This window comes from Dipteris shenzhenensis, chromosome 7 (genome assembly GCF_047967505.1).
Source record: "Dipteris shenzhenensis isolate YYH24624 ecotype China chromosome 7, Dip_SZ_1.0, whole genome shotgun sequence".
Taxonomy (NCBI): Eukaryota; Viridiplantae; Streptophyta; class Polypodiopsida; order Gleicheniales; family Dipteridaceae; genus Dipteris; species Dipteris shenzhenensis.
In genome coordinates this window covers 49,355,321-49,427,409 of record NC_141602.1, presented here as the reverse complement: position 1 = coordinate 49,427,409, position 72,089 = coordinate 49,355,321, and the positions used below count along the sequence as shown (strand labels likewise).

The 72,089-nt window shown below is 43.5% G+C and overlaps 1 protein-coding gene and 2 pseudogenes across 1 annotated transcript; 1 reads left to right on the top strand and 2 right to left on the bottom strand.

Moving 5' to 3' along the window:
* The first annotated feature begins 12,130 nt into the window (after positions 1-12,130).
* Positions 12,131-27,998, top strand: LOC147900448 (uncharacterized; annotated as a pseudogene).
* A 950-nt stretch (positions 27,999-28,948) lies between these two features.
* LOC147900447 (uncharacterized) lies at positions 28,949-56,055 on the bottom strand (the record flags this gene model as incomplete). Its single annotated transcript, XM_087376654.1, has 3 exons — positions 28,949-29,003; positions 55,649-55,701; positions 56,014-56,055. Coding segments are annotated over 3 exons (150 nt in total), but the record flags the coding sequence as incomplete, so codon positions are not given.
* A 4,497-nt stretch (positions 56,056-60,552) lies between these two features.
* LOC147900446 (uncharacterized) lies at positions 60,553-61,270 on the bottom strand (annotated as a pseudogene).
* Between the last annotated feature and the right edge of the window lie 10,819 nt (positions 61,271-72,089).

Here is a 72,089-nt window from a genome sequence, read left to right as displayed (position 1 = left end):
TAGATACTTCAGTTTTCCCTTGTGTACTTTGGCATTGTATAACACGACTAAGTCACCTTCCTTGATGTCTTTAGCTTTCAAGTTCCTGTCAAACCATGCCTTTCTTCGACGTTTTTCTGTTGTCATGGCATGATAGGCGACTAGTCTTGTCTCTATATGCTTTTCCAACTGACAGAGCCTTTCTCTCAAGGACTCATGATCACCCATGCATTCCTGCACACTGCGATGCGTAGACTTGGTATTACAAATTCGAGTGGAACCACGGCTTCAAGGCCGTACACCAATTGAAAAGGTGTGTTCCCTGTACTGACCTTGAATGTGGTTTTGTATGCCCATAAGGCTGCATTCAGTTTCTCTGCCCAATCAGAACGCTGTGGTTCTACTACCTTGGTGAGGATATTGCATATGATTTTGTTTGTGGATTCTGCTAGTCCATTCCCTTGGGGGTAGTAGGGTGTGCTTTTTCTATGGATGACCATGAAGCCAGACAAGAGTTCTTGGATTACCTCATTGACAAAATGTGTGCCTCTATCCGACACAATTTCAAGGGGGCATCCGAATCGGGTGATCACATGTTCGTACAAGAATCTTGCTGTGCTTTTGGCATCTGCCTTTCTGACTGCTTTAGCTTCAGCCCATTTTGTAAAGTAATCAGTGGCCACAATGATGTAGCGTGCCTGTGTTCCTTTTGCTGCTGGATGTATGGGACCCACATAGTCAATCCCCCATTTTTCAAATGGTTGTTGTGCAACAACTGTTGTTAGGGGATTGAAGTCTTTGTGTTGTGGTTTAATAGTCCGTTGGCATACATCACAGCCTTTTACATATTCATAGGCATCTGCCCACAGTGTTGGCCACCAGTAGCCTGGGAGGAGAACTTTTCTTGCTGTGGCTTCCCCTTGGAAGTGTCCTCCTGCAATGCTTTCATGGACTTCACTCAGGATTGGCAGGATCTCATGAGGCATTACACATCTTCTTAATATCTGGTCCTTGCCCATCTTGTATAGTTGTCCTGCAATGAGTTGATATGGTGCAGCCTTTAGAATCAATTTTCTGGCATCTACTGCTTTCATGTCAGGGGGTGGTCTTCCTGCCATCAAGTACCCAATGATATCTCCACACCATTCTGGAACAGCATCTATTTGAAATAGTGTGGCATTTGGTAAGTCATCTTCTACTCCAGTGGCTTCTTCTCCGGTTTTGACTCGAGACATGTGATCGGCAATGTAGTGTTGGGCACCTTTGTGGACCACAATTTTGAAGTTGAATTCTTGCAGCAAGAGGAGCCATCTGGTTATTCTTCCTGTGGTACACGGACGGTTCACAAGATATAGCAATGCTTGATGATCGGTGTAGAAGACAAAATCATTTGCGAGTAGATAGTGCCAAAATTTCTTTACACTGTACACCATTGCTAGGGCTTCCCTTTCTCTGGTTGTATAGTTGATCTCTGCATCATTGAGTTGTCGACTGGCGAAGTAGACGGGGTAGTCTTTCTTATGTTCACCAGGTTGACAAAGCACACTCCCAATTGCATACTTGGATCCATCAGTATGAACATGAAAATCAATATCCCAATTGGGAGATAGAAGGATGGGTGCTGTGATTAGGCGCCACTTTAAAAGCTCAAAGGCTTGGTCGCACTCTTCGGTCCATAAGAACTCCACTAATAATTTGTAAAGTGGTCTAGCTATCATGGCATACTGCAATATAAATCTTCTATAATAGCCGGCATGTCCCATAAAGACCTGTACACCTTTGGAATTTGTAGGAGGAGGCAATTCCATGATGATTTTGATTTTGTCCATGTCAGTTGCAATCCCATGTTGAGAGACGATGTGTCCCAAAACAACTCCGTGGGTGACCATGAACTGGCATTTTGTTGGATTTAGGGAGATGCCATACTCCCTGCATTTGATTAGTACTTCTTCCAGACATTTGAAGTGGTCCTGTTTGGTTGAATGGATGCACAAATCATCCAAGAACACCTGTAAAAACTTATTCAAAAATGACTTGAAAGCTATGAACATGACTCGCTGGAATGTGGCTGGGGCATTACAAAGGCCGAATGGCATGACTCTATATGCAAAAATACCCCATTCTGTAGCAAATGCTGTTTTTGATTGGTCTTGAGGAGCAATTTGTACTTGGTTATAGCCACTGAAGCCATCCAAGAAGCTATATATTTCGGATCCTGCCACCTTTTCCAACACTGTTTCTGTTAAGGGTAGGGGGTAGTGATCCCTTATTGTGGCGGCATTCACATTTTTCAAGTTTACGCATATTCGGAGCTTCTTGTTGCGTTTAGGCACAATGACAATGGGTGAAACCCAATCAGTGTGCTCTATCTCGTAGATGAATCCGGCATCTAGGAGTTTTTCCAACTCGTCATAAACCATGGTGCCATATTTAGGATTTGTGCGATAAGGTCCACATACCTTAGGGCGAGCACCTTCCCTTATAGGGATCGTGTGAACTGCCACTTCTGGTGAAATTCCTTTCATCTCTTTGTATGACCATGCTAGGCAGTCACGGTATTCCATTAGGAGGTCTTTGAGTTTGATTTCATCTTCTTGACGGAGTTGTTTCCCAATGAAAACCAACTTTTCTTCCTCCCCTTCAAGGGCGAGGTTTATTGTGCGTGTTTTTGCCGGTCCCTCATAGATTGGAGTTTCTCCAATACTATCGGTTTCTTGAACTTCAGATTCTCTGATTGGTCTTGGCATTGCTATTGGTGCACTGCCACTTGTATAATTCTTAAAGTATTCTGGCACTTCTCGAAGATCGGCCTCTGATGGGGTTGAACTAGCCTGAGATGTGTCATGAGTACTAGGTGGCATAGTTGCATTTAGTAATTTGTTAGGCTCTTCTTTCCTTTGTTTTTCTGAAGTCTCTGGATCAAGCTTCATCCGCACATGTGGCTTATATTTCCGAAACTTCTTACGTTGGGAACTGTGGGGTAACTTTTCCACTGGCAAGGTGTTTCCAAGTAAGGGTTCATGTGCTGCACATACTCCTTCTAGTCCTTCAGGGGACCATTCAAGAGGTGGTGGTTTTGACTTTGAGGGGACTGCCTTTGCAAGATACAATTCCACAATCCGTGTTTGGACTCGTTCGAATTCATTGAAGTGCTCGGCCTTGGCTCTTCTCTGCGATTTCCTCCTGCAGCTTTCTTGCGGGATCGTCTGCTGTTATGCAACTGTGGAGGTTGAACTTTTGGGAGCTCAACTGCCATTAGGGCATGCAGAATGGCTAGGTCATTATCAAAGATTTGATCTTCAATTTCAGCATTCGCAGCCTCTGTTTCAAGGTCCCAAGGAAAATCTGAGTCATCATTGGTATGGGGACCTTCTTCAGGTTCATTATCCCATTCGAGGTCAGCCATAAAGAATGGCATCTCTAGATCGATTGGTTCTTCATGCGTCGGTGGAGGATCGACCTGTAGTGGGTTAACATCTATCTGTGAGAAGATGGGGTCTAATGAATGGCAGTTGTCGATGGTTGCCAATGTTTGTATCCAGTTATTGACATTGCTTTGTGAGTCACCTGCTATGGCATGCTGTTGCAAGGGATCTGATTTGCTCGAGATTGTCGTGGAAGATGTGTCATCCAATGCTCTAGGAACAATGGGTTTAATAACTCCTGTCCCCACATTCACCCTGACTGCAGTGTCTCGATTCTGGATTGTCAATCTATCCGTTCCCCAGTCATGGAGGACTGATGCTTCCCGTAACCAAGGACGTCCCAGTAAGATTTGATAGGATTTTTTGGGGAGATCCAAGATTGTGAATTGAAGGGAAAAGCGGACTCCTGCGATCTTTGTGGACATGCCATTCACTATTCCCAAGGGTTTAGCCCGTGAATCATCGGCAAGGCGTATGTTGAAATTAGCCTTTTGCATTGGTGGGAGACCCCATTCTTCGTAGAGCTCCTTTGATAGGACATTGACACCTGCTCCGCCATCCACTATGGCTTGGACTTCATTATATGCTTTGTGGATCAAAGGCACAGTGATGTTGCGTATGTCATCTCTCTCACCCATCCGCACAGGGATATCTTCAATGTCGTTCATAGGTGGAGGGGGATTTGCGAGTTCAATCCATCCTTTGAAACTCTCCCAGAGATTGGGACAATTTCGTAAGAGGATTCCGATGGGAATGGACACAGGGCAACTCAGGATGCTAGAGAGTGCAGCTCCTTCAAGTTGACGTGGCGGTACATTCTGTTGTGGAGTTTGTTGTTGGAACAAGGGCTCGAGTACAGTATCAATACTTTGTGGGGCCAAGTCATGGAGTGGGCCTTGAGCTTGTTTCTGAGCCTCAAATTGAGCTTGTTCATGGACCCATTGCTGAAGTACCTGAAAACGAGCCTTCTCCACCTCTGCATTCGGGAATGGAGCTTCTTTTATTCGAGGCTCGGGAGTTGATGTGGATGAACTCGGCTGCTCATTGCTTGGCGGAGGTGGAGGCACTTGTGCTTTCTTTCTCAGAAGTCGCTTCGGTTGGATTGGAATGATAGGGTCCTTCGTAGCCGCTTTCTGTTGGCGTGTAATTACATTGATAGGTTGTGACCTTAGACTTGCTGGACCCAGACTTTGATGGTCCACCCCAATGATGCCGATGGGGACGTCAGGCTTAACCTCTGTTTGTTCTTGGACCTTATTTTTCATGGGACAATCCATACAGGCATGTCCTATGCCACAATCTCTGCAGAGTGGTTGGAAAGTGGCTGGGCTACCGCGATGAGGGCATTCTGCGATTCTATGATTTTCTCCACAACCGTAACACTTGATTGGTGCGCGAAATGTGTTGGGTCGCACTTGATTTGCATAGACTGGTATTAGACCCTCTGCACCTTCTACATAGTACACTGGGTACTCTGCTTCATACTCAAATAGTGAGTCTACTTCTTCGGCTTGTAATTGATGTATGGGAACTGCCTGAGGAGCTGGATTTGGTGCTCTTGGATACGGTCGTGGATTCGGATTCCTGAGTAGTTGTGGGACTTGTGTCCGAACGGGAACAAGATTTAGTCTCAGAGCTGGAGGCGCTTGTGCAAGTGCCGGTTGCCTGTATACTGGCATGGGTGCCGCTTGGTATTGTGGTGGTCGAGGCAGATTGTTGCGCATGTTGAAGATGCAACTGGTCTCATCATGGCCGCCGACGACACAGATATGGCACCACAACCGTGGCGGTGGATTTGCTTGTGCAGTGATCCTTGCTCTTAGGACTGGGCATTCATTTGCTGTATGATTTGCTAAGCAGTGTGGGCACCAGACATTTTCTCGCCGTGGATATGTTTGAGTTGACGGCTGAGACAAGTGGAGTTTTTGATCCATGGCCTGCATCATATCTTCTTTCAACTTCAAGGTCATGGCCTCTAGGCGATCTTCATTGGATGTTTCGGCAGTGTCCTTTGATTTACCTTTTTTCGAGCGTTTATCTCATGTATTTGATCTGGCATCATCACTGCTAGTGTCTGAATCTGTCATACCATCTTCGATGTCAATGGCTGCCGCATGAGCAGCACTGAATGTTTCATAGCTACTTATCTTTTTCATATCCTTGCGGATTTTCTTTCGTAGACCTGCTATGAACCATGCCGTGAGGTACTTTGCATCGGGGCGTGGGTCACATTTGGTGATCAATCTCTTCATCTTTCCCAGGTATGTGCGTACATCTTCCCTCCGGCCTTGTTCGATCTTGCTGAGTTGGAGAGCAGGATCATCTTGTAGCCTCTCCGTTTGAAAGCGACGTTTGAATTCGGTTTGAAGTAGGTCCCATGTGGCACGTTCTTCCACGAGAAGGTCGAGGTACCATTCCGACGCCTCATCAGTTAAGGCCATTGGAAACCAAGCCACCTTAGTTTCATGGGATTGATCACCACCTGCTCGACATGCAGCATCAAAATGTTGGAGGAAGCGAGCAGGGTCTCCCCTACCATTATATTTGGGAAGTTCCAGTTTTCCCAAGGGGCGTCGGCCGTGATTGTTGGGATTTCGTTGATTGAAGAAGTTGTCAGCCTCGGCATCGAGCTCGATATCCCCATCATGGTCATGACGGCGTCCAGCCATGTTGGGCGAGCGATTAGGTGATCACCTCTCCCTGCTTTTCGATTTCAGTCTTTCAAGTTTTTTTTTCCCTCTTTCTTCCCCCTTCCCCCTCCATCTCCACCTCCCCCTCCCCCCTCCCCCTTCATCTCCACCACCACCTCCCCCCTCCACCTCCCCCTCCATCTCCACCACCACCTCCCCCCTCCCCCTTCATCTCCACCACCACCTCCCCCCTCCACCTCCCCCTCCCCCCTCCCTCTCCATCTCCACCACCATCTCCCCCCTCCCCCTCCATCTCCACCACCATCTCCCCCCTCCCCCTTCATCTCCACCACCACCTCCCCCCTCCACATCCCCCTCCCCCCTCCCCCTCCATCTCCACCTTCCCCCCCCCCTTCCACCACCACCTCCCCCCTCCCCCTTCATCTCCCCCTCCCCCTCCCCATCTCCCCCTCCCCATCTCCCCCTTCCCCTCCACCACCTCCCCCTCCCCCACCACCCCCACCACCACCTCCCCCTCCCTCTCCCCCCTCCCCCTCTCTCTCCACCATCATCTCCCCCTCCCCCTCCCCCCTCCCCCTCTCTCTCTTTTCTCTCTCCTCTCTCCCACTTTCCCCCCCTCGTTCTCTCTCCCACCCCCTCTCTCTCTCACTCTCTCCTCTCTCCCCCTCATTCCCTACCCCACCCCTTCTCTCTCTCTCCCCCTTACCCCCCTCGCCCCCCCATCCCCCCCCCTCCCCATCTCCCCCTTCCCCTCCACCACCTCCCCCTCCCCCACCACCCCCACCACCACCTCCCCCTCTCCTCTCTCACCCCCCGCCCTTCCCCGGCAGCGGCGCCAAATGTTGGCTCTTTCCTACTGCTATCGTAGGAAGAGCTGGGTATTCTATGTTGCAGTGTTCCGAGGCTTTTTGTCACCTACAGATATATTGGGATTGTCGTTGTAGTATATGTGTAGCTTAGGACCTCGAGTCGTGTTCCAGTGAGAGACGTAGGCTTAAGTGTGGTGAGTAAACCAAATGCAAGCATGTGTAAAAGGCACGTAAACCATTGTTGTTGGGGTAATAAAGGCTTTCGCCTTCATTGGGGGTTGTAGGGTTTAGGAGGAGTTTAAGGGTTCAGAAGGAGGTTCCTGGGTTTAGAAAGAGTTCAAGGGTTCAGAAGGAGGATCCAGGGTTTAGAAAGAGTTCAGGGTTAGAAAGAGTTCCAGGGTTTAGAAGGGGGTTCCAAGGTTTAGAAGGAGTCCAGGGTTAGAAGGAGGGTCCAAGGTTCAGAGTAGAGTACATGGTGGAGAACTCGTCTCCCTCGTAGATCATTGAGTTTAAGGGTTTAGGAAAGCATAGGAGTGGGAGAGGAAGAAGGTGTAAGAGCATGGGTGAAGTAAGAGAGAGAGGAGGAAGGAGGAGGAGGGAAGAGGAGGAGGGAGAGGGAGGAGAGAGGAGGAGGAGGAGGAGGGAGGAGGAGGAGGAGGAGGAGGAGGGAGGAGGAGGAGGAGGAGGAGGGGGAAGGAGGGAGGAGGAGAGGGAGAGGGTGGGTTGCAGGGTTGGAGGAGAGGGGAGAAGGGTTGCAAGGTTAGGACATGCTTTTGGACGTGCAGTGCAAGGAAGCATGGACACTTGAGACAAATGCTTGGAATACCAATGTAGACTCAACACAATGCCCCAAGAGTGTGGGCTTCATTCCATTATGGGGTATTTATACAAGTTGGAGAGCTTCTCTCTCTGCATGTAACACAAAGTCGTATCACAAAGTTGTGTCACAAAGTTGTAACACAAAGTTGTAACACCTTCTCTCTCTACATGTAGAAGTTGTAACACAAAGTTGTAACACAAAGTTGTTACACAAAGTCGTAACACAAAGTTGTTACACAAAGTCGTAACACAAAGTCGTAACACAAAGTTGTGTCACAAAGTTGTAACACAAAGTTGTAACACAAAGTTGTAACACAAAGTTGTGTCACAAAGTTGTAACATAAAGTTGTGTCTAGAAGTTGTAACACAAAGTTGTAACACAAAGTTGTATCACAAAGTTGTAACACCTTCTCTTTCTTCATAAGTTCATGTTGGCACAGAGTCAACACCTTCCCTCAAGATCAACATCATGAAGTAGGCCTTCCCTCAAGATGATGATTCTGGGGAATCGAAGAAGGACTGAGCATTACATTCCATCACACCCCTTTAATGGGAATGTCCTTCCTCTGCATCAAACCTCCATCAAACCAAGAGCTAGTCGGTGTTTCTCGAATAGCTCTTTACCGAGTGGTTTGGTAAAGATGTCTGCAACATTTTCTTTGCTATCACAATGCTGCAGTGTGATGTCACCAAGTAACACTCTTTCTCTGATGAAGTGCTCTCTGACATCAATGTGCTTTGTTCTGGAGTGATATACTGGATTTTTGGCCAATGCTTGAGCCGATTGATTATCACACTATATTGTTGTTGGCTTTGACTCATCAAAGTAATCTGTTTCTGACAATAGTCTTCTGAGCCATATAGCCTCACATGCACCTGTAGTGAGTGCTCTATATTTTTCTTCAGTCGAAGACAAAGAAACAGTTGGCTGTTTGTTTGACAACCATGATATAGCACCTTGACCAAGGAAAAATGCATATCCCTGTGTCGATCTCCTGGTCTCATGATCTCCAGCATAGTCACTATCACAGTATCCATGCAACCGTGGATGACTTCCTCTGTATTCTATCCCAAATTGTCTTGTACCTCTGATGTATCTCAAGACTCTTTTGGCTGCATTCCAGTGAGACTGTTTTGGATTTGCCATAAACTGTGCTAGTGAGCTTACTGCATAACAAATATCTGGCCGTGTGATTGTCAGATATATAAGAGATCCAATGAGTTGCTTGTAGTATCTGTCATTGACTGTAGGCTTTTCTGAATCTTTAGTAAGTTTCAAACTCTGTTCCATGGGAGTGGCTGCAATCTTGCAATCTGCCATATGAAACTTCTTCAGGAGACTGTCAACATATTTGAGCTGACTCATGAATGTGCTATCTGAATCTCTCCAGAACTCAATTCTGGGGATCTCCCTTTCAAGTGTGGAGGTCCCACTACTACATAGTTTTTTTTTGCAAGGAATGCTAGAAGACAATCTTTACGCCATACAAGGCTAGGAAATAATTTTTACTAAATGAAAGGGGATGCTCCTATTTATAGCTACTCGTTTATGAAACCCATTCACATGAAAAATATAAGCTAAACTTAGAATTTCTTATGTAGCTATGAAAGTGGGGAAGGAGGAATAAATGATGAGAAAGGCTTGCCCTAGGATAACCTATTGCTTTTGGCTTGGACATAGGTTATGGTGTGAAAGGGGAGCTTCTCTTTCTTCCAAGAGAAATGAGATGTGAAAGCTCTAGTGAAAGGAGGGATGAGGAAGAACACTACAAAGTAGAGGAGCAGAGTAGAAGAATAGCAGGCTAGTAGCCTAGAGATTATCTCGCCCATAGCATCCCACCATGGCATTGATGAAGAGGATGAGATAGATTTGGGGAAATTGTAAGTGGCAGGTGGATTACGGAGGGCAAAGCATGGGGAAGGGGAGGAGGGAAATGGGTTGGGTGTCCCCTTGTGTAAGAAGAGGAGCCAATGGGAGGAGGGAGATGGGTTGTGTGCCCCCTTGTGTAAGAAGAGGAGCCAATGGGGAAGGGGAGGAGGGAGATGGGTTGGGTTCCCCCTTGTGTAAGAAGAGAAGCCAATGGGATATTTTCTCATAAATTCCTATGTGCCACCTTGGCATGGATTCACCCACAAAAATGGTACTCCCATTGGTCCACCTTAAATCCCTCCTTGATTCCTAAAGATTAGGAAACACTAATTTGGGGCCCTTTTGAGACCCCAAATCTCCCCAATGCATCTAAACATCCAAAAATGGAAAAAAATCGTAAGGGGCACCATGTCCTCATTGGAATTAAAGATCTCAATGGGGCCATGTGGCTTCATGCGAGCCCCAAAACTAAATAATTGGGCTAGGCTACTATGGTTCTTTTAAAGAGAAAAAACCTTGAATTTAAATCAATTTTGTCATTCATAATTCGAACAACTTCAAATTTGAATTTTCAAGCAAGTTTGGTTGCTTTAACTAAGGATAAAATGTTTCATAAGGTACATCTTTAGGCAAGTAGCATTGTGGGATAAAATGAAAATATGGCCTGTCATTGAGCCACATGTCTTAATTCTAAATTCAATTTAAAAATTCAATGCTAAAATTTTGTTTTTATTTTTCTTCCAACAGACTTCCCCTTAGAGCTTCCTCTCCTTTATGCATCTCACAATGACCCATTTTTCTATCCCTTGTCCTCATGGGATTCATCGCTATGCCTATGAATTTTCAATCTATGCTATAATCTATTAATAAATAGGTTGATTGGAAGGATATTCCTCTCACTCACTTTTATGGGCAGATCTTCTTGGTTGGTATTCCTTCCTCTACCTATTACTTAGGCTACATACATCATTGCTTTGTCTCTAGCTTTTTGGCCTGTCGTAGTGTAGCGCTTAGTCGAGTTGTCCATTGGACCTCCTTGCCCTCGCCGACCGCCGCCGAAGTTCTATTGGTCCAATTGTTTCCCTATGCGTGCCCACCAAAAACAGGGTGTGGGTGGTCATCACGTGCACCAAACTCCACATGGCGGTTTTCCATGCAGAGCCACATGTAATATGTGCTATTCATGGCCTCCTCACCTCCTTGCCTCCTTGTGGGAATGAAGTAGCTATACATTGGCAACGATTTCAATTACTACGATTTCAGAATTGTGGCCTCCTCACATCGCTATGATGTGCATGCATCTGTCCATGTTCTTTTTATGTATTCGATGGCAACTTTTGTTAACAAAGTGGGATCATGCTAAGCCTAGTGTACATAAGATCAATGTAAGAACTACGAAGGCTCAAAGCATATAGTGAAATCCATGAGGAGAGAGACACCAAATAGGAAACACTCAATCTATTGCAATGTGTGCTTAATCAACAATACATGATAGGCTTCTTATATATAGAGAGCCCTTTGAATAGACAACACTTGTGGGATCCTCTAATCCACATCTCTCCTTGTGGATATCCTTGATCTACATCTCCACATCCTACGATGGCTACTTTAATTCTTTCCTATACCATACCTTAGCCTTTAATCTATGTGCTCATGGCACCATATCTGAACACGTCCCCTTGGTGTCATGATCCTTTGGCTACCGTAAGGTGGTCAGATGTGAGCTTACATTCCATCACCTCCCCTTAGTGCATGCATTGCTACTTAAGGTGGTCAAGTGTGGTTTTTACATGTCAATACCTCCCCTGGGTGCTTTAATAGCTACTTTCAGGTGGTCAGGCTTGATTTACAAATGTGTGGGCTAAAGGTGGCAAGGATGTTGCTTCTCAATGCATGTTGTCAATGGCGTTCTCTTCTTTGCTTGATGTAGCTTGATGCATGATGCTTTGTTCTTCCATGTGCCTTGATGCTTTATGTGTGGATTCCATGTTCTGTGCTATGGTCATCTCATGCACTTGTGCTTTTGGCATTCTTATGATAGCGATGTGTACATTCATGCTTTGATTTATCATTTGTTGCAAAGGTCTTACCAATTGATTTCTTTCAATACTGGAAGTGTCTAATTACTTGTAATGATTCTGATCCAACAAGCATGTAGAGCTCAAAAAGACGATCACTTTTTCTTTTTGGAGCGTGTGCAAATTCCTCCTGGATTGGAAGTTACGGCTTGTTGAAGTTTTGATCGAGAAATGGCCCTTGATGATGTGGCATAGGGATTCACATGCAGAATTCCATACTGTGCTTATGAAGGGACTATGCTTAGGTGGCACTATGGTGATATGGCAATATTTTGACCCAAATAGGTTAACCCAAGGTTAAGCAAACTTAACTATGGTCCAATCACTGAACCTAACCCCACTAACTTAACCACCCTTAACCATGGATTAGTGTGGGCTGACTTGACTAGTCCTATCTGCCATGTGTCACTTAATGATGACTACCACATGGTAATTAATTAGGGTGGCTAAGGTCTGAGACCTTAGGTTTGTCGAAAGGCTTTCTGAAGTAGTGACAACAATGGCTTTGGTGAACACAATGAAGAAAATGAATGTGAAGGTGAAGAGGACAATGGCGTGGAGCCACAGAGGAGCTATTGGTGTGTGCCTTGTTGATGGAGCTCTATTGGCACTGGAGGCATCGAAGGTGCAGAGGAGCCCGTCATGGCACATTGTTTACCGAGAGTCGTCATCTAGGGGATCGTTGGAGAAGGTTGGAGGTGTGCGGCTCGCTGGATGGAGTTGCTACCATGATGGAGTACATAGGGGGCTGATTATTACTATTGTTGGAGCAGCCCGTGGATGGAGCTACTGATGGAGCACAAGAGTCAGAGCCTTAGCATAGAGTGTGCATTGTCGCTTGTCTTGGACTGTAGAAGGAGCGGTGCTGGCAAGAGAGCCCGTCGGTGTCACTGGAGTTTGATCGAGCTTTGATGATGGAGGGCATCCAAGTGTCGCAGTCGTGGGTGCCTCTACTTTTTTCTTGCTGAGTGTAGATGGAATCTTTGGGTGCTCATAACTGTTGAATCGGCTTGTGTATTTCCATCGCACGTCAAAGCCATAGCCATGCCAACAAGTAAGGTAGGAGAAATTCATGAGGAGCTGAGCGACGAACCAACATACAACTGGAGAGCACAGTCGAGAATTTCTTTCATAAAGACCCTCTGCAATGAGCTCGTATGGTCATCGACAAGGAGAGGTTTGAATGAGCTAGTCACACTTCGACAACAGATCCTCCAAGATGTGAGGGAGAACACACACAAGTAGCAATTGATGAGAATACGCTTCTTGGGGTTAAGTTGTTTGTGCTCCTATAGCTGTAACTCTTCATTCTAACAAGCATTAGTGATGAAGGTCCCTTGCCTCTAAGTTGAGTTGTATGCATTCGGCACTTCTTTGCAGCATTGTATATCTGGGCTAGCTTGTATGCATTCAGCACTTCTTTGCAGCATTGTATGTCTGGGCTAGCTTGCATTGGTCTGTCTTTGCTTGTTTGAGTCGACAAAATGGAGGAATCCTTCTCACAAACCTAGATTTCTCAAGGAAGTAAGACCTCTCTCTCTCAAAGAATATCTCTTACCTCTCTCTCCGTACTCAAAATAGCTCTTACAAGTCTTTTACAACATAAATCTATTAAGAGAAAATGGACATAATCTTTCCCAGTAAATTGACTAAAAACTCTCTCACCAACCTAGGCTTAGCTAAAACCTATGCTCTGATACCATGTTATTAAAGTGGGATCATGCTAAGCCTAGTGTACATAAGATCAATGTAAGAACTACGGGGGCTCAAAGCATATAGTGACATTCATGAGGAGAGAGACACTAAATAGGAAACACTCAAACGGCTTATTATATAGAGAGAGCCCTTTAAATAGTCAACACTAGAGAAGCTTTGCTTTTGCTAATTGCTACTACGATATTTGCTATCATGACCATGGCTACCCCAGATCAAGACAATCAAATGTCAGGGGAGTCTATGGATACCAGTAATGGTCAATTTGAGAAAGTCTTGTAGAGTTATTCATTTAGCTATTCATGTTCTTCAATTCAGTTTTGCAATTCCGATTTCTTCATTCGCTCGTTTCACAAACATAACGTTGTTGCACATATGATGAGCATTGCGGAGCCCAAACCAAGTTGTCATGATGAAGCAACATCTCATCTTCAAGGTTTCTGAGTATAGAAGATGATTTCAAGAATGTTGTGGCATCTTGCAACCCTTGTATGTATTTAATGTCTCTTTACATGCTAAAATAGTAGAGGTCACAAAAAAATGCAATTTACCAAAGATCATTGTCTGGAGAAAAAGAACGACGACTCAGATCTAGACTAGTGGCCAATGATAGAAGTTACCAACTTCTTCTCTGTCTATCTCTCTATCCTCCTCCTCACAATAGCTTTCCTTGCTTGGAATTCCCTCGTGTGCTTCTCTATGCATGGTCGACAGAGTGACTAATGTTATTTGCACCTCCCTTCATGCGCTTCTCTCTCTTTCTTTGCTCGCATAGTCTCTTGTTGCTTCTCTCATTTCTTATCTAAACCTGCGTTTGCTCGCATTTGCATGCTCATGTTCATAAATGACTTGCGGTACCCAGGTCCTATCACAGGAGAGGTGCAAGCTTTGGCAGAGAAAGTCTTTGTATCTAATTCTAGTGCCTACATGGCGAAAACGTCCTCACTGCTCCATGTGAAGTGTTGAATGTGCCTATTTTATTCAACCCACCAAAGGTAGTCATCAAAGATGGCAGTTTATTCAAAAATTCGCCTATCAAGAAGCCCACCAAGAAGACATTGAAGAGTCGCTTTCATGCAATAGCCGAGGAAGCATACAGTAAAAGGTGAACGTTTGTCTATTGTTTTCTTATTTCCTTTTGTGTTGTGATTGTTATGCAAGTAAGCGTTGACAAAGCATATGTTTCCTAGTCAAGAAAGAGCTAAGGAGAAAAGGTTGCATGATCCAAATGCATTGCAAAATACTTTGACATTGAACCCCCATTTGTTGAAGAGGACAACGAATTGAGCATTGTCACTGAATAGTTTCTTTTAAAAAAGCCTAGAATAAAAGTGGTCCCCTCTTGGACATTGTTGTTCTTCTTTGGGCGTCTTATTTGTGAAGTTAAGGTTTTATGTTTTTGGGCTATGTTCATAAGGAAAAGGGACCTTGCTAGAAAATTTGTGTAAAAGGTTATCGTGCAGAAGTAAACTCATGAAATAAAGCAAGAAAATGAAAGTTTTTAACCACACTTTGGTTTTTGTTTGTACATAAGAAGAGTCAAAACAACAATATCCAAACTCTCGGGAAAGAAGAAACAAATGAACGTTTCTAGCTGCACTTTACTTTTTTTTTGTGTATAAGGAGATTGAAAACTGCAATATTTTGTTTCAAAATGTGCAAGCCCAAACTCATGATGCATAGTTACAAAAATGACAAGCACGAAATGAATTAATTGCATTTTGCTTTTGTCCTAAACCTTGAGCGAGGTTTTTTTTTTAAATGCCTTTGCAATTAGATTAGCGACCATCCTCGCTCCTACTTTGACTAAAGCTCATGCCCAAACATGCCTTCTAGCTAGCTCAAGCGTGCATTCAAGGGCCAACAAAGGCAAAGCAATTGCAACGTTTGACCTGCCCAACATTATAAACAACAAACTAGACAATGCGAAAGCAATGCTCATAACCAATGTAGTTTGTACACATCCCAACAACCTTCTAGTGTTGCCTATAAGTGCTTTAGGAGACTATATACCGTATCGCTTTGCATTTGAAGAAAAAGTTTTAGCAAAGTACAACACTTTTAAAGCCAAGGATGTCTCCTATCCTATCTTCATGTGGGTTGACCTAACAGACATAGAGTGCTATGAGATAATCACTCTTCACATGCCGCATGCCTATGTATCATAGCTATAGGAAGTCTTGCAAGTTGATGCCTTTTACAGAATTGAGGGCCCCACAATTGCAAAGAGAACCGCTAGTGAGGGTGGCACTTCCTATGTACTCAAAGTTGTTAACTTCAGGAGAGTGTGCTAAGTTATCACCTCGATACTGTGGGCCGTGGTTAATTCTAAAGAGAATAGGCAAGGTAGCTTATAAATTAGAATTGCCACAGGGGTGTAAGGTGCACCCGGTTTTTCATGTTTCGCGCTTAAAGAAATTTTTAGTAAGTTGTCTTCTATTCTTTGCTTGCCTCACAAGCTCATTTCTTTGGGTTTATTCTAAACTGATATGTTAATGGCAATATGTAGCTTGCCATGGCTTGCAAGAGAAGTAGATAGAGGCTGCATGATAGGAAAGATGAAAAGCCAACTTAAGGCACAAGGAACAAATTGCAAAATCAAGGGTGAGCCTTGCAAAGGTCAAATATCTTTCATACCAAAGAAATCAATTCGTGTTTATGTACCCTAGGCAAAAAATCAAGTTGAGATCACATGAGATCTTCGTTCGTGGCTTTGATGGATACCATTGCTTTCGTAATTGTGAAGATAGACCTAGATGGTCCCCTCACTAATCAAATCATTATTGCAAATGGCCCAAACCCTGAAGATCGTGCCACGATAAGCTACAAGAAAAATTAGCTAGTTGCACTTGCAAGCAAAGATTGCACCTTTGCTGATACAACACTTGCTTGAATAGTTGAGGTTTTTCTCGGAGAGGCGCCACACACTCACTCACCTAGTGCAAGAGTTCATAGATGAAGGGGTATTCATGTATGTTGCCAAGAATATTTATTTATGCGGGCCAATCATGCACTTGGTGTTGAGATATCGAGCTCCCACTCGTGATATGCCAGGGTGACCGTTGTGCATTTATGTCACCGACTTGTTAGCTGAAGATGCGGTCGGTACACCGCCCATGAATAATAGCTGGATGACAACTATCCTTATGTACTCTAGTTTGTGGCTTAGTTAGCATGCCACCTTAGTTGACTGAGTTTGGTTTGAGACCCACATATAGGGTTCTTCTATTTCTTTGTACTAGAGTTCTTTTGGCTTACACAACTAAGAAGAGGAAAACTGTTTTTTAGCCTCCACCTTTGTGTGTATTCCCCCATTGTGTATGTGAGAAAGCCGCAAGTGACACTCCTTCCTTCTCTCTCATTATATTCACATGGTATCAGAGCCTGGTTTGTGGTCAGGAGCTCATGAAAGCAAACCAAGTTCGCGGTGTCCTAGTAAGAGGACCAGTGTTGCTTTCCTTTTTTGAGTTTGGGAGCAAATCTTTGCAGGTAGCACAACCAAAAAGTGCAAGAGTGCATTGTCTCATATTGAGACGCCCTTCGTAGTGTGGCAAGAGGGCATTATATGTTGCGGGAGAGGGCAGAGCCCCAGGTGACTTTATTTTTCTGATTGGAGGCCATTTCAGGGCCCATTTTGGAGGTGAAAGTTCTCCGCAAGTACTGAGAAAAAGGCCCTATTTTTGTTGTGCGACCACTGCTCTGCAAGTCAGTGAAAATTTACCACAGAAATTGCATCGTATGCTTGTGCACAGACATATTGGGAGTTACAAAATCATCCTTATTGCATGTTCATGCAAAATCATCACTAGGAAGTGACTGTGTAGTCAAATACCACTTTCGTCAGTTTTGCAGATTTGCCCTTGTGAGGTAGAAGCTGTGTTTTTTGCAGTGACCGAATATTTTGCAGTATTTTGTAATGGCGTTTGATTCTCTTTCACAGATTGTCACTGAAAAGCTTGACAAGAACAACTTCCAAGCATGGAAGTTTAGAATGACGAATTTCCTTATGGGAAAAGGCTATTGGGAGTTCATTACAGGAAATGAAGAAGAACCAGTTCTTCCTAATATTCCCAATCAACAGGAAATGTAGGCATTTAAAGGATGGCATGAGAGAGCCAGAAAAGTTATGTACTGGCTGTCTATCAGTATTTCAGATTCTATGAGTGTGCATATTCAGGATGCAAGTACGCCAAAGGAGGCATGGGATACTTTGGCAAAAATGTAAAGCACAAATACGCAAGCCAGGAAAATGCAACTCAAGCAAGAGTTGCACAATGTGCAGAGAGAAAATATGAGCATCAATGAATACCACATGAAGGTGAAGAAAATTGCAGATGCACTTACTTCCATTGGGTCGCCAGTGGAAGATGATGATTTAGTTTCTGTGACCTTGAATGGTCTAGGAAAGGATTATGCACAGTGCCGGACATCCATTGCCATTCGTGAAAAATTTCCTGATTTTGAGGAGTTGTTTGCTCTTCTAATTTCTGAAGAGCAGAGAAATGGTGGTGCATCTTCTTCAGGAGGAACTTCAAAAGAAACTATCTTCTACTCAAATGGTGGAAGAGGTAGAGGTAGAGGTAGAGGTAGAGCAAGCCAATCTGCAGGCCGTGGTAGAAATCAGAATATGCAGCAAACTCAAGAAAACCAGTCCTATGGAGGAGGACGTGGTAACTCTAGAGGCAGGGGGAGCCAAAGAGGTCGTGGTGGATGGCAGACAGGCCAAAATGCAAACAGTAATGTTGAATGCTACTATTGTGGTAAAATGGGTCATATGGCTAAAGACTGCTACAAAAAGCAGAATGACATTATGAATGGAAAATTGCAGCAAGGCAATTATGCATCCTCTAGTAGATAGGGTGACAACAGAAATGAGCATTTATTTATGGTGCAGCACATGACCAATTCTGTGGCAAGTGCAGAAGAAAGCAATGTACTATGCAAACCATAAAGGATATCTCCTTCAAAGATGAGCTACTTTGTGAGTATGAATACTAGTATGGAATTGTTAATGATTATGTTAAACGATGTGGTGCAAAATTGGCTATGTGTCAATGGTTTTGATTATATTTAGTACAAGAAAGCAATTAAAAAAAAGGTTTTTATCAAGACCATGTCTCTGATTTTCATGAGCTCTATTGTGATGGAGAGTTTCATGAGCTCTATTGTGATGGAACGGTGTTTTTGAACACCACATTTATATGATGGATGTCAAAGCTCTACCATAATCCTATTGCATATGTCAATACTGCAATTTATCAACATAGAGACATATGCATTTGACATTAATTTGATACATTTAATATACCAAATAAAAATTAACAGTTGTTGCAAGTTTAATTTTGTTTTTGAAGACCACATTTATATGATGGATGTCAAAGATCTATAACAATCCTATTGCATATATCAATACTGCAATTTAATTTACTCCAATGAATCTTCCTAACGCAACATCTATAAATTGGCTTTTGTTTGTGGTTTTGATGCATACGAAACAAAAAACATCTTTCTTTCACTAGCAAATCAACAAATGTTTTGGCCATGGAGCCATGTTCACATCTATTAAGGCCTTTTGCCATAGCAACATACGGAAGATTTTTGCTTGGGTTTCTAGGAATTGGGAAAGTATTGTGCATGGTCCTCAATGGAGCTAATGTTTCAATAAAAAACATCAAATTTTAATTTTGAAGTGACTATATTTTATTTCATGGGAATTGGGATTTTCCCAAATCCTCTAATATAGTGTTTACGGGAAAAAAAGTCTATGCTTGATGGGTCCATCTTTGAAGGATGGCCCTCCTTTTTAGGAGCAATGTACGATCATTTGGACTGCTTGTGTTTATGTACAAAAACTCCCTCGTGATGGCTGAAAGAGGTAGGGACAGGCAAAGGTATTTTTCGTGTTGTGCACTTATGTGTTGAGTGTGCAGTATTGCATTACTGACGTTGCAAATTCTTTCATTGGCTAAACTCTTGTTGTGGATACTTTCTGTGATTGCTGCTTTTACTGTGTCATGTGTGTCCTTGTTGATTTTAGTCATGTACAAAGTATAGCAAGGCTGCACCATGAGGGTTTAGAACAAATGGATGTCAGTGTTTGCCCCCCATAGTTATGTCATCTTCTATTTGAAATTGTTGGTGTATATGTCCCTCATTTGTCTTCTCAAGAAGATTGTAGGTTGTTGAATATTGGAGCATAGCACTAGTATGTATTCCTCTTCTTGCATTCTTGTTTTGGCAAGGAATATTTGGAAATCCAGAGACATTATGTGTTCGTGCAAAAGCATATTCGATATTGTTTTCCATTGTTGCCTGTTTCTCTTCACTGTAGCGTGTCTTACAGAGGGCGTAGAATGTGTGTGTGTCCCATGGGTGGGCGAGGGAAGCTGAACCTGTAGCCTCGATTCTTCTTTGTGCATGTTTACCTATGTTTATGAGTTTGGATGTCTTTCAATAGGTCAGAAAACTTCAAACTTTGTTGTGATATATTTGTCGAAAAATGCCTCAATCTCCTCATTGTCGATTTGCCCTAAAATTGGGGCATTTTTTATCCATAGCAACCCATGATCGTGCTAATTGCCTCTGTTCTGAAACTCTTTCATGAAGAAGAAGTCACTCAATGGGCCCAAAATGGTGTCATCTTATCAAAGAAATGTTTTCAATGCTTGGAACCTGTTGGCGTAGTACCGAGCTGTGCTTACGGGGTCGGACTTGATCATGTGTTGGAGCTTTGCAGGACCGTGCTAGACTTTTTAACCTTCCCTTTTGTCACTCAAGGATTCTATGCATGCAGTCAATGGGCCCCAGCGTTTCTTGGCTATGGACAAAGTCACAAAAAAGCTTGGAGGCCCTAGTTGGCGCAACATCGTAAACACATTTTATTTGAGTTTGTGCTTGTAGTCAGTAGAGGTCTGTAGGCATTTGAAATCTTTGTATCCTATATTGGATTGAAGTAGCTGTTTAATGTTTGTGTCTAGTAATGCCATTCTTGCTTGAAGTTTTATTCCTTGCAGTTGTGCTTTGCGCATGCAGACAAGACTTGTGGAATGAGGATTTTCATGGTTTTGAAAAAATGATTCTCTATGCAAAATACAAACCGTCGGTCCATATGTTTGAGCTCCCACTTTGCAATGTCTTGGCAAGTCATTGTTGCGGTGGTGTCGTAAGCACGCCTTTGCCCATAGAACAGTGTGGGAAACACAAGCTCTTCACAGTGATTGTCAAATAAAAGGCTAAGAGGTTTGAAACCCTTTGATGGGGCTATGACAATAGTTTTGTTGTGAAAGTCTACTACTTTTTGCGTTGTGTATATTCCATGCACGAATGTGTCCGTTTCAATGTCAGCCTCATCCTTGTCATCTTGCCCCATCGTGGGCTTCCTATCGACGATGTCATTGTTTTCTTGGATGTTTTGCATATGTTCTAGCCAAAGGTCATTAATTTTGACATTATTCTCCACGCACAAGGGTCTTTGTAACAACTCCTCCAATGCACCCATTGTCTTGGTAGGGTGGACCAGGCCTAAATTGTAGTTGTGATTGTATTGCAACTGCTGTTTGATCGCAACCACCATGGATGTGCTATCATCAATGAATCGGGGTAGCACCTTTTGAGCTTTGTCAGCATCAGCGAAAACATTCACTATGCTATCGTGGAGGTGCCCAGTTGGCCTTCGTAAGTCAATTCTTGAATTTGTGCAATTGGTATTCTAATGAAGACCAGGAGCTCCTCGACTTTGTTCAAATTGTGGATGTGTAATTTGTCTTTTTGGAGATATGCCATCCTCGCGCTTGAGAAAGTGGGGAGCATGCTTTTCTTGATTTGCCTACGATAGAGCGAGCAAAGGGATTGGGTAGAAGATGTTGTGCATTGTGGCCACAAGCCATGGAAACCCATGAACTCGGTGGCACTAGTGGTAGCTGGTCTTAGCTTCTATTTGAATGTCAAGCATCCACAACAACAACATGGAAAGCTTGGTGTATTCGATATTTTATGGTAATAAAGTTGTGCTTTGGTGATGTTGCCACCTGTTGCTAGTTGGTCTTCTTTCTAGTTGCATTTTCATGGGAACGTCGGCACTGTTGGCATGCTGGTGGTTGTTGGCTTGCTTCTTTGTGGACGTTTTTTATTTTTTGCACCGCCAGGTTTGGCAAATGATTTGTAGTTGACCACATCCTATATAATTTGTTGCAAATCTTTTTTGTGTTGTACTGTGTGGAAGCTTGATGTGTCTGGAAAATTAGTGCAATTGCTTTTGCTGGCTTTTGGGAGTTGTCCGCCACTATCTTTGCCATCTTTGCCTCACCTTTTGCAACCCAAATGTTGTATGCACGTTTCTCCCTGCTCGGGGATAGTGGTGTTATTGTTGCTAGAAGTGTAGTTTGATCTAACAGCAGTGTGTGCTTAGACGTGTGCTTAGACGTGGCTCATGTTGCACCTACCAACATATGTTGATTGAGTTGTTCACCGTTGGATGCCAACACAGTGAAATAGTCTCCAAAAATCTGATGGAATGCCCACAAGTAGTCATTGATGGTGGCAGAGGTTGTAGATGTGGTCTTGTAGTGCTTTCACAAATTTTGCCCTACAATTGTTGATGCTTTGGTCTATGGTGGGACTGAAGCTAAGGTGTGAAGGGCTTGTTGTTTCCCTTGGGTGACCAAGCGAGAAATGGTGCTCGAAGATGTCCAAGAGAGTCTCGTACTCGTACATTGGTTAGAATGGCAATAGGCTAGTCAAGATGTTAGTGTTTGCAGGGTACTTTTCCATGCTCTATGTTCAAGCCCAGCTTCCACTTTGCAAGTTGAGTCTGTGTCCCCATTTGCTTGTGTTCGAGCTACTTTTGGCCTTCAGGCAAATGAGTATTCCACTAGTGTTCTTTATTTTTTTTTGGCTTCTATTGCGTGAATCCATGGAGGTTTAACAACATTGTAGAGAGCCTTTTCCCCCTAAGTAGAATGTATATCCATGCTTGAGAGGATGCTACCATTGGAAAATTAGGCCTTTGACTACAATGCAGAGCATGCTCAATACTTGTTTATCAAAGAGATGGAATATATTCAGTGAGGAGAAGGCTTTGTATGTACAAGCCAACAAGAGCACAAAAAAGCAACAGTTCGGGTTTTTTTTTTGGGGTGGTGGGTGCTATACATTTGCAGAGATGTAGCAAAAAAACACAATTGGAACTTCAAATGCTGGCAGAAAATGTAGTCATGAAGTCGGCACTACACACAGTAACCTCTCTTGAGGGCCTCTTCTCGTACAGCATGTTCCTTGTTGCAACAATGCTGTAAGACAATGAAACTCAATGAAAGGGCAATGCAGCTGGAGCACTTCATCAACATGTGCATTGCAAATCCATATGGCAACTTGGGAGCTGTCATGATGGACAACAAAACCTTTCAAGGAGGGAATGTGTAGGATGGTTTGTGGACTGTCACAGCTGTAGCAAAAAGGCTGGCTAGGGTCCTTGCTGACATGTGGTCCTTGTTGACACATGGGCCCCCGCAAGTGCCACACTAGTACTCAACAAGTGGGCTATTCAGGCCGATAAAATGCAATACTCCGTTCACTTTTTCATCAAAATAGCGCAAATCAGCAAAAGTTGTTCCTGTTCTTGTTAAGGATTTGGTTTAGTGTCATATCTTTTTTCCATATCCAAGTTGAGAGACTTGGCTTGTAAAACTGTGAAGCAATGATGGACGTAGGTTGCCTTCTAAGATAGCTGCCAAGATCAAATATGCCAAGTGTGAATATAATGGGAGAGAAGGAAGGAGTTTCACTTGCGGCTTTCTCACATACACAATGGGGGAATACACACAAAGGTGGAGGCTGAAAAACAATTTTCCTCTTCTTAGTTGTGTAAGCCAAAAGAACTCTAGTACAAAGAAATAGAAGAATCCTATATGTGGGTCTCAAACCAAACTCAGCTAACTAAGGTGGCATACTAACTGAGCCACAACCTAGAGTACATAAGGATAGCTGTCATCTAGCTATTATTCATGGGCGGTGTACCAACCGCATCTGCACCTAACAAGTCAGTGACATAAATGCACAATGGTCACCCTGGCATGTCATGAGTGGAGCTCGATATCTCAACACTCCCCCTCGAGCTCAATCCCAATTCCTGCACACCAAGCAAGTCTTTGAACTTGCACAGCTTCTCTGTGCCCAATGCCTTCGTGAATATGTCAGCTACCTGATCCTCTGTGCTAACATACACTAGATCAATAAGACCTAGTAAAACCTTCTCCCGCACATAGTGATAATGCACCTCAATGTGCTTTGTTCTAGCATGATATACTGGGTTATTTGCCAAGTGTATATTGCTCATGTTGTCACAATAAATGACAATTGGCCCATTTGTAGACTGATGCATATCATAAAGTAGCTTATGCAACCAAGCTACCTCACATGCAGCCATTGCTGCACCCCTGTACTCAGCCTCTGTGCTCGACAAGGCAACTGTAGGCTGTTTCTTGCTGCTCCAAGTGACTGCAGCACTCCCAAAAGAGAACACATATCCACTGATAGATCGCCTATCAGAAATACTACCAGCCCAATCAGCATCAGTGTATCCATGCAACTGTATCTGAACCCCAATCTCATAAAATAGTCCATACTGCAATGTGGACTTCACATACTTGAGTATGCATCTAGCTGCATCCAAATGCGGTTTCCTTGGAGCTTGCATAAACTGACTCACCAATCCAATAGCATAGCTCAAATCTGGCTTGGTAATAGTCATATAAATCAAACTTCCTACTATGCATCTGTACATAGTAGGGTCTTCTAGAAGCTCACCTGCATCTGTGCTCAGCTTCACATTCTGCTTCAAAGGAATTGAAATAGGCTTATAGCCTGTCATCCCATATTTGGATAGCATGTCCAATCCATACTGCCTTTGCAAGAGTCGTATCCCACTTGGTGATCTAATCACCTCAATGTCCAAGAAATAACGCAGCTCTCCCAAATCCTTCATCTCAAACTTCTACTTCAATAGCACTTTCGCATGAAGGATATCTTCATCACTATCACCTGTGATGATCAAATCATCAACATAAATGACAAGTAGCGTAATACCTTTCTCTGTTTTTCTCACATAAAGTGAGAAATCTGCCTTGGAAATCTGAAAGCCAATAGTGACAAGATACTGTCCTATCTTGTCAGACCATACTCTAGGTGCTTGCTTCAAGCCATACAAGGCTTTCTTCAACCTAAAAACAAACTTAGGATGAACAGCATGAACATAAAATGGTGGCTGCTCCATAAAGACCTCTTCTTGCAAATCACCATGCAAGAAGGCATTCTTTACAAGACCATCCCTTTGATGCAGCCATAGCAATGACTACTCTTACGGTTGCCATCCTTGCAACTGGACTGAATGTTTCTTCATAATCAATGCCATATGTCTGTGCATACCCCTTGACAATTAATCTTGCCTTGTATCTGTTCACAGAACCATCTGCATTGTGCTTCACCTTATAAACCCACTTATAGCCAATTGCATACTTGTCTTTAGGCAAAGGCACCAATTCCCATGTAGCATTTGCTTCCAAGGCATCCATTTCTTCATTCATGGCTTTCTCCCATTTTTCTTTTCCCATGGCTTGCTCAAAAGAAGTGGGTTTTGGTTCCTGTATCACTTTGACCATATAGGCATAGAGAATGGCTGTAAATCCATCATATTTCAGCCTATCCACAAGATACCTAGCTTTGGTAGACCTGCGCAAAATAGGCTCACTTCCAGGTTCTCTCAAAACATCCCTGGTCTTCCTTACTCCAGGTGTAACAATAGAAGGAATACCCAACTCATCATTCATGCTCTGTTCTGAGCCACTGGATTCACCATCCACATAAGAGTGACCTGCATTCACATCAAACATGGGCTGATCTATCTTCTCTTTTCCTTTTCGTGATACCTACATACCACTATTTGCATTGTTTTGAGGAGATTATCATGATCTCAATCTTCCTGTCCATGGTGAAGTATGTGAACCACTGCTAGAGGACACTGTAGGTCCACTAATATTTTGTGATTGCTGGTGTGAATTCTATGTAGCATTACCATTTTGTGCATCTACATAATTAATCACATTTACTGGCTTATACCAGCTGCTCATCTCATCAAAAACAACATCTCTACTCACTGTAAACTTACGAGTAGAAGAGTTATAGCATCTATACCCTTTCTGCTATAGAGAATAAGCAATAAAGATGCACTTCTCAGCTTTTGGATCCACAACTTGGACCTCAACTCATCTGGCACATGAACATAGGCAATGCAACCAAAAATTTTCAAATGAGAAATATCTGGTTTCCTACCAGTATACATTTCCTCTGGCATCATGCCATGTATTGCTGCAGTGGGAGTTCTGTTCACTATGTAAACTACTGTAGCAATTGCTTCAGCCCAATAATAATCTGGTAGGTCTTTTTCATTTAGCATGGCCCGAGATACCTCTCCAATATGCCTGTTTTTCCTTTCTGCAAGTCCATTTTGCTATGGGGTATGACTGCATGAGTATTACTGCTTTATGCCATGCTCCTGCAAGAACCTTGCAAACTCAATTGAGAGATACTCTCCCCCTCCATCTGACCTTAGGCATTTTATTTGCAGGCTTGTTTCTTTTTCAACCATAGCTTTAAAAGCTTTGAAATGCCCAAATACTTCACTTTTCTTTTTCATAAAATACACCCAAACTTTTTTGCTGTAGTCATCAATAAAAGTGACAAAATAATGACAGCCTCCAATAGATGCAGCTTTAGTAGTCCACACATCAGAGTGGATTAATTCCAATGGCTTCTTACTCTATTGAACATGTCTAGGAAATGGTTTCCTTGCCTATTTTCCAAATTGACAGGCTTCACATACCTTATGCATTTTTGCAACCTTGAATTTAGGCAATCCGGCAATAATATTTTGGGCCTACATTGATTTAAGTCGCTGTACATTAACATGACCAATGCGTTTATGCCAGATATCAATATCTACAACTACACCGGTCCCATGTGCAAACATTACTACACTCAATTCAGGCATGTCCGCATCCAATGTAAACATCCTACCCTTCTTCTTTCCTTTTGCTATCAAGCGGCCGTTATTTTTCATATCCTCAACAAAGTATCCATGAGGATTAAATCTGACCTGCAAGCCCTACTCAACCATTTGACCAACAGAAACCAGGTTCTTGGTGATATTTAGGACATGAAATACATCAGACAGGTATTTCTTTTTCCCATCCTGCATAGACAAAGGAATTTTACCAATCTGCACAATAGGATGTGCAGTCTGGTACAATGCATTTTCATGGATTTTCATGGCATTGGGTGACCCAAAGTGAATCACACCCATGCAATTTTTAATCCTCAGGCAATGAGTTTTGGTAGGCTATGAGAGGGTTTTCGCTTCTAGAACTACCAGAAAAGTTTGAAACTAGATCAGGGGGAATAAAGGATATGTAGGGGTATCGTCAGATTGATTTGATAGAGCACAATCTCTGGGATCACAACCGTGATTCATACCAAACTCGACTAGCCTTCCTGAGCGATGGGTTGGAGCCTCCACAAATGATCATCAATGATTTCTACTCGTATTTATATTTTGGTCCTAACATAAAGACGAAACTTTCTCGGAGGTTTGCTTTATAGAGGCTATCTATGTGGCTCCCCCCATACAACCATCTCTTAAACACCAAGGGCTTCAAGTCATTTGTTAACCCCTATACATTAGCATCAAGGCCTTGATAGGTTTACATAGTTGAGTGGTTAAACAGACCTCACCCTTGATGCAATGGAAGTATAAAACTATCAGCTCGGACAAAGGACTAATAGGGATGAGGATAGGCAACCATGGTTCCATGTGATGGCAGAACCTCACAGCCACATACAGGACAAAAGCTCTTTGGGCCTTTTTGTGGGTGAGGACCCAAGGAACGAGAGGAGAAAGAGGATTTACTTTCCCTTCCAATGCAGATCCTGTCTCTAGGAGAAGAAAGATCCTAGTGGATGCAAAACAACAAAATTGGAGGAGCCATGTTGCTTCTACCTTATCCCCCAACCTTGGAGCAATGGGATAGTATAATCAACATCGTGAAATGTTCTATCATTTTCACAGGACTTGCAACAACGATGTGGCAAGTGGGTCCCACAATTAGAGTTGTAGATATTGGAGTCAATGAGAATGCTTCTCTCTTTCAGCATGCTCTTCCTGGTGTAAAAAAGGCCAAAGGTAAGATTTTGAATAATCCTATTCTAAATCTATAGATTATCATGTGAGGTGCTTGATAGAGAGCACATTTAAATATCATATGTCTAATGCAAGAACTTTGTGTAGTAATCTGTGTACATTGTATAGAGAAAATAAGCTCTAATGCTTGATGGTAACAATAGATGAGCTTATTTGTTCTATGGAGAGTGATAGCAAGGTTGTGATTAAAGGTAGAACTACTACAAGCGAGCAACAAGTTTACAAGGATTCACACACACTTAGTCTCCATGCCTACAGGACCTTTTACCATATCTTTCCAACTACCTGGCCATGTAGAGCCTTGTCAATCTATGGCACTTTTGACTCCAATGTTATTTTTGAAGCAATTGTAATGAACCCAAGGAAGAACAAATCCCTTGGTCATCTTACAATTTTTGGAGAGTAAACATGTTGGTTATGTGCTAGATGCTAAGTGTTATGTGCCACGTGCTATGTGCCAAATTCAAATTGCTATGTGCTATATAAAAATTGCTATGTGCTAAATGCAAATCGATATGAACCCAAGTAAGGGCACATTCCTTAGTCTTATAATTTTTGGAGAGGAAGTGTGCCAACTCTTCCCCCACACAAATGTGTGGTTATGTTCTAAATGCAATGTATTGTAAGCCAAATGCAAAATCATGTGTGCCAAATTCAAATTGCTATATGCAAAATCCAAATTGCTTTGTGCTAAATGCAAAGTTTTAAGAATCCAACATTGCTTGGTCTTAAAATTTTACATTGGTTATGTGCTAAATGCAAAGTGTTATATGACAAATGCAAAGTGTTATGTTTTAAATTGAAAGTGCTATGTGATATATGCAAACAATATTTGCTAAACACAAATTGATATAAGTCCAAGGAAGGGCACGTTCCTTAGTCTTATAATTTTTGGAGAGAGAGCGTTCAACTCTCCCCCCACACAAATGTGTGGTTCTATGCTAAATGCAATGTACTATAAACAAGCGAGTGCAAGTAATCGTGAGCATTGCCTTTACTAGAGGAGGATAGAAAAGCTGAAAAGCTTGGTCAGGGCACAAGGAACAAAAGACTCCTTGTAGAGGAGCAACAGGAAGCAGTTGTTGCAGATGCACGCATTCGATCATTGCCATCAGAGCAAAGAAAACGAGCAGTGATGTCATGATTGGTGGTAGCATTCAAGGAAGCAACATCAGGCCATTCAGGTAAATACCATTCTTGAGTCTTCGCAAGCTTTAGCCTGCACTCTAAAGTTCATAGAGTGACAACCCTACCAATACCTTGTATTTTTGTGCCAAAACATCACCACTATTGCAATGACTTTTGCACTTAGGCTATCTCTCCTTTTCTTGCATTCTGTTGAAGCCCATAGACTACTCAAATCGAAATTATCAGGCATTTCTTCCACTCTTTGTGCATCTCTTGAGAGTTTCTACAAATAACAAGGACATCTATAGAAAGTAGCCAGGATACAAGATGTTTGACGAGCACATCATACACATGCTTGATACAATGCAGGTCAGTGGTTGCCTAAACCATCCGGTGGTTGCTTGTGATTGAGCTCTGGGATAGTTTACTTATTTCATTTCTTGATACAACACAGGTCAGTGGTTGCCTAAACTAGCCTGGTGGTTGTTTGTGATTGAGCTTTGGTTTACTAGGCTAGCCTAAACTTAATGTGATTGTCCTAAACCAGCCCAGTGGTTTGAATATCATGCAACCGTGTGGCTGGTGCATCTCAAACACCAGAACCAAGCTAGCTTAGAGTTAATGTGATTGTACTAAACTAGCTCGGTGGCTGGAACATCATGTAACCATGGTTGGGTCAGCTCAAACACCAGTTATGTGATTGTCCTAAACCAGCACGGTGGTTGGAATATCATGCAACCATGTGGCTGGTTCAGCTCAAACACCAGAGCTAGGTTGGCTTGGACTTAATGTGATTTTCCTAAACCAGCTCGATGGTTAGAACATCATGCAATCATGATTGAGTCAGCTCAAACACTAGTTAAGGCTAGAGGAGGTAGGCATTGGCCAAAGGAGGTAGGCACTAGCAACAAAATGCATTTTTGTTGGTTTAGGATAACCTGCAACCCCCACAAAATATAACCTTTAGTAAATCCCAAGCAACTATCATGCTTGTTTTAGTAAATCCCAAACAAGGGAACCACCTACACTAGGCTAGGCTACCAACAAAACTGGGTGTATGTGCCACCTCTCCTCCCCCCTCATCTCATTGAATTACCATGATCTTGGCTCCGATGACTGAGAAATTATTCCAAGGCAACCATCTAATCGCACGTCATGGGCTATTCAATGATGTATATGACCGCCTATGCTAGGCTGGGCTACCAGCAAAGCTGGGTGTATGAGCCACCACTCCTCCCCCCTTATCCTATTGAATTATCATGATCTTGGCTCCGATGACCAAGAAATTCTAGCTGATGTAGATGACTGCCTACGCTAGGCTAGGCTTCCAGCAAAATCCAGCTGTTGGATTGTGTGGTCTTAGCAGTGATAGGCACCCAGAGTTGCACAACTGACACAAGATCTTGGCTCCGATGACCAATAAATTCTAGCATGGCAACCATCTAATCGCACGTCATGGCTAGACGTATCTTGTCACTATTGGCTTTCAGATTTCCAAGGCAGATTTCTCACTCTATCTGAGAAAAACAGAGAAAGGGATTATGATGCTTGTCATTTATGTTGATGATTTGATCATCACAGGTGATAGTGATGAAGATATCCTTCATGTGAAAATGCTATTGAAGCAGAAGTTTGAGATGAAGGATTTGGGAGAGCTGCGTTATTTCTTGAGCATTGAGGTGATTAGATCACCAAGTGGGATACGGCTCTTGCAAAGGCAGTATGGATTGGACATGCTGTCCAAATATGGGATGACAGGCTGTAAGCCTATTTCAGTTCCTTTGGAGCAGAATGTGAAGCTGAGCGCAGATGCAGGTGAGCTTCTGAAAGACCCTACTATGTACAGACGCATAGTAGGAAGTTTGATTTACATGACTATTACCAGGCCAGATGTGAGCTATGCTGTTGGGTTGGTAAGTCAGTTTATGCAGGCTCCAAGGAAACCGCATTTGGATGCGGCTAGACGCATACTCAGGTATGTGAAGTCCACATTGCAGTATGGACTATTTTATAAGGCTGGGGTTCAGATACAGTTGCATGGATACACTGATGCTGATTGGGCTGGTAGTATTTCTGATAGGCGATCTACCAGTGGATATGTGTTCTCTTTTGGGAGTGCTGCAGTCACTTGGAGCAGCAAGAAACAACCTACAGTTGCCTTGTCGAGCACAGAGGCTGAGTATAGAGGTGCAGCAATGGCTGCATGTGAGGTAGCTTGGTTGCATAAGCTACTCTATAATATGCATCAGTCTACAGATGGGCCGGTTGTCATTTATTGTGACAACATGAGTAGTATACATTTGGCAAAGAACCAAGTCTTTCATGCCAGAACAAAGCACATTGAGGTGCATTATCACTATGTGCGGGAGAAGGTTTTACTAGGTCTTATTAATCTAGTTTATGTCAGCACAGAGGATCAGGTAGCTGACATATTCACGAAAGCATTGGGCGCAGAGAAGCTGCGTAAGTTCAGAGACCTGCTTGGTGTGCAGGAATTGGGATTGAGCTCGAGGGGGAGTGTTGAGATATCGAGCTCCACTCGCGATATGCCAGGGTGACTGTTGTGCATTTATGTCACCGACTTGTTAGCTGGAGATGCGGTTGGTACACCGCCCACGAATAATAGCTGGATGACAGCTATCCTTATCTACTCTAGTTTGTGGCTCAGTTAGTATGCCACCTTAGTTAGTTGAGTTTGGTTTGAGACCCACATATAGGGTTCTTCTATTTTCTTTGTACTAGAGTTCTTTTGGCTTTCACAACTAAGAAGAGGAAAACTGTTTTCAGCCTCCACCTTTGTGTGTATTCCCCCATTGTGATTGTGAGAAAGCCTCAAGTGAGACTCCTTCCCTCTCTCCCACTATCTTCACAACGTGAACCTCGGCTATCTGATTAGTGTCAATATCGACTGCTCTAAGTAAGTCAAACCGATCCCTTGAGTAATGGATAGCATCTAGTGCTAAGTGACCTTCCACTTGTCCTATATCAACAGTGGGGTGTTCTATAGCTGTCAATGTATGCCTAAATAGCGGTTTGTGTACGAATTTGTGCTGCTCTTCCCCACTGACCTCATAATATTACATTTAAATTTTAAACCCCGTCTTGCTGTATCTGATGTTTCATTACTAATTGAGATCATTACCTTCCTCATGTTTTCAGGACACAATAAACATTTGGAGTACGTAGCAACAAATAAATGTTTACAACCATCATCGTCATCGAAGTCCCAGCGCAACAAAGAAGAGACTACCTATGAATTCATTATAAGAGTATACGCAATTGCATTATTATGTTACCAACGTGGTTCTAAGATACGTGATGAACGGCGAGATGGACGTTTTCACAAGCATCTACCTAACTTGATAGTAAAGCGGAGGATTTAAAACTCTCTCTCTCTCTCTCTCTCTCTCTCTCTCTCTCTCTCTCTCACACACACACAAACTCTCGTGCAGCTCACTATTATTTTCCATAGAGAATGATAGTATGTGCTTCAAAATTAGGCTTTTCATTCATAATAATAGTTAGCATTCCTTCACATTTACAAGTAGAACTTGTCACAAATTTTTGAGCCGTTTAAATTCTCAACGTGAAGGCACAATATGATGTGGCAACTAATTAAGATTCCATGTTGATAGGGCTACTATGTTACATGGCATGTCTATTGACCTGGTAGATAACCCATGTTAGCTAAAAGCTACCTTATGTTGAGACATGTCTTTATAGAAGCGCAAGAGTGATGGGATAGAATGGTGGCCTGATGAATCATGAGTCTACTAAGTGAGGAAATGATTGAACATAGGTTCGTAGAGCTTCATGTGGCTTGCATGTGTAGTTGGTGGTGGTTGAAGGTCAAGGCTTAGCCTGACAAGACATAATGAAGGGGCCTAGGAGGTACTCAAAGGGTGGTTGAGGTGATGTGACCTACAAGAAAATGAAGGACCCAAGTAGCTGATTACCAAAATGGAGCTCAATGTTGAGGAGCATGGCACAAGCTAGAGATAAAACCAAGGAGGGATGGTGTTCCTTGACTACTAGGCTACACGGGTAGTGCCTCAAAGCTAGCTGCAAAATGCCACATGCCTCATGGGAGGAGCTTGAGTTGCTTAGAGATCATGCTAGCTGATACATCACTAAGCTATGATGAGCTTGAGAAGATCCAATGTAAGTTGACAATTGCTACAAGATTTATCCTCATACTTCTTCTTGAAAGATTTCTCCTCAACTCCTTTTCTTCTTGTAAGCCCTTAAAAATCTTAAGTAAAGGCTCATTATATGTCTTTCCACAAAGTTCTCTTCCTATTCCAAAAACATGTCTTCACTCATAGAATCAGAATTTTGTCACTATAGCTCCATTTTAGGAGCTGAATAGAGGAAGGGGAAATTTCCCCATTATACAATCAATAATGGAGAGGGAACACAATGCCTCAAGAGGACGTCTTAAACTCACACGAAGTGTAGGAGCATTTGAGATTATGATAACCACTTGAAGATTCAGATGGACAGTGTGAGAGGGAAGAGTCGCAAAAGAATGCTATCTATACACCATTGAAATGAAAAAAAGGATAGATATTACATCTTTATCTTTTAGTTTTAGTGTTAAGGTTTGTTCCATGAGCCATATGTGCTCCTTTCTACATGGTCAAGATATTTACACCATTCTCAATAAGATAATCTATCCATATGGTTATCAAGACATTGTTCATGCTTTGAGTTATTGTCGAGGGACACTTTATGTGAAGATAGTGGGAGAGAAGGAAGGAGTCTCACTTGCGGCTTTCTCACATACACAATGGGGGAATACACACAAAGGTGGAGGCTGAAAACAGTTTTCCTCTTCTTAGTTCTAAAAGCCAAAAGAACTCTAGTACAAAGAAATAGAAGAACCCTATATGTGGGTCTCAAACCAAACTCAACTAACTAAGGTGGCATACTAACTGAGCCACGAACTAGAGTACATAAGGATAGCTGTCATTCAGCTATTATTCATGGGTGGTGTACCAACCGCATCTGCAGCTAATAAGTCGGTGACATAAATGCACAACGGTCACCCTGGCATATCACCAGTGGAGCTCGATATCTCAACACTCCCCCTCGAGCTCAATCCCAATTCCTGCACACCGAGCAAGTCTCTGAACTTAAGCAGCTTCTCTGCGCCCAATGCCTTCGTGAATATGTCAGCTACCTGATCCTCTATGCTGACATAAACTAGATCAATAAGACCTAGTAAAACCTTCTCCTGCACATAGTGATAATGCGCCTCAATGTGCTTTGTTCTAGCATGATAGACTAGGTTATTTGCCAAGTGTATACTGCTCATGTTGTCACAATAAATGACAACTGGCCCATCTGTAGACTGATGCATATCATAAAGTAGCTTATGCAACCAAGCTACCTCACATGCAGCCATTGCTGCACCCTTGTACTCAGCCTCTGTGCTCGACAAGGCAACTATACGCTATTTCTTACTGCTCCAAGTGACTACAGCACTCCCAAAAGAGAACACATATCCACTGGTAGATCATCTATCTGAAATACTACCAGCCCAATCAGCATCAGTGTATCCATGCAACTGTATCTGAACCCCATCCTCATAAAATAGTCCATACTGCAATGTGGACTTCACATACCTGAGTATGCATCTAGCCGCATCCAAATGCAGTTTCCTTGGAGCCTGCATAAACTGACTTACCAATCCAACATCATAGCTCAAATCTGGCCTGGTAATAGTCATATAAATCAAACTTCCTACTATGCGTCTGTACAAAGTAGGGTCTTCCAAAAGCTCACCTGCATCTGCGCTCAGCTTCACATTCTACTCCAAAGGAACTGAAATAGGCTTATAGCCTGTCATTCCATATTTGGACAACATGTCCAATCCATACTGCCTCTGCAAGAGCCGTATCCCACTTGGTGATCTAATCACCTCAATGCCCAAGAAATAACGCAGCTCTCCCAAATCCTTCATCTCAAACTTCTACTTCAATAGCATTTTCACATGAAGGATATCTTCATCACTATCACCTGTGATGATCAAATCATCAACATAAATGACAAGCAGCATAATACCTTTCTTTGTTTTTCTCACATAAAGTGAGAAATCTGCCTTGGAAATCTGAAAGCCAATAGTGACAAGATATTGTCCTATCTTGTCAAACCATGCTCTAGGTGCTTGCTTCAAGCCATAGAAGGCTTTCTTCAACTTGCAAACAAACTCAGGATGAACAGCATGAACATAACCTGGTGGCTGCTCCATAGAGACCTCTTCTTGCAAATCACCATGCAAGAAGGCATTCTTTACATCCATCTGATGTAAATACCATCCCTTTGATGCAGCCATAGCAATGATTGTTCTTGTTGTTGCCATCCTTGCAACCGGACTGAATGTTTCTTCATAATCAATGCCGTATGTCTGTGCATACCCCTTCGCAACTAATCTTGCCTTGTATCTGCTCACAAAACCATCTGCATTGTGCTTCACCTTATAAACCCACTTACAGCTAATTGCATTCTTGTCTTTAGGCAAAGGCACCAATTCCCATGTAGCATTTGCTTCCAAGGCATCCATTTCTTCATCCATGGCTTTCTCCCATTTTTCTTTTCCCATGGCTTGCTCAAAAGAAGTGGGCTTTGGTTCCTATATCACTTTGACCATATAGGCATAGTGAATGGCTGTAAATCCATCATATTTCAGCCTATCCACAGGATACCTAGCTCTGGTAGACCTACGCAAAATAGGCTCACTTCCAGGTGCTCTCAAAACATCCCTTGTCTTCTTTACTCCAGGTGTAACAATAGAAGGAATACCCAACTCATCATCAATGCTCTGTTTTGAGCCACTGGATTCACCATCCACATAAGAGTGACCTGCATTCACATCAAACATGGGCTGATCTACCTTCTCTTTTCCCTTTTGTGATAGCTGCATATCACTATTTGCATTGCTTTGAGGAGATTCTCTTGATCTCAATCTGCCTGTCCACGGTGAAGTACGTGAACCACTGCTAGAGGACACTGCATGTCCACTAATATTCTAATATTTTGTGATTGCTGATGTGAATTCTGTGTAGCATTACCATTTTGTGCATCTACATCATCAATCACATTTACTGGTTTATACCAGCTACTATCTCATCAAAAACGACATCTCAGCTCACTGTAAACTTACGAGTAGAAGGGTTATAGCATCTATACCCTTTCTGCTACAGAGAATAACCAATAAAGATGCACTTCTCAGATTTTGGATCCAACTTGGACCTCAACTCATCTGGCACATGAACATAGGCAATGCAACCAAAAATTTTCAAATGAGAAATATCTGGTTTCCTACCAGTATACATCTCCTCTGGCATCATGCCATGTATTGCTACACTGGGAGTCCTGTTCATTATGTAAACTGCTGTAGCAACTGCTTCAGTCCAATAATAATCTGGTAGGCCTTTTTCATTTAGCATGGCCCGAGATACCTCTCCAATATGCCTGTTTTTCCTTTCTGCAAGTCCATTTTTCTGTGGGGTATGACTGCATGAGTATTGCTACTTTATGCCATGCTCCTGCAGGAACCTTGCAAACTCATTTGAGAGGTACTCTCCCCCTCCATCTGACCTTAGGCATTTTATTTGCAGGCCCATTTCTTTTTCAACCATAGCTTTGAAAGCTTTAAAATGCCCAAACACTTCACTTTTCTTTTTCATAAAATACACCCAAACTTTTCTGCTGTAGTCATCAATAAAAGTGACAAAATAATGACAGCCTCCAATAGATGCAGCTTTAGTAGTCCACACATTAGAGAGTGGATTAATTCCAGTGGCTTCTTACTCTCTTGAACATGCCTAGGAAATGGTTTCCTTTCCTGTTTTCCAAATTGATAGGCTTCACATACCTTATGCATTTCTATAACCTTGAATTTATGCAATCCTACAACAATATTTTGGGCCTGCATTGATTTATGTCACTGTACATTTACATGACCAATGCGTTTATGCCAGATATCAATATCTGCAACTACACCGGTCCCATGTGCAAACATTGCTGCACTCAATTCAGGCATGTCTGCATCCAATGTAAACATCCTCCCCTTCTTCCTTCCTTTTGCTATCAAGCGACCGTTATTTTTCATATCCTCAACAAAGCATCCATGAGGATTAAATCTGACCTGCAAGCCCTGCTCAACCATTTGACCAACAGAAACCAGGTTCTTGGTGATATTCGGGACATGAAATACATTGGACAGGTATTTCTTTTTCCCATCCTGCATAGACAAAGGAATTTTACCAATCTGCACAATAGGATGTGCAGTATCATCACCAGTCTCCACAAATCCTGGTTTTTCCATTTTCCTTGCATCTTGCATCCATTCTGCATGACCTGTCATGTGGTTTGATGCACCTGAGTCAACATACCACACATCATTGCTTTCTTCTGCACTTGTCACAGAATTGGTCATGTGCTGCACCATAAACAAATGCTCATTTCTGTCATCACCCTATCTACTAGAGGATGCATAATTGCCTTGCTCCAATTTTCCATTCATAATGTCATTCTGCTTTTTGTAGCAGTCTTTAGCCATATGACCCATTTTACCACAATAGTAAAATTCAACATTGTTGTTTGCATTTTGGCCTCTCTGCCATCCACCATGACCTCTTTGGCTCCCCCTGCCTCTAGAGTTACCACTTCCTCCTCCATAGGACATGTTTTCTTGAGTTTGCTGCATATTCTGATTTCTACCACGGCCTCCAGATTGGCCTGCTCTACCTGTGCCTCTACCTCTTCCAACATTTGAGTAGAAGACAGTTTCTTTTGAAGTTCCTCTTGAAGAAGATGCACCACCATTTCTCTGCTCTTCAGAAATTAGAAGAGCAAACAACTCCTCAAAATCAGGAAATTTTTCACGGACGGCAATGGATGTTTGGAACTATGCATAATCCTTTCCTAGACCATTCAAGGTCACAGAAACTAGATCATCATCTTCCACTAGCGACCCAATGGAAGCAAGTGCATCTGCAATTTTCTTCACCTTCATGTGGTAGTGATTGATGCTCATATTTTCTCTCTACACATTGTGCAACTCCTGCTTGAGTTGCATTTTCCTGGCTTGCGTATTTGTGCTGTACATTTTTGCCAAAGTATCCCATGCCTCCTTTGGCATACTTGCATCCTATCATAGAATCTGAAATACTGATAGATAGAAACACACATGGTCCACAACCTGGTACTCACTTTAGTTGCATCAGCAGTAGACTCATTTGGGCATCCTCATCCCAACTGATCTCACTTTGACTTTGGTTTGTTGGTTTACAATTGGGAGATAGACAATGACTATGCATGGGAACACCCTTAGATCCAATAAGGTAACACATAAGACTAACAATCATTTGAGGGAGACATCCCAAGGCAAAGAACCCTTATTGACCACACACACAAAAACATTCTAAGTGGAAGATGTGGGGAAATACCCCCCTTTGATGGCATATCTTGTCCTTTTCCTTCTTCTCTTCCAAGATACCATAGTGTGAGGTTCATTGTCATTGGAGAGGTTCTTGGTGTAGCTAATCTTGTAGCTCCTTTGCTCTTTGTCCTTCTCTACACTCTTTAATGTATATTGTCCATATTCTGCAATACAAGGTCATTGTAGTGCTTCACCTTCTTTGAGTGTCCAAGCCTTAAAAAGATTTTGTGAATCATATGGACTGAAGAGGGTCTTACCACTTGTCATGCAAGGGTAGTGTCTACTCTTGCACAAGAGGTGGTCATGATTGTATGGCAAGGTATAGTCAACCAAATGCAAGTACATTTCATACATCATGAAAGATACTAAAACCATAACTAAGGCATCTTTAAAATAAGAATCATAATGGTTGTAGTTGAAACCTTTGTTCCAATCATATCCATTGGAAATCATCATGCAAGTCATGATATATTCTTCCTTCATGAAAGCTCTTGTCATAGTCAACCCACACTAGTCAACTAGTCAACTAGTCAACAAGATAGTATGACTTGAAATCCACTTCAAAGTATCATAACCTCAATCCTTAGTTCATAAAAGGTGAAAAATGCATTCAACTGAACCTCAAAAGTAATCTATGAATCTCTGATCTGTACTTTAACTCCTCAAGCATCAACTTAGCATTTAATGTAGCATCTATTTTCAAAAAATAGTCAAGAAATGCTTGCAAAAACAGAGTAACCTTGGAGGATTTCTACCTCACTCCACAAAGCATCAAGCATAGTGCATTTGCTGTGCAATTAAAGGTATTTGGAATTATAAGACTCAGTGCAATTCTTAGGCCAAATGAAGCTTCACACCTCCAGGGGTAGCAGCATCTTCTCCACCTCTAAAAACATGTCTTCTTCAAAACCCGACGAGAACCCGACTGGTTTTTCTTTAGTTTCTCCTCATTCCCTGAGCATTCCCTCAACCATTTGCCCTCAAAATTCACCAGCCGGTAGCCCATAGGGTCACCTAAGTGTAGCTCAGACCGTTTTGAAATGGTGGCTCCAATAATATGTATCAACAAAAATGGCGTGGGATGAAGCGGGTATCTCTTCGGAATAGGTCTTCCTTAGATAAATAAAAAGTAGAATCCTAGAAACTTAGGGTCACAACCTAGCCTAAGATTATGAACTTGTTATGATACGAGTAGATACGAGTAGAGTACAAATGCATACATCTTCTTTTATATGCCTCAAGGAATTCCCTTCTCCATGAAGTATGGGTCGAGACTCATCAAAGTAAAGGATACATTCTCTCTTTCTTATTTTTCAACATAATCTCTCCTTTTTTAACTTTAACCATGCACTATACCTTCTTTCTATCTTGGGGCTCACTCATGCTTGCTTCGTGTATCACCAACATTATTCCTTTCATTTGTGTATGTCTCATTCTTCTAAAAGCTCTTTCACTTTTCTATTTTACCACTCTATTACTAATTTGGCTCACTTCATAATCACTCATTATATTTTATGCACTTTTAAAAAATCATGAAAACTATGCCAACTAGAGGTTGTAGCATTTTTTGTCCATCATCATGCTAGTTCATGCAAGACACATGGCATTGTGTAGGGTTATGTGCTGATTAGAGCCATGGATATGCTTTCTAGTGTAAGATACATACCTTTATCTAGCTCTTGTTAATGTATAGATTATGTATATATGGATGTAGAGTGGTGATAGACATACTGATGTGGCTTCTTTAAAGTATGGGTGTAAAGAGTCTTTAGGTCTCTCTTATAAATGAAGGTGAAGAAGAGTGTAATGGGCCATAAGAGAGTATTTCCATCCCGTAATACATGAGAATTGGTTCTATCTTCCCTCTTTGCATGTTCAAGTGGTATCAAACCTGGTGAGGGCTTGGTTGAGGCTACTCATAGCTAAAGCAAGGTTGGAAGAAGAAGTCAAGCTGGAAGGAGAAGGAAGTGTGCAGTCTTGGAGAGTTATTGAGGAGTTTCAATTTGTTTGGATAGAAGGCATTGAGTGCAAAGTATTGGAGGTTAGAGCATTGTGATTGGGAGTAGGACCTGTGAGCTAAAAATCCATGGTTGGAGTCTCTTAATGTGAACAAATGGTTCAATCGAAAGTCTACGGAGTTTGAATCATAAGCTTTGATAGGTTAGAATTTGAAGATATGTATACGACAACTTGTAATGTCTAGCATATGAGAGCTTGATGAAAGCCTGAGTAATGATGCATCATCTAGGAGTAGCATGTGGATGGTGATCCTCATAGCTTCATGGTTTGCCTAGTTAGTGTGGTTCATGGTTTGCTTAGTTGTCTAATCGCAGAGACTCATTGGTTCATACAAAACCTTTGGCTGGACATAGAGATTTCATTGGACCATGCAAGGAAGCTTTGTAGCAATTGGCTAGGCTATGCATGCATGTGGCATAGGTGTAAGCGGATGTGTGGTGTGGAGACTTCATGAAAGTTGTAGGGATATCAAACTGAGGTGATTTCTACCAATACATATATGTGATTATGCCAATTCAATTGGTCTCTTTGTCGCGGTCATGAGCCGATGTGCCATGTGCCCTGAGATAGTCTTGTCTTGTTCATTAAGCAACTGCTCCTTGAGGTCATTAGGGTCCATAGATCAACAAAGTCTTCATTGTAATACTACAACAAGGCTGGTTAGCATGAGCTACTAGTTGATTGTCCTAGACTAAGTTGAGTCCTTAGTCGACGAGTCTACATGCTATTGTATCTGCCAACAAACTTGGTAGAGGTGAGGCAAGGTCTTTGATTGTGTCGATTGATTATATGAATAGAAGTGTTTTGGTTTCATCTTGGTTGATTCTACAACTACGTGCTTTATCATTGCATGTATTCAATCTGTGTATATGTGAAGAGTGGATCTCCTTGAAGAACATTCTGTAATTGCTAACATAGCAATCAATGGTAAGGAAAATATACCCAAAAAGCGTAGCGACATTCAAGAGCCAAAGCCAGGTCATTTCCTAGATGAGACAGTTTGGAGCATGTATTGCAAATGAAATAGCAAAAATTTGATAATGATCCTACTTTGCAAACCTACTAAGCTATGACCTCAAAGTCGGGAGTTGAAATGGTTACGATTTAGGAGGACAATAGTGGCAAATTGGATAAAGAATCTCTGTCTCAAGAGACACCACTAGAGAAGTAGAGGAGACCTTTTTTTTGAAAACAAGTAGAAACGGGTCATGCTTCTTGAAGTTGACTAGCATGCTAGGTTGAAAAGAGCATAGGAGAAGGAGAGCCCCTGAATGGAAGGTGTGAGGTTGTTGATCTATGATGATTGCAAAAGCCTCAGTGAATGTGAAGATGGAAGTGCTCCAAAGACTGAGCACCAAGTGAAATGAAAGATGTCTTTGAAAAACTTACTCAAAACTTATTGTTGTTACAGGCCAATTCGGCTTCAAGAAGAGTGTCTCCCTCTAGCAGGCCATTGCTACTGTCGTTCACAAGCTTGTAGGGTGGATTATAGGGAATACATTGTGTCATGCTATCTTACACTATAAAATCCACATCCTAAACCCTAATCTCTCATTTTTCACTATTTCCCAAAATGTAATCTCCCTCCTCCCAGCTTTGACAGCCTACATATTCCTAGCCAACATCCGAAATGCCAACAAACCCCTTAAAGTGAGTGGAATAATTAGATTATTTTTTGATGCTTTTACATTTTCATTGTAATTCATGATATTAAAATTTTGGAATTTTTTTATAAAAAATTTGGAAAAAATTAATGCACTCATCTACATTTGAACCTAGAGATCAAATCTCCATGAAGCATGCAACCGTATGTGTGGCTGCACACTAATCCAACCCCTAGGATCAGATTAGCATCTATATGATCGCTAATCCAATCCTAGGGATCGAATTTTAGCATGCGATCTTGTGGAAGAGTGCATGCTAATCTGATCCCCAAGATTGGATTAACGTGCTTTGTTGTTGGCTCTTTCCTACTGCTTTCGTAGGAAGAGCTGGGTTTTCTATGTTGCAGGGTTCCGAGGCTTTTTGTCACCTACAGATATATTGGGATTGTCGTTGTAGTATATGTGTAGCTTAGGACCTCGAGTCGTGTTCCGATGAGAGACGTAGGCTTAAGTGTGGTAAGCAATCAAAGTGCAAGCATGTGTAAAAGGCACGTAAACCATCGTTGTTGGGGTAATGAAGGCTTTCGCCTTCATTGGGGGTTGTAGGGTTTAGGAGGAGTTTAAGGGTTCAGAAGGAGGTTGTAGGGTTTAGAAAGAGTTCAAGGGTTTAGGAGAAGTTCCAGGGTTTAGAAGGAGGTTCCAAGGTTTAGAAGGAGTCCAGGGTTAGAGGGAGGATTCAAGGTTCAGAGTAGAATACATGGTGGAGAACTCGTCTCCCTCGTAGATCATGGAGTTTAAGGGTTTAGGAAAGCATAGGAGTGGGAGAGGAAGAAGGTGTAAGAGCATGGGTGAAGGAAGAGAAAGAGGAGGAAGGAGGAGGAGGGAAGAGGAGGAGGGAGAGGGAGGAGAGAGGAGGAGGAGGAGGAGGGAGGAGGAGGAGGAGGAGGAGGAGGGAGGAGGAGGAGAAGGAGGAAGGAGAAGGAGGGAGGAGGAGAGGGAGAGGGTGGGTTGCAGGGTTGGAGGAGAGGGGAGAAGGGTTGCAAGGTTAGGACATGCTTTTGGACGTGCAGTGCAAGGAAGCATGGACACTTGAGACAAATGCTTGGAATACCAATGTAGACTCAACACAATGCCCCCAAGAGTGTGGGCTTCATTCCATTATGGGGTATTTATACAAGTTGGAGAGCTTCCCTCTCTGCATGTAACACAAAGTCGTATCACAAAGTTGTTACACAAAGTTGTATCACAAAGTTGTAACACAAAGTTGTGTCACAAAGTCGTAACACATTCTCTCTCTTCATGCAGAAGTTGTAACATAAACTTGTAACACAAAGTTGTTACACAAAGTCGTGACATAAACTTGTAACACAAACTTGTAACACAAAGTTGTTACACAAAGTCGTAACACAAAGTTGTGTCTAGAAGTTGTAACACAAAGTTGTAACACAAAATTGTATCACAAAGTTGTAACACCTTCTCTTTCTTCATAAGTTCATGTTGGCACAGAGTCAAGATACTCCCGGATCCATTTGATTACCCGTCCTCGGGTTATGGCTTATTGCGATCACGTACCTGGGTTGCCATGTTTTTAGTCCAGTGGCTGTGGAACTTGTGTCGTGCCAGTCGATCTTGCTGTAGAGCCTTAGCACCATACAATTTTTGCGTAGTTTCCAGGTAGCCTGTATCTACCATTTGCTCGAACAGAGATATGTGGCGTGCCTCCAAGAAGATCACTCTTTGATATAGTCGGCTTGTAATCTGAGCATCAATCCGTTCATTGGGATTAAAGCTGAGTGGAGGCAAATGGGAATCAAGGTAACATGGGACCTCCAGAATTAATGCTAATGTTTTGCAGAATATGGCACTTTGGCGAAGGAAACGATCAATGTTGCCGCGCATTGTTTGTTCATGCTGCTGAAGTGCTCGGATCATGGCACCTTGGATAGTCCATTCTACACCAGAGTAGGGTTCGATCATTGGCCAATTAATGACTCGATCTTCAGCCAAAGTGTGTATGTTGGCTTCCCATCTTTTACGCCGTGGAACTGCATAGAACTTGGGATGGGTTCTGAGACATGGAGGTGCCCGTAAGTACTCCTTTAAGAAGCTTACATCAAAGAGCTTGGGACGGCGCCAATCAGGTTGTGGATCCAATTTGCTAATCCAACCTTCACTTATTTGGTGCTGATGAAGATTGGTAGGAAAGTTACCCAGGGTCCATCCACCGCGAGTTTTCATATCAGGATATTTGCTCCAAAATTCCTTGATGGGGTTACTGGGAAGTGGTATCTCATCAAAATCATACCCATCATTGGAACTTGGCATGGGTGTACGAATTGGATTATCCGGATCCTATATTCAAAATCAAATACTGCATCATTTTCTGCTGATGGAAGCACCAGAAGTGTCGGAGGTGATGACGGGGCCAGGAGAGAAGCAGGGGACATGGGGGAGAAATATGGCTGAGTGATAGTGGCGGAAGGGGGAGCAGAGGGGAGGGGGGGAAGAAATGGGCAAATGGTTTGAGCAGCTTGGTAATCCTCAAGGGTAGGATTAGCAAGGGAGGGGAAAAAGCTAGGTGTGAGGGGCTCGTAAGTTTGTGACTGTTGGGTAAGATGAAAATGGTGAGAGGCATGAGCAAAGAGACGATGGAGGGAATAGATGTTAGGATGGAGCTCGGGGAAGGTTAAGAGGGTGGTAGCAGCAAGGGGAAGTGAGGTTATGATGTTGGCAGAAAGAGTGGTTAGATATGGGAAGTTGGATGTGAGATAGGCCTTGTCATCGTCCCGACACTTCTTTTTGTTGGTGCGATGGAATGATCAGCTGCATGGGTTGGATGTCGGTTATGTCATGCCGTGCAAATAATAGGGATGGCCTTTGCAGCAATGGCAACAAACCTGCAATAACCCTGAGGGGAGGACTACCCATGAGGCAGACATATGCAATGAAAGCATCCGTCCTGAGAGTTATAAACCCGGCATGTGTAGACAGGCAGAAGATATTCTTCTCATCTTCAGACAAGTCTTGGCAAATTATGCGCAGGGTTTTAATCCCGATGGATCGTTTCTAGTCGATTGTTGGATGAGCAGATATGATCCTGAGTTGGAGTTGCTTCCATTGGATAAGCACGCGTGCGTGGAGGTGATCTTCCATTTGTAGAGCAGCCACAAGCTCTTCATACACCACGGTTGTGCATTGTAGTGGGCCGTCATTGGTGTTGTCTTCCAATGCCTCATTGTTGTGCACTAGCAATTGGAGCTCAAGCTTGGAGATGGCTATTTTTTGGGAGTGCATCTCATTCATCTTTTCCTTGTACTGATGGTAGATGGTTGTGTATGCCTCTTTAAGCTTTTTCATTTGCAAGGTGACCTTTGCCTGTTGAGGAATGTCTTCAGTGGTATTGGACCATTGGTCCAAGAACTGGGCTTATGAAGTGCTGGCCTCTTGAACAGTAGCAAGTTGGTCTTTTAAGAGTCGGCATTCCCTTGTAAGCTCATCAATGCTAAAGGCATGTACTGCCAAAGATTGTTGCATGTCTTCAAGCTTGTCCTTGCAATCCTGGAGCTCTTCTTCTTTGTGAATGAGAGTGAGTCGAGCTTGTGCCACTTCCTCTGTTTGTTGCGCATGTGCAGTTGTCAGGGAGTTATAGGAGGTTTGTAGGATTGCCATTGCTTCTACTGCCGCAGTCAACTGTGTTTGACTTTGGTGGAGGTTGGAGGTCACATCCCTTACGGCCTTCTCTTGAGCTTGGAGAGCCTGGTTCATGCGCACTTCTTCTACCTCCTTCTCATCTATCTGTGCCCGAAGTGCCTTGACCTCTATGGCGATTGCCTGGAATTGGTCTTCGATTTCTGAGGCCGTCTGCCTTTCCAATTCTCTTGCATATGCTTCCTTAGCCAAGCTAGTGAAGAGTTCTGACATTTGGATCATTTGGCTAGCTTGATGTTGGAGAATGATAGATGGTGATGAGGTCTGGCGATATTGATGATACAAGTGGTGCCCATGTAGCCATCCCGAGGGTTCTGTAGTACTTGGGGGAGGTTGTTCCAATGGCATTTCACTCCCTTGTGGACAATAGTCATACTGCTGATCTGGCACGAGCTCTCCTTAGGGCTCATCGACTGGCATGGCGTCGATGGGTGGTTTGAGTGCTGATGTGGCCGCAAGTTCTGGTGCTGATCGTTCCTCAGGTTCGGGTGCCAACCTTGTCTCGAGCTCGGGTTGGTGCTGTTGGTGGAGACTTAGTGGTTGCAGTTGTGCATCGAGCTGTAGCATTTCCTGGGGCAATTCCGCAATCCTGCTTTCCAGAACAGGTACTTCTGTTAAGGCATCTGTACTTATCAGTGTGATAGCTGGAGCAGTTAATGATGGCTCCCATACTGGGGAGAAGGGTATGTCCAACTCCTCAATTGGCTTTGGAGACTGGGGCAGAGTCATTTCTCTTTCTTGTAGTTCTTTTTTGATGATGATAGCCAATAAGTGCGGAATTTTACATTTCTGGCCTGAAGAACCATCGAGTTTTTTGGTAAAGAAAATGACGAAGTGTTGGACCCAGTCTTGTTTGAGCTTCCTACTCAGCAAAACAAATGTGCGGAGTGGAAGGGAGCGTTCCTTGCCGTTCTTTATTCCCAGGATGGTGGATAGAAATTGTGCTGCTTCCTTGAGGCGAGGGTCAAGGATTGTGCGAAGCAAGATGCCATCTCTATGGATCAGGGTACCCTTGGTGAGGAGAGACTGTACTTCGATAAACTTTGCATCCGCAGACCTTTTAGGGTATTCGCCACCTTGCTTTGGCAGAGAGAAAGCCCTTTGAATGACTATACTGTCGAGGATAATGTTTAGTGGGCTCTGCTGTACAGTGATTGTACCGTACTTGCCATCCGTTGCATTGCTGGAGTAGTAAGAGTGGAGAAAGTCCTTGATGTAGGTGGTCATGATAGGACTGTCCTCCAAGGATTTGAGGCTCTCATGCAAATGGCCTAGACCCCGTTGCTCTAAGTAAGATGTTGCTTCCTGGGAAAGAGCATAAGTCGAGGTGGGTGGCCAGACAAGTTTCAATGATTGGGCCTTGTTAACAGTTGTGTAGGCCGGCTGTGACTGGGGGGGCATTTGTTCTGCTTGGACATGCACTGAATCTTCTTCGGAGCTATCGCTTTGGACCACGAACGCCTATGGTCTCCGTGGTTGAGAGGATGTAGATGGCTGCGAACTCTGGAGGGGGTCCCGTGGTTGAGGCGGTGGGCTCTTTCTGCGCATCCTCTTTAGTGGCGGCATCTTTTCTGAACCTGCATCCATGTACATGTAGTGTACCATTGATCATTACATTGATTGGCATGCTTGTATGACCTTTCTGTGTGTGTGTGGGAGAGAGATCCTTTTTTTTATACATCTTTTGGGAGTGTGGAATGAAAGTTTGTGGTACAATTATTCATGCAATCATCTATGTGTCTAAGCGAAAGCGTGTGAGTGCACGTGACCTAGTAGCTAAGTAGGGACTAACTATATGCTTTTTTGCTGGGATTTTCATAGGGCAGCTAGAACTCATTCACCACTCCTGAGCTCTAGGTAAAATCGATTGAGGCTACCTATATGTGCGAAGACGTACATATGCAAGTGAGTGCTCGTGATACAATCTAATCCTAACTAAGGAAGACTTGGTTTCCCAAATCTTCGTTTTTGTCGGGGATGGCTCGCGTGTTGATGTAGTAGCGCTTCAGTCGGCTCGTTTATTGTTGTGTTGAATTGGACTCCATCTAGTGTTTCAAGTAGCACAGCTCCGATGGGATTCATCTTTCGTACTCGGTAGGGTCCTTGACCTAGATACTTCAGTTTTCCCTTGTGTACTTTGGCATTGTATAACAGGACTAAGTCGCCTTCCTTGATGTCTTTAGCTTTCAGATTCCTGTCAAACCATGCCTTTCTTCGACGTTTTTCTGTTGTCATGGCATGATAAGCGACTAGTCTTGTCTCTGTATGCTTTTCCAACTGACAGAGCCTTTCTTTCAAGGACTCATGATCACCCATGCATTCCTGTATTGCGATGCGTAGACTTGGTATTACAAATTCGAGTGGGACCATGGCTTCAAGGCCGTACACCAATTGAAAAGGTGTGTTCCCTGTACTGACCTTGAATGTGGTTCTGTATGCCCATAAGGCTGCATTCAGTTTCTCTGCCCAATCAGAACGCTGTGGTTCTACTACCTTGGTGAGGATATTGCATATGATTTTGTTTGTGGATTCTGCTAGTCCATTCCCTTGGGGGTAGTAGGGTGTGCTTTTTCTATGAATGACCATGAAGCCAGACAAGAGTCCTTGGATTACCTCATTGACAAAATGTGTGCCCCTATCCGACACAATTTCAATGGGGCATCCGAATCGGGTGATCACATGTTCGTACAAGAATCTTGCTGTGCTTTTGGCATCTGCCTTTCTGACTGCTTTAGCTTCAGCCCATTTTGTAAAGTAATCAGTGGCCACAATGATGTAGCGTGCCTGTGTTCCTTTTGCTGCTGGATGTATGGGACCCACATAATCAATCCCCCATTTTTCAAATGGCTGTTGTGCAACAACTGTTGTTAGGGGATTGAAGTCTTTGTGTTGTGGTTTAATAGTTCGTTGGAAAACATCACAACCTTTTACATATTCATAGGCATCTGCCCATAGTGTTGGCCACCAGTAGCCTGCGAGGAGAACTTTTCTTGCTGTGGCTTCCCCTTGGAAGTGTCCTCCTGCAATGCCTTCATGGACTTCACTCAGGATTGGCAGGATCTCATGAGGCATTACACATCTTCTTAATATCTGGTCCTTGCCCATCTTGTATAGTTGTCTTGCAATGAGTTGATAGGGTGCAGCCTTTAGAATCAATTTTCTGGCATCTACTGCTTTCATGTCAGGGGGTGGTCTTCCTGCCATCAAGTACCCAATGATATCTCCACACCATTCTGGAACAGCATCTATTTGAAATAGTGTGGCATCTGGTAAGTCATCTTCTACTCCAGTGGCTTCTTCTCCTGTCTTGACTCGAGACATGTGATCGCCAATGTAGTGTTGGGCACCTTTGCGGACCACAATTTTGAAGTTGAATTCTTGCAGCAAGAGGAGCCATCTGGTTATTCTTCCTGTGGTACACAGACGGTTCACAAGATATAGCAATGCTTGATGATCGGTGTAGAAGACAAAATCATTTGCGAGTAGATAGTGCCGAAATTTCTTTACACTGTACACCATTGCTAGGGCTTCTCTTTCTGTGGTTGTATAGTTGATCTCTGCATCATTGAGTTGTCGACTGGCGAAGTAGACGGGGTAGTCTTTCTTATGTGCACCCGGTTGACAAAGCACACTCCCAATTGCATACTTGGATCCATCAGTATGAACATGAAAATCAATATCCCAATTGGGAGATAGAAGGATGGGTGCTGTGATTAGGCGCCACTTTAAAAGCTCAAAGGCTTGGTCGCACTCTTCGGTCCATAAGAATTCCACTAATAATTTGTAAAGTGGTCTAGCTATCATGGCATACCACAATATAAATCTTCTATAATAGCCGGCATGTCCCATAAAGACCTGTACACCTTTGGAATTTGTAGGAGGAGGCAATTCCATGATGATTTTGATTTTGTCCATGTCAGTTGCAATCCCATGTTGAGAGACGATGTGTCCCAAAACAACTCCGTGGGTGACCATGAACTGGCATTTTGTTGGATTTAGGGAGATGCCATACTCCCTGCATTTGATTAGTACTTCTTCCAGACATTTGAAGTGGTCCTGTTTGGTTGAATGGATGCACAAATCATCCAAGAACACCTGTAAAAACTTATTCAAGAATGACTTGAAAGCTGTGAACATGACTCGCTGGAATGTGGCTGGGGCATTACAAAGGCCGAATGGCATGACTCTATATGCAAAAATACCCCATTCTGTAGCAAATGCTGTTTTTGATTGGTCTTGAGGAGCAATTTGTACTTGGTTATAGCCACTGAAGCGATCCAAGAAGCTATATATTTCGGATCCTGCCACCTTTTCCAACACTGTTTCTGTTAAGGGTAGGGGGTAGTGATCCCTAATTGTGGCGGCATTCACATTTTTCAAGTTTACGCATATTCTGAGCTTCTTGTTGCGTTTAGGCACAATGACAATGGGTGAAACCCAATCAGTGTGCTCTATCTCGCAGATGAATCCGGCATCTAGGAGTTTTTCCAGCTCGTCATAAACCATGGTGCCATATTTAGGATTTGTGCGATAAGGTCCACATACCTTAGGGGGAGCGCCTTCCCTTATAGGGATCGTGTGAACTGCCACTTCTGGTGAAATTCCTTTCATCTCTTTGTATGACCATGCTAGGCAGTCATGGTATTCCATTAGGAGGTCTTTGAGTTTGCTTTCATCTTCTTGACGGAGCTGTTTCCCAATGAAAACCAACTTTTCTTCCTCCCCTTCAAGGGCGAGGTTTATTGTGCGTGTTTTTGCCGGTCCCTCATAGATTGGAGTTTCTCCAATGCTATCGGTTTCTTGAACTTCAGATTCTCTGATTGGTCTTGGCATTGCTATTGGTGCACTGCCACTTGTATAATTCTTAAAGTATTCCGGCACTGCTCGAAGATCGGCCTCTGATGGGGTTGAACTAGCCTGAGATGTGTCATGAGTACTGGGTGGCATAGTTGCATTTAGTAATTTGTTAGGCTCTTCTTTCCTTTCTTTTTCTGAAGTCTCTGGATCGAGCTTCATCTGCACATGTGGCTTATATTTCCGAAACTTCTTACGTTGGGAACTATGGGGTAACTTTTCCACTGGTAAGGTGTTTCCAAGTAAGGGTTCATGTGCTGCACATACTCCTTCCAGTCCTTCAGGGGACCATTCAAGAGGTGGTGGTTTTGACTTTGAGGGGACTGCCTTTGCAAGATACAATTCCACAATCCTTGTTTGGACTCGTTCGAATTCATTGAAGTGCTCGGCCTTGGCTTTTCTGCGATTTCCTCCGGCAGCTTTCTTGCGGGATCTTCTGCTGTTATTCAACTATGGAGGTTCAACTTTTAGGAGCTCAACTGCCATTAGGGCATGCAAAATGGCTAGGTCATTATCAAAGATGTGATCTTCAATTTCAGCATTCACAGCCTCTGTTTCAAGGTCCCAAGGAAAATCTGAGTCATCATTGGTATGGGGACCTTCTTCAGGTTCATTATCCCATTCGAGGTCAGCCATAAAGAAAGGCATCTCTAGATCGATTGGTTCTTCATGCGTCGGTGGAGGATTGACCTGTAGTGCATTAACATCTATCTGTGAGAAGATGGGGTCTAATGAATGGCAGTTGTCGATGGTTGCCAATGTTTGTATCTAGTTATTGACATTGCTTTGTGAGTCACCTGCTATGGCATGCTGTTGCAAGGGATCTGATTTGCTCGAGATTGTCGTGGAAGATGTGTCATCCAATGCTCTAGGAACAATTGGTTTAATAACTCCTGTCCCCACATTCACCCTGACTGCAGTGTCTCGATTCTGGATTGTCAATCTATCCGTTCCCCAGTCATGGAGGACTGATGCTTCCCGTAACCAAGGACGTCCCAGTAAGATTTGATAAGATTTTTTGGGGAGATCCAAGATTGTGAATTGAAGGGAAAAGTGGACTCCTGCGATCTTTGTGGACACGCCATTCACTATTCCCAAGGGTTTAGCCCGTGAATCATCGGCAAGGCGTATGTTGAAATTAGCCTTTTGCATTGGTGGGAGACCCCATTCTTCGTAAAGCTCCTTTGATAGGACATTGACACCTGCTCCACCATCCACTATGGCTTGGATTTCATTATATGCCTTGTGGATCAAAGGCACAGTGATGTTGCATATGTCATCTTTCTCACCCATCCGCACAGGGATATCATCAATGTCGTTCATAGGTGGAGGGGGATTTGCGAGTTCAATCCATCCTTTGAAACTCTCCGAGAGATTGGGACAATTTCATAAGAGGATTCCGATGGGAATGGACACAGGGCAACTCAGGATGCTAGAGAGTGCAGCTCCTTCAAGTTGACGTGGCGGTACATTCTGTTGTGGAGTCTGTTGTTGGAACAAAGGCTCGAGTACAGTATCAATACTTTGTGGGGCCAAGTCATGGAGTGGGTCTTGAGCTTGTTTCTGAGCCTCAAATTGAGCTTGTTCATTTTGGACCCATTGCTGAAGTGCCTGAAAATGAGCCTTCTCCACTTCTGCATTCGGGAATGGAACTTCTTTTATTCGAGGCTCGGGAGTTGATGTGGATGAACTCAGCTGCTCAGGGAGGTGGAGGCACTTGTGCTTTCTTTCTCAGAAGTCGCTTCGGTTGGATTGGAATGATAGGGTCCTTCGTGGCCGCTTTCTGTTGGCGTGTAATTACATTGATAGGTTGTGACCTTAGACTTGCCGGACCCAGACTTTGATGGTCCACCCCAATGATGCCGATGGGGATGTCAGGCTTAACCTCTGTTTGTTCTAGGACCTTATTTTTCATGGGACAATCCATACAGGCATGTCCTATGCCACAATCTCTGCAGAGCGGTTGGAAAGTGGCTGGGCTACCACGATGAGGGCACTCTGCGATCCTATGATTTTCTCCACAACCGTAACACTTGATTGGTGCTCGAAATGTGTTGGGTCGCACTTGATTTGCATAGACTGGTATTAGACCCTCTGCACCTTCTACATAGTACACTGGGTACTCTGCTTCATACTCAAATAGTGAATCTACTTCTTCGGCTTGTAATTGATGTATGGGAACTGCCTGAGGAGCTGGATTTGGTGTCTTGGATACGGTCGTGGATTCGGATTCCTGAGTAGTTGTGGGACTTGTGTCCGAACGGGAACAGGATTTAGTCTCGGAGCTGGGGGCGCTTGTGCAAGTGCCGGTTGCCTGTATACTGGCATGGGTGCCGCTTGGTATTGTGGTGGTCGAGGCGGATTGTTACGCATGTTGAAGATGCAACTGGTCTCATCATGGCCGCCGACGACACAGATATGGCACCACAACCGTGGCGGTGGATTTGCTTGTGCAGTGATCCTTGCTCTTAGGACTGGGCATTCATTTGCTGTATGATTTGCCAAGCAGTGTGGGCACCAGACATTTTCTTGCTGTGGATATGTTTGAGTTGGCGGCTGAGACAAGTGAAGTTTTTGATCCATGGCCTGCATCATATCTTCTTTCAGCTTCAAGGTCATGGCCTCGAGGCGATCTTCATTGGATGTTTCGGTAGTGTCCTTTGATTTACCTTTTTTTGAGCGCTTATCTCGTGTATTTGATCTGGCATCATCACTGCTAGTGTCTGAATCTGTCATGCCATCTTCGATGTCAATGGCTGCCGCATGAGCAGCACTGAATGTTTCATAGCTACTTATCTTTTTCATATCCTTGCAGATTTTCTTTCGTAGACCTGCTATGAACCATGTCGTGAGGTACTTTGCATCTGGGCGTGGGTCACATTTGGCGATCAATCTCTTCATCTTTCCCAGGTATGTGCGTACATCTTCCCTCCGGCCTTGTTCGATCTTGCTGAGTTGGAGAGCGGGATCATCTTGTAGCCTCTCCGTTTGAAAGCGACGTTTGAATTCGGTTTGAAGTAGGTCCCATGTGGCACGTTCTTCCACGAGAAGGTCGAGGTACCATTCCGACGCCTCATCAGTTAAGGCCATTGGAAACCAAGCCACCTTGGTTTCATGGGATTGATCACCACCTGCTCGACATGCGGCATCAAAATGCTGGAGGAAGCGAGCTGGGTCTCCCCTACCATTATATTTGGGAAGTTCCAGTTTTCCCAAGGGGCGTCGGCCGTGATTGTTGTGATTTCATCGATTGAAGAAGTTGTCAGCCTCGGCATCGAGCTCGATGTCCCCATCATGCTCAGGACGACGTCCAGCCATGTTGGGGTGTGGAGGAGTTAAAGGAAGTTGTTGAACCTCACGGGGGGATTTGGGGTAGAGGATTGGCGGGGGCGGTTGTTGCAGTGGAGTTAGTTGCGGATTGGGCGAGCGTTGGAGTCGAAGTCGTTGGCCAGAACGTAACTGCATGCAGATGGTGCGTGATTTGCCAAGGGTATCGCTACCCCAAGGGCGGGTGTGGAGGTGGTGTCGTTAGGAGAGTTAGAGTGATGTTAGTTTGTGTAGGGACCGTCGTGTTAATAATGTGCCTAGGATTGTCCTACGTGTGTAGGGAAATGTGCCGGTGCAGACGGATCATTAATCGAAGGTCACGGCGTGAAAATACGAGTGAATTAATGCAAAATGAGGCCCACACGGGGGCGCGAATGAATGTGTGCTAGGGATGCCGAAATGGTGTGCAATGGGCTGGAAAAATACCCCGTAACGTGGTGTTTCCGTGTGTGAAATCTGGGTTCAAACGGGGTTCAATTTGGGTCCCAAACGGATGAGTTTCGAGGGGTTAAAGGAGGGGTAAATTTGGCGTTTGGGGGGGTCCTAATGGTGGTGTGAATGGACTTTAAGTCCAACCGAGGGGTAGAAACCAAGTGACTCTAGTTAGACTAACTAACCGAGATCCTCCCAGTTACTATAACTGGGAGGTTAACTAACTGTAGTTAGGTTCTAACGAAAGAGTTAGTCTAACCTAACTGAGGGTAAGCTAACCGAACTTAGTCTAACTAACTGAGGGTTAACTAAACTAACCTAACTGCAGTTACTACTAACCTAACCTACGTGACTAATGGAACTGAGGTTAACTAACTAACCCAAGGTTAACTAACCTAACCTAACTCTAGTTAGTACTAACCTAACTATGGTTAAACTAACCCTAGAGGTAATTTTAGGTTAGGTTTAGTTTTTTTTTTTTGAGTGTGGGGGCTGCCCGACGGTGGCGCCCGAGGGGGGGGGGGTTGACGCGACGTGGGAGGGCGGGGGTGGTGCACGGGGGGGGCGAGGGAGGGCGAGGGGGTTGTGCGGGGTGGTGTGAGGGGGGTCCGTGGGGGGTGGCGGGGGAGGGCGGGGGGTAATGGCGGGGGGCGCTGGGCTACGGGCGGGGGTGAGGGTGCGTGCGAGGGGGGTGAGGGGGAGTGGCGCAGGGGGGGGGAGGGTGCGTGCGAGGGGGGTGAGGGGGAGTGGCGCAGGGGGGAGGGAGGGTGCGTGCGAGGGGGGTGCGGGGGAGTGCGGGGGGTGTGAGGGGAGGGGTGTGCGGGGGGTGGCGCGCGGGGGGCGCGGGGCTGCGGACGGGCGGCGGCGGCGCTGCGTGCGTCGCCGCGGGCGGGGTAGGGGGTTCGTGGCGGCGGGTGAGGGGGCACCGCCGCTGGCGGGGCGGGGGTTGTGAGGGGGGGCGGGGCAGGGGATGGCGAGCGGCGGGGCGGGGCGGCGGACACAGCGCCGCCGCGGGGCTGGGCTGGGGTGGGACACAGAGCCGCCGCGGGGCGGTCGGGGGGAAAAAAAGGGGTTTTGGGTTGACAGAGAGGGGGGTAAGGGGCAGAGAGAGAGGGGGTGGGGGAGAGGGAAGAGAGGAGAGAGTGAGAGAGAGAGAGGGGGTGGGGGAGAGAACGAGGGGGAGAGAGGAGAGAGTGAGAGAGAGAGGGGGTGGGAGAGAGAACGAGGGGGAGAGAGGAGAGAGTGAGGGGGGGAGAGGAGAGAGGGAGTGAGAGAGGGGGTGGGAGAGAGAGCGAGGGGGAGAGAGGAGAGAGGGAGTGAGAGAGGGGGTGGGAGAGAGAACGAGGGGGAGAGAGGGAGGTGGTGGGGGAGAGGGGGAGGGGGTGGTGGAGGGGGAGGGGGAGAGGGGGGAGGTGGTGGAGGGGGAGGGGGAGAGGGGGAGGTGGTGGTGGAGAGGGGGAGGGGGTGGTGGAGGGGGAGGGGGAGAGGGGGGAGGTGGTGGAGGGGGAGGGGGGAGGGGGAGAGGGGGGAGGTGGCGGTGGAGGGGGAGGGGGAGAGGGGGAGGGGGGAGGGGGTGGTGGAGGGGGAGGGGGAGAGGGGGAGGGGGGAGGTGGTGGTGGAGGGGGGAGGGGAGAGGGGGAGGGGGGAGGTGGTGGTGGAGGGGGAGGGGGAGAGGGGGAGGGGGAGGGGGAGAGGGGGGAGGTGGTGGAGGGGGAGGGGGAGAGGGGGAGGGGGGAGGGGGGAGGGGGAGGGGGAGAGGGGGAGGGGGGAGGTGGTGGTGGAGGGGGAGGGGGAGAGGGGGAGGGGGGAGGTGGTGGTGGAGGGGGAGGGGGAGAGGGGGAGGGGGGAGGTGGTGATGGAGGGGGAGGGGGGAGGGGAGGTGGAGATGGAGGGGGAGGGGGGAGAGGGTGGTGGAGATGGGAGGGGAGGGGGGAGGGGGAGGTGGAGGGGGGAGGTGGTGGTGGAGATGAAGGGGGAGGGGGGAGGGGGAGGTGGAGATGGAGGGGGAAGGGGGAAGAAAGAGGGAAAAAACTTGAAAGACTGAAATCAAAAAGCAGGGAGAGGTGATCACCTGAACGCTCTCCAAGTCTTTCTCGATGTAACGGGATTGTTGCGGAACAATGGACGGTGGGTGGAAGGCTAGGTCATCGCTGTGAGAAGGGCTCGATGTCACTTACATGGCAAGGATAGGAGTAAGGGGGTGGTCGATGGAGAGGGAGGAGTGTCTTGCGTGGGGCTCGGAAGGAGGAAGAGAATGGAGGCAAAAAGTGAAAGATGAAGAATGAGGGGGGGTGGAGTAGGTTTTTATAGGTTTGGATTTTAGGTTTAGGGTTTAGGTTTAGGGTTTACCCTAAACTCTTCCCGAGCCATAACTCTTTATGGAGAGCTCGGTTTTCCTTTCTGCAAAAAGGTAAAATGATCGAAATTGAAAGCTCTACGCAACCGTGTCCACTACCTAGCCTGATTTTAGATCATGTGGCTTCTATTTAAGAAATTAAGAAAATTTCTTAAGGTAGTAACCCCAAGTGGATGTTTGGGGTTGATATGTTTGGCTAGAATTGGAAAAAAAATTTACTCTCCTTGCCCTTGAGTGTTATGTTCGTGAAAGTTTGAAGTAGTGACTTGTTTTACACCTACCTACACATGTTTACTCGCTACTTGAGACGCTAGTCTCCCCGGCAGCGGCGCCAAATGTTGGCTCTTTCCTACTGCTTTCATAGGAAGAGCTGGGTTTTCTATGTTGCAGGGTTCCGAGGCTTTTTGTCACCTACAGATATATTGGGATTGTCGTTGTAGTATATGTGTAGCTTAAGACCTCGAGTCGTGTTCCGGTGAGAGACGTAGGCTTAAGTGTGGTAAGCAAACAAAGTGCAAGCATGTGTAAAAGGCACGTAAACCATCGTTGTTGGGGTAATGAAGGCTTTCGCCTTCATTGGGGGTTGTAGGGTTTAGGAGGAGTTTAAGGGTTCAGAAGGAGGTTGTAGGGTTTAGAAAGAGTTCAAGGGTTTAGGAGAAGTTCCAAGGTTTAGAAGGAGGTTCCAAGGTTTAGAAGGAGTCCAGGGTTAGAGGGAGGATTCAAGGTTCAGAGTAGAATACATGGTGGAGAACTCGTCTCCCTCGTAGATCATGGAGTTTAAGGGTTTAGGAAAGCATAGGAGTGGGAGAGGAAGAAGGTGTAAGAGCATGGGTGAAGGAAGAGAAAGAGGAGGAAGGAGGAGGAGGGAAGAGGAGGAGGGAGAGGGAGGAGAGAGGAGGAGGAGGAGGGAGGAGGAGGAGGAGGAGGAGGAGGAGGGAGGAGGAGGAGAAGGAGGAAGGAGAAGGAGGGAGGAGGAGAGGGAGAGGGTGGGTTGCAGGGTTGGAGGAGAGGGGAGAAGGGTTGCAAGGTTAGGACATGCTTTTGGACGTGCAGTGCAAGGAAGCATGGACACTTGAGACAAATGCTTGGAATACCAATGTAGACTCAACACAATGCCCCCAAGAGTGTGGGCTTCATTCCATTATGGGGTATTTATACAAGTTGGAGAGCTTCCCTCTCTGTATGTAACACAAAGTCGTATCACAAAGTTGTTACACAAAGTTGTATCACAAAGTTGTAACACAAAGTTGTGTCACAAAGTCGTAACACATTCTCTCTCTTCATGCAGAAGTTGTAACATAAACTTGTAACACAAAGTTGTTACACAAAGTCGTGACATAAACTTGTAACACAAACTTGTAACACAAAGTTGTTACACAAAGTCGTAACACAAAGTTGTGTCTAGAAGTTGTAACACAAAGTTGTAACACAAAATTGTATCACAAAGTTGTAACACCTTCTCTTTCTTCATAAGTTCATGTTGGCACAGAGTCAACATTTGTCGTGCTAATATGATCCCCAGGATCGTATTAGCATGCAATCCATTTGGTTTTACATACTAAACCAATCTTGAGAATCAAATTAGCATGCATCACATGCTAATCTAGTCCCTAGGATTGGTTTAGCATGCAAAATCAAATGGATTGCACACTAATTCAAAGTCAAGGATCGAATTAGCAAACCAGCTTATTCCCCTTTAGGGCCTCTTTGGAATTGTTTAGCACTACAAACATTTTGGTCTTGATCCTTGGGAGAATCTACCATGATTTGCATGCTTGTCTGATCCTGGGGATCGAACAAGCATGAATTTGCTTGCCAATCCAATTCTAGGGATCAGATAAGCATGAGAGATGGTGTGTTGTTACACTCATATCCGAACCTTGGGATTGGATTTGATGGAATACTTCAGTTTTGTGATCCTCTTTATGATTTTTCTACTTTTTTCATGAGAATTTTAGGAAAATTTGTGTGGTAGTTCCCTCTCCACTTCCTATTGTGTAGCTCTAGAAGAATTTATTGTGCTATGGTAAAGCCCCAGAAAGATGATTTCCAAAAGGAAAATATTGAGCCTGCAACTTGCACATGGTTGAGAAAGGGTCATTGCCTTTATGAGCAGCTTCTTATCTTGTGTGTGTGTGTGTGTGTGTGTGTGTGTGTGTATATATATATATATGAATCATTGTAGATAAGGACAGATAAGGCCTTATGGTCTTATTCAAGGATTTGGATCAATATGTCTTGAAAATTAAATGCCTTTGGATAATGCTTGGAGGTTTTTAGTCTCAAATTCAAAAACACCATGCTAATCTATTCAAACGAAGAGAAGTGCCATTGCTCACCACCACCACTATTGAATGCTATTTAGCATGCTAATTAGCACCCCACCATGTATTGTTGTATTCATGCTAACTAGACTCGTGGTAGTCTAACTAGCACTATAGTATGCTAGCTTGGAATAAGAGAGCACAAATTCAAGCTACATTACCCAATCCATGAGGATGAAACACTCTTTATTGATTTATTTTTTCCATGCTTAGCTACCTATGGTATGCTAAGTTTGTTATTGTTACAGTAGTATGCTAATTTGTTTCAAGTAGCTTTCTACTTTGCTAACTAACCCTCTGTACATTGACTGCAAGTGGTAAATCCATCCCTGATGCTTTTTCTCCATGGACAAGTATGTCAACACAAAGCAATGCTGCAAAATCATTGTAGCCTGAGAAGCATGGCATAGAAGGGAGTGCAGAAGGTAAATTGCCTAATGAAGAGGATGGAGTGGGCAAGAGAAGTCAGGGTGTGGAGGAGAGAGAGAAAGTAGAGGATAGCTTTTGTGCATCTAAACAAGGTATACCTAGCCTTCACAATTGTCTAGATACCAAAGCGGACACAATAGGAACAAGCGATGATAAATTTGAAGCTCAACTTGATGTGTCAGACCTCGATGCCCTAGTTGATGTTGCACTTAAATACATTGATATTCCCATTGTTGAGGGTGGTACAGAACAAAAAACTAAGGATGTTGATGATAATGTCCCTCTAGCAAGCCTTACGTTGAAAAATATCTTATTGAATAAGAAATCATGTGACGTTGGCCCTTCCATTTCTGATATTTTCGAGCAATCTCAAGGCCACACAAGTTCTCCAAATTTCAATGTGAAATCCCAAAAATTGCAAGTGATGTTGGTGGCAGCAAAGGGTCTAATAGCTGAAATGGCCGATAACCTCGTGAAAGATCTTACAGCTACAGGATATGTGCCAAAGGATATTATTGACATGGATTTCCAAGATGACTCTCCCTTGGGTCACCTACTAAAAAAGTTATCGAGGAAGAAGGGACATGATCACTTGAGTCGATCATCTCCTGCAAAGAGCGAGCTACACAACCGGTGTAACAACCAACACAAACTCCAAACCCCCCAAACCTCATGCATGCAAGAAACTATGAGGTCCATAGTTTCTTGCATGATAGCTAAATTCTTTTTGCTCCTGGCTATCTCTTTAATTTGGATAGATCCCCACCTCATGAAGTACCACAATGGTCTTGGACTCTATTTTGTAGACTGGATATGTAATGAAAGGTCTCCCTTTTCTTTTCATGCATGAGTTCCAATTTTGTGCTATTGTAAACCGGATATAAATGAAAGATCTCCCTTTTCTTTTTATGCACTACTTACCAATTTTTGTTTTTGCTTAAGTATGTTGGATTTTATTTAATCAGATCCATAGACCAAGTTTGTTAAATAGGTTGGTAAACTTTGTTTGCAGGATGCTTTATTCCTACTGGTTGTACGTTAGTTATGTGGCTGCCTCTGTCTCTATGTATTGTAGTTGACTGGTTAGTAGGGGGTTTAATGCATATTTTTTGGGTACCTCAAATATTGTGTTTGGCATACTTCAAAGCAATCTCACCTCATAATTGGCTTCAGCTTATACACATATGGACAGTTGTCCACACTATTGTCTCCTAGGCCTACAAATGAAATACAGATGCCACGACAGAAAATACCAAGGTCACCCGAAGAAGAAATGGAAGAGATATTGTGAGTGCCACCTTCCTTGGAACATGTTGTTTGGGATATAACTACTAACTAGCATACATCAAACAGTGTAGCACATTGTTAACTAGAATACTTCTAACAGTGTTATACACTATTAACATTAACCCTATCTTATGGAACACTAGCATATTGTTACAGAAGATGAACATAAAAGATACATTGATAACTAGCACCTTCCTAAGTAGATAACTCACAAACAAGGCATTAAAAGTAGTTTCAGCACTAATAAGGTTCATATCAAATCCCAAAGGGCATGCATCATAACTCTTTGGGGTGATTTTCTACATTCTCCTTCTTTTTGGCATATGCTCCATGGGTATCTTGATGGAATGTACAAGATTTGAAAGTATGTGGACAAGGGCTGCTTGTTATCTAGTTTGAAGGAGTACGAATCCACTTGCTTGCAGTACAACCCTTTCACAACATAAGAACCTTTATCAATCACATTCTTCCATTCATCAATGTACCCCTTTTCTAACTTTTCCTTTACTACAATGCAATTGATAAGGTAAAAATATGCATCCTCAGCATTCATCTGGTTGTTACATCTGGATTTACTACAAAAGTGTCACTAACACACAAAGCGCTACTTAACACATAATAGTGGCCTTCATACTTGACACTGCCATATCCATTCCCCTCATCTGCATTGGCCTCAGCATCATCAAGTAGTGGCACCATAGTCTGATAAGCATAGGGCTACACATGGGCCTTGTTAATATAGCAGTTCCACTGTGAATGCATGCATGCTTCTTATAAGCATGCCAATGATCTTGCTTCCAGGGTAGTTGGATCCGTTGGGCTATGACCACAAAATGCATGCAAGGAGTGAGACTTGAAATACTCTCACAATTCCACTTCATCTCTCTGTTTACATCTCCCAGTTTAATCTCCCAAAACACATGGCTGCATTCCCTTTCTTTTGAAGGATATGCTACGTTTCTCTCTGAGAAGAAGTCTTGTAGAAAAGTAACCACATCAGCTGCACATTTCAAGACAGGACCATTGGGCTTTAATTGCTCAAGTGTCAATATTATTTTTACCATGGCTCTAGCACCGTCATGCTCTCCCTTGCCATGCCCTGATCCAAAAAAGAACTATCTCTCATCTCCATCCCTATCAGTTTGGCATATCTTGTAATAAAATAGAATGGTCTAGTAGCCTTAAACTATGAGGTTGCACCATCTGACCAAACCCAATGTCTTTTTGGAGCCACACCCTATTTTTGTAGCCAATCACACTACAACATAAAGCAAATGTTGGACCAACAATGTGTTATGGACTAGATCTCATTTTGCTCTTTGAATGCATAATTCTCTACAAAATCTACAACTGAAATAACCACAGCATCCGGAAATTGATGTATGCAGTTCTTGAATTATTATTCTTGACATTGGGCTACATAGTTATGTGTGATGAAGACCTTGAGCTTAGTCTTCAAGAGTTGAAGAAACTCCAATCATGGCATGTCTTTGTTCAAAAGAACTTTTCTCTTTTTCTTGTTTCCATGCTTAACTTTTAAATACCTTTACAGACAACGTCTTGCCCCCCTTTTCCATCTCCATGAAGCACGTTTTCAACTTCTTCAAACCACTTTTTTGCACTCTCCCATGAGACACTTTCTATTATCAAAAGTTGTATTAGTCTCCTTTAGGCAAAGCATTAGCTCCCATAGATGTGTGCTACCTTCGAAAGTGTGACATGAAGCCAAGTAGCTAGTGCTTGTGCCATCATCTGTGGCACAAATGCCACATGTGCATTTGCATCCTGCTCCATGGAGACCAAATGTAAGAGAATGCATGTGGTTCAACGCATCCTTTAGAAAGATCATTTGCACATGGTACTCACAGCAGCATGTGTAACTGTCCCCCAACTCCGTACAAAAAAAGGCTTCATTATCTCAAATAATCTCATACCAATGTTGTAGTCTGGATGTCTTTCTTTGAGCCTATGGAAGAACTCAACCTGCAAAATGCCAGACCGTGCTTAGTATTTGACAATGCTTGTTACCTGCTGTCCACATCTCCTGCCCCCAATCTGAGTCATAGAATCCATTCCAGCATGCCATCGAAGCTTCTCTCATAAGAGTGCACAATTGGGAGGCAGTGCCATCTATTGTATCCGTTTTACAGTAATCAAAATTTTGATTTTCCATACTATCTGTTTTCTCTCTTGCATACGAGATCCTATTATCTGTTGAGCACAGACGTTGTATTGTTTTCTTATAGTTCTTAGTAATACTTGGCACATGTAATACATCAGCCAAATACTTTATTTGCCCATTTTGCATGTTTAAAGGAATGCTGCCAATGCGCTCAATTGAATGACAAGTATCATCTCCTGTCTCAACAAAGCTAGGCCTCTCAAGCTACTACAAATAAGCAAACCACTCTCCATGATAGCTCATGTGGTTTGATGCAATTCATTCCACATACGATACATCTTTAACGCTTTCCTTATGTGAAATGGCATTCAACATATGCTGCATTATAAACAGATTTTCTCTCTCTTCATTTTGTTTGCTAGATGATGCATAATTGCCCTGCTGCAATCTGCCATTCTTTGCATCTTCTTGTTTCTTGTAATAAAACTTTTCAATGTGACCTAGTTTTCCACAATAATAATAGCCACTTTGATTTCAACTATTTCTACTGTTCTGCCATCCCATCTCAGCCTATATTGCTCCCCCTGCCTCTATAGGTACCTCTTTCTCAACTTCAGAACCTCTCACTAGAGTATTGTTGATTTTTTCAACTTTGCTAATGTCCACTACTACCAGCTCTTTTGGCACCACGGCGTCTCTATGATCTCCCTCTGCCTCGAGTAGAAATCACTAACATGTTCTCACTGATTACTGCTTCCTCCACCTTGAACCAAGTCTTCCAAAATTATGAGAGATGTTTTTTCCTTTAAGTGGTTCGGGGGTCAATATTGTCACTTTGAAGACTTGCCAAGAAATGGGATGGATGTCCTAGGAGCCGGTGCCATTCTTAGTCTGCATGGCTGATCAACGCCTAGTTCAATCACTCGGAATCCTACGGGCCATTGTTCTAAAGGTGGTGGGCATATCATTCGTGGTTTCTTTCGTGGTGCTCAACATGGAAGCCGCAACAGCATCCTCTTGGGTAGGCCTTGGTTGCGGCAAGCAAAAGTCAAGCAAAATTTGGAGCAAAGCATCATTTCAGTGCAAAGAGGAAAGAAGAAAGTGCGGGTCACAATGGGAGTGGCGGCACCTTTGGCGGATGTGATATGACCTGTGTTGGCCGAGACGGTGAACATGGCAGACAGATTGGAGGATGATGAGAAGGAAGCCTTTCTCAAATACAATCTGGAGTTAGTTTCTATCTTCACCATCGATGTGGAAGGCATTACGGAAAGTTACATGCATCAAAGTCTTCTGGTAGGTGCGACCAGCACAGTTCCAGAGCACAGTTCCAGAGGAGGCGACTAAGCCCCAGCAAGTAGTAACGGATATGGATCTATGAGATCTCCTGCAGTAGGAGAGAGAATTCGAAGAATGGATGAGCTGAGTCACACGAGTTCAGGAAGATGCTCTGGATAGGGTTTATCTAGGAGAGGATGGAGCATCTAAACCGGTCAAAATCAGCACATTGTTGACAGCTAAATTCCGCAGTGAATTGATTGCCCTCTTGCGGGATTTGTTCGATGTGTTCACCTAGGATTATGTGGATATGAAGGGTTTGGATCCAAAATAATTTTACCAACATCGAATCAACCTCAAACCACATGTGACGCCAACAAAGATACAGAGGTATTGTATGAATCCGCACGTGACCAAGCAAGTGAAGAACTGGAGTGCCTACTATAGGTGGGATTCATCGCACCGATTGAGAATCCAAAGTGGATTTCCTCGATTGTCATTGTGCCAAAGAAAAATAAGAAATTGCGGATTTGTGTCAATTATTGCAAGTTGAATGCAGCCACTGTACCTCATCCATTTCCCTTACTGTACATGGATTCTATGCTAGACGAAGTGGCAGGGCATGAGGTGTACTCTTTCTTGGATGGATATAGCAAGTACAACCAAATTCGAATGGCTCTGGAAGACCAGCCCAAAACCACATTCATCACATCATGGCGGGTCTATGTCTACACAGTCATGTGGTTTGGATTGCGGGATGCTCCCTCGACTTTTTAGCAAGCAATGCAGGAGATTTTTGGCTCTAATTTGACAAATTTCATGCGGATTTTCTTGGATGACCTCAGTGTGTTCGGAACATTCACTGAGCACCTGGAGAATTTGTGGAAGTGTTTCCAATGATGCAGGGAAGTCTCCTTTAGTCTGAATCCTGTGAAATGTGTGTTCACAGTCCACAGCAGCCAACTCCTAATTGCGGTGGATCCGAACAAGTGGTAGTAATTATGCAAGCCCTAGCGCCAACAACACCTAAGAAGTGCTTGCGGTTCTTGGGCCAAATTTTATGGCATGGCAAAATCTGTAGTTCTTGGCTCACATGGCAATTCCCTTGAATGCATTGGCTTATGTGGAACCGAAGGCATTTGTGTGGACCAAGCGTACCGGTAACTCAAGATTCATCTTTCCAAAGCACCGGTGCTACTGTCTCCGGATTGGGAGAAGAATTTTCATGTGTTTGTGGATGCCTCGGATAGAGCTATTGGGAGTGTCTTGATGCAAGAAGATGCAAATAAATGGTATCACCTAGTCTACTACACAAGCCAATGGCCCGCAACAGCCAAAAATAATTACTTTGTCAGGAAGCGAGAAGGACTGGGCATGATCTATTCCGTCAAGAAATTCCTGCATTATTTGTTGGGCCGACCTTTTATATTCCATGTTGATCATTCCGCATTGTTGTATTTGGTAAAACAGCAAAGTCTTACGGGGTTGATTGGCACGTTGGGTGTTGCTACTGCAGGAATATGATTTTGATGTGATTCATCGACCGTGTCAGATTACCTATCTCGACTGAGTCTGGAGAACTGCCAATGGGAGTAGAGGATGAGTTTCCTGATGCGGAGCTAGCGGTGATTTTCCGAGCGGATCTGATCATGACAGAGGCCGAAGTCATTTTTGAAGGACCATGGTCATGGTATGATGAGATGCTCTCATTCCTATCTACTGGCATCATGCCCAATTACATGAATAGAGACCAGAGGAAATGCTTGGCATTGCGGAGCCGATCCTTTAAAGTAGTCCTAGGCCAGTTGTATCGGTGACACCTAATAGAGGTGTTGCTGCGGTGTGTTCCACCTCATGAGCAGGAGATGAGCAGGAGGTAGTGCTAATGGAAGCCCATTGCGGGGTTTCGAGTGGCCATTTTGTGGGCAAAGTCACCGCAAATGAAATTTTGCAGGCAGGTTTATGGTTTCCTCCTCGTCATCCTCCAATCTGTCTGCCATGTTCATCGTCTGCAAAAAAATTTTCAGGATGGCAGATGGATTGGAGGATGATGAGGCAGAGTTTGGAGCTCATTCTCGAGGATAATATAAGTTGAGTGGATGCCCGGATGCGCAGATGAGGGATCTCTATCGGTGGATACTCAAGTCTGTGAAGGAGCAGATTCATGTAGAAGCTTTACGGGTGGCGACAGCAGTAGAGAAGAAGCAGACGGTGAATTCAAAGCTTGGGCAGATTCTGGAGATACTGTTCCCCTTGCTTCTGGAGTTTATGGCGCCTCGACAAACTACTGCTTGGGTACTCTTGTTCTCTGAGGGGCTTTCTGCAATAGAGTCTCTTTCTTATAAGAGGCGTGTTGTTTCAGTTGTTGAGACTTATGAGGAGTTGGCAAAGGTGGAAAGTATTTGTTGCATGTATGCTTACAGTAATCATGAAATTCGATAATGGGCTAGCTTGCAAGAACCAATATTGGCAGTAGAGGGGGTACCAAAAGAAGATGATACAACTAAAGGTGGAGGAGATAAAGAAATTGATACCATACCAGAACAAAAAGAGCTTCAACCCTTCAATGAAGAGCAGCGTGAGCATTTACAAAAACATGCTTCAAAGTTTTGGGAAACAGAAGAGGAAGCAACAGGTCCTTGAAATTGTTCTTTTATATGGTGTTCATGTTTTCCATATGCAATCTTGCTATATTCTCCATATGTTGTATTAATTTCGTTGCAAAGATCTTTTAATATTACTTGGAAATTTCTTCTATCTCATTGCCATAATTCAAGCATTCATATGTATTCTTGAATATGTTTAATTTTCTATATTTCATGAGAAGAGGAATGCAAACCAGCAAGAACAGTGTTCATTGATGTTTCGCCTTATACGGGTTGTGTTAATCCAGCAGAAATTTGCATTTTCCCTACAAAATTTGATATGGATTGTGGTGATTCTATTTTGCTTCATGAGTTATTGTCGTACCTGCAAATGCTAGACGATGCAGTAGATGTGCACACTGCTATCTCTTCTAACAGATTTGGGTCAAGCTCTGATTGTCGAAGGGCATGATATGTTCTATTATTTTCAACCAGTGATCCTTGAATTCAAATCAAAAAACAAAGAAGTGCTCGAAAGGATGAATGTCGAATCTCATGTCTACTCGTAGCTCAAAAAAAGACATAGAGAAAGGAATTGCTTCACCTATAACCAAAACTAGAGTGAGAGGGACTTGTCCTATACTACAAGAAGTATGGTGCATGCTCAACATGTTACATTGAATGAAGAGGAAGAATGCATGCTAGGAAAAATTGCCAAAATGGGGCCGTTGAAAGATAGTGAGACAAAACGCTTTGCTATGGTTCTGGGATGCAAGAAAAGGGGAATCACTGCCGATGCTACAAGGGCATTCTTAGCCAGCTTGATTAGATTTTATTGCATAGACAACCCTTAGTGAATCTAATTGATCTTGTTAATTAGACTTGCAGACACAAATGCTCAACTAAAACATTTGTACCTACATTTTGATTTATATTTGGACACTATTTGGTTAGATTCGATTTGCAAAACATTATGTTTCAATTTGTGTCATGAAAGAATTAATAGACATTGAGTAGTACCTTGTGTCTATTCTTTGTGATGTGAGTTTGTATTCCTCCACTAAAAGAATGATTCTTTGATTTTAAACATATGATAGGTATTGCAGATTGTCCTGAAAAGTTGAAGAGCTGTGTTATTACAAATTTTGACCCTGCATCCAATGGTTTATGGAAACATGAATTGCCCATACCCATTGATCACGTGTTTGAAATGAATTGCATCCATTATGACGTAAAGAAATCAACAATACATGGGGTAGGATATGGTCTTTTTGTACATACGAGCATCAAGAAGAAACAAGGTTGGATGGTATATAATGGTCCAAAGTATGATTATGATACTTGGAGATCTCTCCTCAAGTTTTTCCCAAGGATGAAGACTGATGGACTGTTTGAAGATCCATTCATTGAGCCATTGACAGATGTGAAATGTATTGTGGGAGATGTATTGTATGGAAACATTGCTGGATATATAAATAGCTCAATGTATTATAAAGAAAGAACAAATGTTATATTTGTATACATCCCTAAGCTACCACCTTGGGCTCAAAAGTCACAAGGAGATCTGAGTGCCCATCGCTACATTACTGTGCAAACCATAAAGGATATCTCCTTCGGAGATGAGTTACTTTGTGTGAGTATGAATACTAGTATGGAATTATTAATGATTGTGTTAAACGATGTGGTGCAAAATTTAGTTGCAAAATTGGCTATGTATCAATAGTTTTGATTATATTTAGCACAAGAAAGCAATTTAAAAAAAGGTTTTTATCAAGACCATGTCTCTGAGTTTCATGAGCTCTATTGTGATGGAACGGTGTTTTTGAACACCACATTTATATGATGGATGTCAAAGCTCTACAATAATTCTATTGCATATGTCAATACTGCAATTTATCAACATAGAAACATATGCATTTGGCATTAATTTGATACATCTAATATACCAAATAAAAACTAACAGTTGTTGCAAGTTTAATTTTGTTTTTGAACACCACATTTATATGATGAATGTCAAATCTCTATAACAATCCTATTGCATATATCAATACTGTAATTTAATTTACTTCAATGAATCTTCCTAACGAAACATCTATAAATTGGCTTTTGTTTGTGGTTTCGATGCATATGAAACAACAAACATCTTTCTTTCACTAGCAAATCAACAAATGTTTTGGCCATGGGGCCATGTTCACATCTATTAAGGCCTTTTGCTATAGCAACATAAGGAAGCTTGTTGCTTGGGTTCTAGGAATTCGGAAAGTATTGTGCATGGTCTAGTCTCCCCCAACCTAATTGAAACTTGGGTCCTCAATGGAGCTACCGTTTCAATAAAAAACATCAAAATTTACTTTTGAAGTGACTATATTTTATTTCGTGGGAATTGGGATTTTCCCAAATTCTCTAATATAGTGTTTAATGTCCAGCTACAATTTTGTTCCCAGTTGCTCACTCAGCTGGCCTCACAATATGGTGCGGGGGGTGATTCTACGAGAGTGACCAGTTTAGAGGCAGAAGTCACGCAGTTGCGGATGGAAAATGAGACTTTGCGGAGTCAGCAGGCGCGAGTGCAGCAATTGGAGGACAGGGTGGTAGTTCCTGAAGCCCAGGTAGAAGTAGTGGAAGCGCACTTGGAGGCCACTCAGTAGTTGCATTCGGAGTATGTTTCAGGCATTGAGCATGAGTTGTTATGCTGACATACTACCGATGCAATGGGGCTAAGTACTTATGGGCCTTTTCGGGGAATGTCAGTGTCAACATGGAGCAGATGGGCTCGCTCTTGGAGGCTCTTTAAGGAGATGTGCGGGCGGAATGGGACAGACAGATTGCACAATGGAGTGCAGCTGTCGTTTCGCAAATGTGTCAGCGGGAGCTGGTTCCGCACCAATGCCAACCCAGAATGAATGGAGATGCATGGGCTGGTGCGGGTTCCAGTCCGCAAAAGGGTACACAAGTACAGACGGGTTCTAAACCAAGGGGGTCTAGTACATCTTCCGGTGGTGGTGGTGGTGCAAATAAGGGGAAAGGAGTTGTCACAAAGTCGGTGTAGATTGCAGGGGATTGGCAAGCAAAGTATGAAGAGTTGGCGAATGGAATTGTGGAAGCCATTGTTTGCAACAGCAAAAGAGTGGATGTGCTGAAGCGGCAGAGGCGTTCCCTATGTCTGTGGTTGGAATTGTGTGCCCACTCCTTTAGTCTGTCATTGCCACCTCGTCCTCCTTGGTGGAAAGAAGCGGATAAGTTTTTGGAGAATTTTTATAATAAGCACACACCTTTCCCTGGATTTCTAGATCCTCCTTCTTATGAACCGATGGTAATTCAGAGACCAGCGATGGCACAGGAACAATGGCAACAGCAGTTGCCACTAGGTGCTTCGATAGATGAGGTGCTGCCCACAGAGTAGTGGCTTGAACAGCGAGTGGTGGATAGGTCCAAGCCGCATCCTTTGCAGTGGCTGATGAATCTGGAGCAAGATCGTAGGATAAAAATGTGGTTGTGGAAGAGGCAGCTAGAGACTACTGCTGCTGGTTCGAGTGGAGCGACGATGCAGTTGCAGACAGAGTTACCTGAAAGCGGTGATGCGAGACTAAGCAAGGTGGGTGTCATTGATGCACCTGTTTAGTATATTTCTAATTCGGATGAAGAGTAGAACTACAGTGATGGCTGTTGGATGGCCTCACAGAATAAAGATAGGAGATTTCTGAAATGCGGGTTGCTTTTGGACAGGCAAGATCGAAGATGTCTGAAATGTAGGGATGCTTTTGGATAGGCAGGAGAAACAAAAAAGGACATTCAAATAGGCATTTTGACTATTGGCAATGGATGTTTTTTCTGAGTGTTTTCGGAATGAGATGCTTTGTAAGACATGTGTACTAAGTGAAGGGTGAGAATTAACTTAGCGCACCTAGTTCTCTGCCAAGGCTATGCCTAAAATGATTGTTGCACATACACTATACACTATGTAGGCATCTGACTTCAGTTCCGGGGATGTGCATGTGTGGTTCACGCAGTCTACCGTGAGTGCCATGTGTTATTGCATAACCATGCTAGTTAGCAGTTAGCCGCAAGGGTTGGCAATTCAAATCTCCAAGCGGTTGAGTCTTCAACGGCCACTTCCCCAACTGTTAAATGGTTCTGTGCGCACACTATTACTAGCATTCTGATGTTGTTTTGTACACAGTTTTTGTGCGAGCTATTGCTCCGAAATGCAGTGATCTTTGGTGTTCTGTCTCTATTGCATTATTTGTATTCCGTTCTCATGGATGTTACGTGTGTCGTTTATCTTTGTTTCCCATAGCATCTGCGTGTATTTATGATGCTACACATGGCTATGTGCGCTTTAATTAATTATTGCAGGTACCAAGAGGAGTTGAAGACCCAAGAAATATGAAGCCCAGCAAGCGAACAGGAGTTGTTTGCGTGACCCAGTGCTACAAAGACCCCTGAATTTTCCCTTTGAGGCATGTAGCTAGAATCTAGTTAAGATCTAGTTAGAATGATGACAAGTGGCTCTTGCCAAATAAATGAGCTTGAGAGCTCCTTTGTAAAAGGATTCACGTATGGATTTTGTAAGTAGCTAAAACTCTGAACTTTTTTACTCATAATTTATATTTGATAATAAAGCTTTTGGGGCCATCCCGACATGTTGCCCTGGGCCCTAGTGCTATGTGTGAGATAGAGTGAGAGAGAGTGTGTGATTTCTCAGCAATAGTTTTGCTCAGCTATAGCAAGAAAAAGAATTCAGTAATGTTGATTTTACGAAGGTCTAATTGGAGTGAGGTTTCTTCTGTATTAGAGCTCAAGGCATGCTCTCTTTCTGAAAAGAGAATGGTCCACTGGGGATGCACGTATGCAACAGGAAATTGCACAAAGTAGACTCAAGGCATAAACTCACATTTCTCATAAGCATCAATTGTTATGTGCCTCTTTTCTGGCTGCTACAAAAACACTAGGAATGTATTTGATTCTCCTTTTCTGCACATAAGCATGCATTTATTTACTTTTGTAGATCTTTGATTTACTGATGCTTTTTGTTGTTTTTTGACAGGTCAAAAGTTTGCCTTGACAAGTGAAAATTAACAGGTGAAACCATCCTTTTTTTTGGGGGTAACTGGTTGCCAATGCAATTGAACTAGATTGGGGTCTGGTTAACTGGACCAATTTGGTCTGATTAGCTATAATTGGTTGGTTAGCTTTAACTAAAGTTAACCAATTGTGGTCAAACTAGACGCGAGCAATTAGCCTAATTGGTCATGGTCTAGTTAGCCTACTTAGTGAAGCTAATGTTCCTCACTCCTAGCAAAGTGCTAGCAGACTTCAATGCAATCCCCAACTCCTTGTGTAGACCGGGGGGGGGGGGGGGGGGATGCAATCGTTGGAGAACAATTCTTATAGGGAATTTGACATTGCATGTCACAAACACTAGCACAATCCAAATGAGCTAATACAAGTATGTGCTCTAAGTGGAACATCTTTCCATTTGTGTCTTCCCACTATGCAAGACCGAATATGGCCGATTGTGATCAACGATGTAGTTATTCTGCTCATGCCTTTGTTCTCTTCGATGGAGTATCAGATATATTCCTTGCAAAAATTG